General features: G+C 50.1%; 2 protein-coding genes across 2 annotated transcripts; one reads left to right on the top strand and one right to left on the bottom strand.

Moving 5' to 3' along the window:
- On the top strand, positions 13,199 to 34,667 carry PINK1 (PTEN induced putative kinase 1). The gene is made up of 8 exons (XM_021095478.1): positions 13,199 to 13,688; positions 25,119 to 25,406; positions 27,006 to 27,106; positions 29,330 to 29,512; positions 29,992 to 30,155; positions 31,361 to 31,488; positions 31,809 to 32,045; positions 33,169 to 34,667. The coding sequence occupies exons 1-8, from the start codon at positions 13,293 to 13,295 to the stop codon at positions 33,436 to 33,438; spliced, it is 1,767 nt and encodes a 588-aa protein (XP_020951137.1). The 5' UTR covers positions 13,199 to 13,292; the 3' UTR covers positions 33,439 to 34,667.
- On the bottom strand, positions 35,272 to 45,724 carry DDOST (dolichyl-diphosphooligosaccharide--protein glycosyltransferase non-catalytic subunit). The gene is given in 12 exon segments (NM_214188.1): positions 35,272 to 35,680; positions 35,759 to 35,865; positions 35,950 to 36,070; positions 36,691 to 36,838; positions 37,102 to 37,250; positions 37,503 to 37,596; positions 37,861 to 37,955; positions 38,079 to 38,182; positions 38,920 to 39,006; positions 45,210 to 45,320; positions 45,554 to 45,685; positions 45,688 to 45,724. Coding segments are annotated over 12 exon segments (1,317 nt in total). The 5' UTR covers positions 45,707 to 45,724; the 3' UTR covers positions 35,272 to 35,530.

A 65,665-nucleotide genomic window follows, 5' to 3' on the forward strand; every position in this document is an offset into this window, starting at 1 on the left:
TGCTGGGCCAGGTCTAATTGCCACCAGCGATTTCTAGGGCCTGGTTGAGGCTGTTAGATCCGGGCACTAGATGCCATCACCCCCTTGGTTGTGGCTGATTTCAAAGTATAAGGGGGGAGGCTCGAGTTTGTCTAGAGAACATATCAAATGTTTCTGAGGACCTACTGTGTGTCGAGTACTTTTACATGGATTATTTTATATTTAAAGTACCCAACAAGTTGGGGAAGTGGGTATCCCCCTCTTCTTACAGCGAGGGCCCAGGGCTTCAGAGAGGGAGAGTAACTTGCTTCAGGACTATAGCAAAGTTCAAACCAGAATCCAGATGCTATAACTTCTACTCTAGTCTAAAAACAGTACCTACTTTTTTTATTCTTCTTAAAATTAGTTTTCTTTTTCTAGGGCCACACCTGTGGCTCATGGAAGTTCCCAGGCTAGAGGTCGAATCAGAACTGCAGCTGCCAGCCTACGTCACAGCTCACGGCAACACCTCAGATCCTTAACCCCCTGAGTGAGGTCAGGGATCGAATCCACATCCTCATGGATACTAGTTGGGTTCCTAACGCACTGAGCTACAGTGGGGAACTCCTAGTGTCTGCTCTTTGCTGTACATCATGATGGGGCAGAGCTGGAATTTGAACCAGGTCTGTCTGACTCCGAGGGTTTTTTCCACTCTCCCCCAGCTGATGTCTGGCTGCCTTTATTTACTGTTATATGCCAAATACTACAGAGAGAAAGATGTAAAAGAAACAGACTCCAGGAGTTCCTAGCCCCACTCGGTGGGTTGGGGATCCAGCATTGCCATGAGCTGTGATGTAGGTCACAGGTGCAGCTCGGATCTGGTGTTGCTGGGGCTGTGGTGTAGGCCAGCAGCTGTAGCTCTGATTCATCCCCTAGCCTGGGAACTTCCGTATGCTGCAGATGTGGCCCTAAGAAGCAGAAAGGGAAGAAAGAAACAATCTCTGCCCTTGAGGAACTTGCAGTCTGACAGGGAGAGAGAGGTGTAAACAGAACCAAACTAATGCACAGAAATACACACTGTGATCTAGGCGGGTACCAAGTGCAAGTGTGGCCGACGTGGCAGGGGTTGGGGGTACGCGGGAATGGCGGGGGATGTTACCTTCTAGGGCGTGAGGAGGGTCACGTCTTTGGGGCAATTAGGAAAGTGAGGACTGACTAAGGGAAGGAGCCAGCCTGGCCCTATCCAGGGGGCTAACAGCTCTGGGTGTCCTTCCTGGAGGAGGTGGCCTTGGAACCAGCCTTGCTGGCCAGGGTGAGAATCGAGAGCAGCTTTCCTCTTTCCTAAGCAAGCAAGTTGCTGGGGACACAGGAAGTGGACAGGTAATTCACTCCTCCCCTGAGAGGCCTTTCTACTGAGATCAGTGCATCTGCAGGGGTTGCTGCCTGGTAGGACTGGCTTTTCCATTGCACACCCAGACCCACCTGCTGTATTTCCAACATCACTGCATGATGCAAAATCTCACCCTGCCTTTCGTTAGAAATGGCTGCTGGGCAGAGTTCCTGCTGTGGCACAGTGGTAACAAACCCAACTAGTATCCATGAGGACGCAGGTTCAATCCCTGGCCTTACTCAGTGGGTTAAGGATCTGGGTTGCCGTGAGCTGTGGTATAGGTCACAGATGCAGCTTGGATCCTGTGCTGCCGTGGCTGTGGCGTTGGCCAGCAGCTATAGCTCTGATTTGACCCCTAGCCTGGGAACTTCAACCCATGGCTCTAAAAAAATTTTTTTAAAAAAGCAAAAAAGGAGAAAGAAATGGCTGCAGGGGCCTTCAGCACACCCTTCTCAACAGAGGAGTGGAGAAAAAAAAGGAGGGAGGAAGCTGGAAGAAAAATATGCCAAGATGTTAACATCCGTTAAAATTCTGTTCAACAGGAATCTAGATTCATGTTGTTTTGCCTTTGTTGGGATATGTAATTTTTTTTTTTAATCTCCAAAACATTTTTTGAACTTAGCAGGAAAAAAAATGCTATGGCGTAATGGCTAAAGGTTTGAACTGTGGAGTTGAACAGCCTCCAGACTGTGTGGCTTTGGGCATGTGATTTCATTACTCGAGTTTCAATTTTCTCTTCTGTAAAAGAGGGATGACAGTTCCCAGCATATACACTGTCTAGTGGATTGAAGGAAATAATACACTGCTGAGAGCCCGGGGTCCTCAGAAAGCTTTTGATACATGGCAGCTGTTGAACTTTTATTAAGGGTAACAGATCTGGGTCCTTTGAGGATGGATTTTATTTTTGGAAACAGTCTTTTAGACGTAAACCTTTTTTTTTTTTTTTTTTTTTTTTTTGCTTTTTAGGGCCACACCCATGGCATATGTAGATTCCCAGGCTAGGAATCTAATTGGAGCTACATCTGCCGACCTACGCCACAGCCACAGCAATGCTGGATCCTTCACCCACTGAGCAAGGCCAGGGATCAAACCTGCAACCTCATGGTTCCTAGTCAGATTCGTTTCCGCTGCACCACGACAGGAACTCCTAGATGTAAACTTAAGTGTTAATTCACTTATTTATTGAATGCCTACTATGTGGGCAGGCTGGGGCCAGACCCTGGGGATGCAGCAGTAAAAAAGATAAAATCCCTGTCCCCACAGGGCTCTGTCTACTGGTGGGAAATGGCACCTGAATGAGTTCAGTACCTCATGACATGGGTCACCCAAGGGGAAGAAAGGGCTCTGGGGGTCTGTCATGGGAGGAGTGGAGCTTGCCTGAGAATGGGCAGAGCAGTGGAGAGGAAGGGACACTTCAGCCAGGGCATGAGAAGGGTCAGCCAGTTGGGGCATGGGGTTCGGGGCCGGCCAAAGAATGAGGAATGTCTGGAGGACTAAGCCCAGTGTTCTCATACTGCATGGACACAGACTGGGGAAGGCCATTATAAAGAAGGATTCCAGAAATTATCCAAACGATGTCCGTTCGGAAGAATGACATTCATTTGGCAGCAGAGGGGCTGGGGGTGTTTGTTTAAAATAAAAGCACTTTCAGGTGCAGCCCTGCTGCTCTGGGGGCTATGATTTCAGAGAGCATGTGCTCTATTGTTCAGGGCTGCCTGTGGTTTTTAGGACCTTAAAGCAGAGTCCCACATTCCCACAGACATAAATAGAAGCATGTATATTTCTGCCTCTCTTGCCAACCGCTGCTAATTGCTTATGTAAACTACAGGATTCTTTAGGATCTCTTTTTCTGCAGGGAGGAGGACCCAACTATGATTGACAGATGCTAGGGGTCCTCTAGGTGCCCATGTCAGAAACGAAGCCAGAAATGCTGTTGCAGAATAAATAATGGAATGGCCTAATAAGTCTTATGCTCTCACACACAATATTTTAATATAATTATCCGAGCATGGAGGAACATCTAGCCGTTCATAGTGTTTAAGGGTTATGGAAAGGAGAAGTTAAGGGAAGGGAAATTAAAAATTCTATGACTGGAGTTCCCTGGGGGCTTAGTGGATTAAGGATCTAGCATGGTCATTGCTGGGGCATGGGTTTGATCCCTGGCCCAGGAACTTCCATGTCCTGGGCACAGCAAAAAAAGAAAAAGAAAAAAAAAAAAAAAACCTCGGAGTTCCCGTCGTGGTGCAGTGATTAACAAATCCGACTAGGAACCATGAGGTTGCGGGTTCGATCCCTGGCCTTGTCAGTGGGTTAAGGATCCGGCATTGCCGTGAGCTGTGGCTGCAGAGGTGGCTCAGATCCCACGTTGCTGTGGCTCTGGTGTAGGCCGGTGGCTACAGCTCCAATTAGACCCCTAGCCTGGGAACCTCCATATGCCGCAGGAGCGGCCCTAGAAAAGGCAAAAAGACAAAAAAAAAAAAAACCTCAATGACTGAACAGAAAAATACAGCATAATGATCACATTAGTTACCTATTGCTATGGAACAAATTATGCCAAAATTTAGCATCTTGGGACAACAAAAATTATTATCGCACAGCTCCTGCAGGTCACGAATCTGGGCTGTGCTGAGTCATCTCAAGGTCTCCTACAAGGCGGCAGTTAGGGTGTCAGCTGGGGCTGCCGACTCATCTGAAGGCTCGACTTCAAAGCTCACACGTGTGGTTGTTGGCAGGATTCCTACCAGCTGTTGTTGTTGCTAGCTAGTTCCTTGTTACGTGGGCCTCTCTACAGGGCAGTTTACAACACAGCAGCTGGCTTCTCTCAGAAGAAGGAAGCAAGAGAGCCAGAGAGGGAGCAATAATCTAACCATGAACATGACATCCCATTATTTTTGCCAAATTCTATTCCTTAGAAGCAAGTCACTGAAGTCCAGCCCACAATCAAGGAGAGGGGATATCAGAGAGCGGTCCCTCTAAAAATGTAAAAATTGAAAATGCACCGGAACAAGGAAAAGGAAAGAAACCAGAAACATTGGTGAGGGTGGCAGGCGGGCCAGAGGAAGCAGGCCTGGTTGGCTCTATGAAGGAATTCACCTTATTCCAAAGGGTAACTATCAGCTATTTTCTTTCTTTTCTTTTTGGTAGGTAAGACATAGATTTTTTAAGATAGGATGCTTGGGAGTTCTCTTCGTGGTGCAGTGGAAACGGATCTGACTAGGAACCATGAGGTTGAGGGTTCGATCCCTGGCCTTGTTCAGGGATGGGTTGAGGATCTGGCGTTGCTGTGAACTGTGGTGTAAGTTGCAGATGCAGCTTGGATCTGGCATGGCTGTGGTTGTGGTGTAGGCCAGCAGCAACAGCTCCAATTGGACCCCTAGCCTGGGAACCGCCATATGCCGCGGGTGCGGCCCTAGAAAGACAAAAGTCAAAAAAAAAAAAAAAAAAAAAAGATAGGACACTTGTGAAAGATGCAAGCGGGCAGGTAAGGAGGCTCTGCCAGCTATTACTTTCCAGTGATGTGTGTGTGTGCATGTGTGTGAGTATGTGTTAGAGAAACGAGAGGGAGGTGGTCAGCGTTGTGCCTTAAATAGCTCAGTTTGCCACATCAGGAGCGATATTAGGGATCTGGCAGAAACCTTAGAAGAAAGAGCTAAAAGAGTAAAATATCACACCTCTGGGCTTCAAGGGAGCTGAAACAGGAGACCCTTGCATGATGAGCTCCTCTCTATATACTGTTAGTGGGTGTTTTCGGGTTTTTTTTGGTCTTTTTGCCATTTCTTGGGCTGCTCCCGTGGCATATGAAGGTTCCCAGGCTAAGGGTCGAATCGGAGCTGCAGCCAGCAGCCTACACCAGAGCCATAGCAACGCCAGATCCAAGCCGCATCTTCGACCCACACCACAGCTCAGGGCAACGCTGGATCCTTAACCCACTGAGCAAGGGCAGGGATCGAACCCGCAACCTCATGGTTCCTAGTCGGATTCGTTAACCACTGAGCCATGACGGGAACTCCCTGATAGTGTTTTATAAACCATGTATACGTATTCCTTGTATTTATAAGATTTAATTTTTAAAAATAGAAAGAATAAAAGAAGCTGTAGAAAGGAAGTTCATTGAGCAATAACAAATTCTAGAGAGCAAAGCAGTAGCTGATTCTGCTGGGGGTTGGGGGTGAGCTAATTGACATTCCTGTTGTTTCCCTCACTTACCCAGGGGAGGAAGAGTGAATCAGGTGGTTCGGAGTTTGAAAGGATAGCCCAGCCCCTTTCTCCCTTCACCTGCCTGGGAGTGAGCCTGCCCCCTGAGGGCTTGTGTTCCCAGATGGTTCTCAAACAAGGGCTGGCAATCTAGCAGCACCCCCCTCCCCCGCCCCCGGCTGGATGCTAGAGGATCTAAGTTTTAAAAATCACAATCCCGGAGTTCCCATCGTGGCTCAGAGGTTAGCAAACCCAACTAGCATCCATGAGGACCTGGATTCGATCCCTGGACTCTGCTAGGTGGGTTAAGGATCCTGCGTTACCGTGAGCTGTGGTGTAGGTTGCAGACGCGGCTCAGATCCCGAGTTGCTGTGGCTCTGGTATAGGCCAAGGGCTACAGCTCTGATTGGACCCCTAGCCTGGGAACCTCCATATGCCATGGGTGCAGCCCTAAAAAGACAAAAAGACCAAAAAAAAAAAAAAAAATATATATATATATATATCTCACAATCCCTTCCTTACAGAACTCGAGTTTAGAGGAAGAGATAGAGAAGGGGTATCTAGCCCAGTCTAGGAAAGGTCAAAGAAGGCTTCCAGGAGGAGGAGACCTCCGGTATGAACAGAGATTCTTTAAAAGAGGTAAATTAAGACAGATGGATCAGCATGATGCTTGGGGCAGCTGCGAGTCATTTGCTATCACTGGGCCACAAGGGACAGGAAAGGGGGACAGCAAGAAAGATGCTAGGGGACATTCCCATTGCAGCCCAACTAGTATCCATGAGGACGCTGGTTCAATTACTGGCTTTGCTCAGTGGGTTAAGGATCTGGCATTGCTGTGGCTGTGGCGTAAGCCAGCAGTTGCAGCTCCAATTCAACCCCTAGCCCAGGAACTTCCATATGCCAAGGGTGTGGCTCTAAAAAGCAAAAAAAAAAAAAAAAAAAAAAAAAAAGAAGGAAGGGAGGAAGAAAGGGAGAAAGTAAGAAAGGGCCAAAGGGCAAAGGACCTTCTCTGCCAGAGCAGTGGGCAAGGACGAAGAGCCTGTGAAGGATTTAAAGCAGCAGGTGACATGGCCATGTTTGTACTTTTAATAATCACTGCAGGGCAGCCAATTAATGGGACTGCAGAAACCACAGACTGTCTGAATGTCTCAACCACACACCTCCACAATCCATCAGCACATTTTCATCCATCTCACCCAGGCAAAGCAGAGACACTTTTTTCCAGTGAAATCTCACTCTCTGCCCACTGATGTCTGATTCTAACCCCCAAAAACTACAGCTCAGGGGTGCCAAGTAGCTGGGTTTTGATCTGGCAGCAGCTTTGCTCTGTCAACAGTTTTAGCAAAAAAAAAAAAAAAAAAAAAAAAAACCCTTCCACTCTGCTGGCAATTTAGAGAGAGCGTTTCTGAAATGGTCTGTGGATAAAGGATGTTGCTGCCCTGGGAAAATATGCCTGTTTCCTGCCAGGAGGAGACAAAGACCATTGAAATGGGGCCAAAGGACGTCGTCTGCAAGGGAAGGTCAAACAGCCCTCAACAGTTCTCTTTCTTTAAAGTCTTGTCTTTTTCCATTAGCATCAGCTCCCCCCCACCCCACGTCCTTTGGGGGAAGGGTAAATGATGCTTCTTAGGAATATTATGCCCTTTATCAGAACTATGCAGTCTTGCTGCCTGGAGGGAAAAGAGAACAAGGAACACCCAGGATGGAGTTCCCATCATGGCTCAGTGGTTAACGAATCTGACTAGCAACCATGAAGACATAGGTTCGATTCCTGGTCTTGATCAATGCGTTAAGGATCTGGTGTGGCTGTGAGCTGTGGTATAGGTCAGATCCTGTGTGGCTGTGGCTGTGGCGTAGGCCAGCAGCTACAGCATCCGATGATGCCGCTTGTATGGCCTTAAAAAAGAAAAAAAAAAAAAAAAAGAGCCAGGATGCCCCCAGAGCAGAATGTGTGTTAGAGAAGAATCCTCTGGTCTCTCTGGCACCCCTCTCCATTCTCCTCCAACCTCTGTGCCTGAGCATATCAAAGCCTGCTTGCTACATAAATAAACCTGCTTGGTTTAATATTCTCTGAATGAATGAGACTCGTAGAATATTAAATCTGCAGTAAAAAGATAGCTTGGCGGAAAGTCATATACTGTATTCCTGACTTCACCTGCGTGAGACACCACTAAAGAGACAGATGTTAGGAGAACGTCAGGATGATTCCCTGGAGACCTGAGCCATGGCGCCACCATGGGAAGACTTCTTCTCAGGAGAACAGAGGGGGACAATGGAATCGGGGCCCTGATCCCTACAAAAGGCAGGCCCTGTGCCCTGCACAGTCAGGCTGGATCTCTGCCCTGGGAAGGGAGAACACAGAAGTCTGTGATCTCTGCTGGGAGCTTCTCTGTGTAGACATTCACCTGCTTGCCCTTTCCATGACAGAGGTCTGCTGAAGAATCGAGCTTCATGCTGGGTCTGCTTCAGCACTTAGATTTTTCTACAGAAGGAGAAGTGAAAGAGTCCAGTGCTCTCGGCTGAACAAGAAATAGCACGGTCCACCAGACAGGGTTAATTAACATCAGTCTGGAGATTTCATTCTGCAGGTGGGGAAGCTAAGCATCACAGGTCCAGCGAGTTTATCTGCAGCATAGCGGAACAAATCCAAGGCTGATAACAAGCGCATTCTTTAACCCAAAAAACCGATGCGCCGTCCTTTGAGCGAGCACCGCTCACAAGCTGCATGGTCATCACAAGCCTCCTGGTAAAAGGTTACATTCCTAGGAGGGTAAAGCAAATCCTTTTAGTTAAAATATTAAATATCAGAGAACCTCTTGTTCCTTCTCAGTAAACATGAAAGAGCTGAAATGATAATGACACACAGCAGATGGGTAGATTTAAACTTTAAATAAGACCTTTGCCCCAGCTGACTAAGCTTCCGTGGGTGAGCCTGTGGTCCCTGGAGTGTGAAGTTTCCCCCACCTTCTCTTCCTTACCTTTCTCCAAAGGGCAGTTTCAATGGAGCATTTTTAAATTGTAATTTAAAATTCTCTGAAACTGATCCAAAAAAAAAAAAAAAGGATAATATCTGATATCCATGTGCCCCTATAAAGAAATTGGAGAGAAACTCATCTATTAATCTATGTCTCTTCCAAATAAATTGCATGTGACGAGGGCCATGCTTTTTCTCTCCCACAGGAGAGATCAGGATACACACACTGCTGAAACAGTTGGCCACCTGTCCCTAGCCAGGGGTCCACCTCATGGCCAAGCATGCCTGGGGCCAGAACCCTTCAGATGGTTGAAGATCCCTCCAGCAACAGCTACTATTAACATGTCCCTTAATTTCATATTTAAGCAGGAAGGAAGGGAGGTGGAGCCTTTTGCTTGTTCTCTTTTGATGTCCTGGCTTTTCCATCACACCGACATCAGAAGAATTAAAGTGAAGATGCTCCCTAATGTCGGTTGGTCCTAAACAGTGGAAAGTGCCATCGTCTGTTCATTCAGGAACAGGCTGGCTGAGACATGTGCAAAGCAAAGTTCAACTCAACGTCTGTGATACAACGAAGCTCGCATTAAAATGTTTTTTTGTTTTTGTTTTTTTCTTTTTGCCATTTCTTGGGCCACTCCCACGGCATGTGGAGGTTCTCAGGTTAGGAGTCTAGTTGGAGCTGTAGCCGCCAGAGCCACAGCAACGCAGGATCTGAGCCGCGTCTGCAACCTACACCACAGCTCGAGACAACGCCAGATCGTTAACCCACTGAGCAAGGGCAGGGACGAACCCGCAACCTCATGGTTCCTAGTCAGATTCGTTAACCACTGCGCCATGATGGGAACTCCCCTATTAAAATGCTTTTATTGTTTGAAACCACGAAATTCAAAGATGATTAAACTCTGTGAACTTTCACACACTATTCAAACAAAGTTCATTTTTCAAAAAAATTGAGACCATGAATGAGTTAGATAGAACTTTTTTGGGGTAAGTGTGTATCCAAAATCCTTTATTTTATTGTTTTTAGTTTGTTCCACTGTTTCTTTCTTTGTATCTATTTTTAAACAATATTATTGAACCCCTAGCTGTGGTGTAGGCTGATGGCTACAGCTCCGATTCGACCCCTATCCTGGGAACCTCCATATGCCACGGGAGCAGCCCAAGAAATGGCAAAAAGACAAAAAAAAAAAAAAAAGAATTTTACTGAAGTATGATTACAATATAATATATGGTAAGGTGTACAACAGTGACTCACAAATTTTAAAGGTTATACTCCATTTATAATTATTACAAACTATTGGCTATATTAACTCTGTTATACACTATATACTTTGTGCTTATTTATTTTATTTATTTATTTTGGTCTTTCTGCCATTTCTTGGGCTGCTCCCTCAGCAAATGTAGGTTCCCAGGCTAGGGGTCCAATCCGAGCTGTGGCCACCGGCCTACACCAGAGTCACAGCAATGCAGGATCTGAGCCGTGTCTGCGACCTACACCACAACTCACAGCAACGCCAGATCGTTAACCCACTGAGCAAGGGCAGGGACTGAACCCACAACCTCATGGTTCCTAGTCGGATTCGTTAACCACTGAGACATGACAGGAACTCCTGTGATTATTCATTTTATACAAAATAGTTTGTACCTCAATCCCCCTAAGTGTCCATCGATATATGAAAGGATAAAGAAGATGTGGTATATGTGTATATATACACACACATATATATAAATAGACACACACAATGCAGTACTACTCCGCTGTAAAAAAAAAATTAATGAAATTTTGCCATTTACAACAACATGGATGGACTTGAAGGCTATTATGCTAGGCGAAATGAATCAGAGAAAGACAAATACTCTATGACCTCTCTCTCTTTTTTTTTTTTTTTTTTTTTGCTTTTTAGGGCCATACCCGAGGCACATGGAGGTTCCCAGGCTAGGGGTCAAATCGGAGCTGTAGCCGCTGGCCTACACACCAAAGCAACAGCAATGCCAGATCCAAGCCGAGTCTGTGAATTGCACCACAGCTCACTGAAAGACCAGATCCTTAACCCACTGAGCGAGACAAGAGATCAAACCCGAAATATCATGGTTCCTAGTTGGATTCATTTCCGCTGAACCACGATGGGAACTCCTCTAAGATCTCATTTTTATGTGGAATCTAAAAAATAAAGCAAACTAGTGAATATAACAAAAAAGAAACAGAACTCACAGATACAGAAAACAAACTAGTGGTTACCAGTGGGGAGGGTTCCCTGGTGATAAAATAGACTGAATTTTTCTTTTCTTTTTTTTTTTAGCACCACACCCACGGCATATGGAAGTTCTCAGGCTAGGGGTTGAATCAGAGCTATAGCTGCCAGCCTATGCCACAGCCACAACACCAGATCTGAGCTGCATCTGTGATCTACACCACAGCTCAGAGCAACACCGGATCCTTAACCAAATGTGAGAGGCCAGGGATGGAAACTCACATCCTCAGGGATCCTAGTCCTGTTCGTTACCACTGAGCCACAATGGGAACTCCCTGAATTTTTCAGAAAGGCTTTCATTATGTTAAAAAAGCATTAAGTAAAATGTTTACCTAAATACTACACACAGAAAAATGCACAAATCAAAATGTACTTTTAGGAGAATTTTCATCACATAAACGGATCAGGAAACAACGTCCCAGGACTCTATAGTTGTAGACACTCTCATGGCTGTTTAGTATTCCATTGGGTGAATATACCACAATTTTCCAGTCTACTATAGAGATGGCCATTTGAGTTGTTTCCAGTTTTACACTATGTGGAATAGTCTTGCTATAAACATTCTCGGGTAAATTACATATGCTTTTCTAGGGGTCTATACCTAGGAGTAACATTACCAGCTTCTCATTCAATGTATATACTGGTTTCTTTCTTTTTCTTTTTTGGCTACACCCACAGCATGCAACTTTCCCCGGGCCAGGGATCAAACCCACGCCACAGCAGTGACAGCGCCGGATCCTCAAAATGTTGAGTCACTAGGAAGTATTCCTATACTGGTTTTGACATGTTTAAACTCACTGGAGTTTCCATCGTGGCTCAGTGGTTAACGAATCTGACTAGGAACCATGAGGTTGTGGGTTCGATCCCTGGCCTTGCTCAGTGGATTAAGGATCGGGTGCTGCCATGAGCTGGGTGTAGGTCGCACACTCGGTTCAGATTCCACGTTGCTTTGGCAGTGGCGTAGACCAGCAGCTACAGCTTAGATTAGACCCTGATCCTGGGAACCTCCATGTGGTTCGGGTGCAGCCCTAGAAAAGACAAAAAGACCAAAAAAAAAAAAAATTTCACCAATTCAAAGTGGATCTTTCTGCAGTTGCCTTGTTTTTATTCCTATTTACTCTCATTCTTTCTTACAACTTTACAGCCCAGAAACAGGGCTGTGCTAAAGGTCGCAAATGAGTCCTGAAATAAATAGGTTAGACTGTGTCTTTCTATTCAAGAAATGCTGAGGTGGGTCTCAGGCTAGACGAAGGTCCCCTTGCCCTGAAGGTCATCTGTGACACATGGCCATACCTTCAAAAACATTTTAACATCTCTTCCAGGGCCTCTTACCCACAACCAGCCTTAAGGGTAAGGAGATTGGAGGTACTCATGATTACAGGAACGTTTTTTTAAATGGCAGCACCACAAAATATACCTCCTTAGCCTGGGGAAGGCTTGGTTCCTTGTTAAAGAATAACCCACTGACCAAATAAATCATGTAGATCTTGTCTGGATCCCAATTTGAACAACTGTAAAATAAAACAACAGGGAAATCTGAATATTGATTGGATAGTAAATGATATTGTGAAGTTAATGGTAATATTTTTAGAGGTGACAATATCATTTATGTTTTGTAAAAAAATAGTTCTCTCTCAATAGATATTTAAGTATTTATAAATGAAATGATATGATATATGGGATTTGCTTTAAAGATGGGAGAATGGAAAGTAGGAAGATATGCACAGGTGACTAAATAATGACTATTTGTTGATAATTGTTGAAACTGGATAATTGGGTACATGGGGTTCACTATAGTTTTCCATTATTGTATTTGTAAATTCTCTTTTTAAAAAAGGCAAGAGAAAGAAAGAAAAATCACTCAGTACAAATTCCTTATCAGCCATTCCAACAGCAGCTTTGGGTAACAAGGCTCTACCACCAACATGCTGTGTGACTTTGTGAGTTGATCCACATCTCAGGGACTCTGTTCACTAATCTGAAAAAAGTGGCCTAAGGGTGAGATTTCTCTCCGGGGCCTGTGGGCTTGTTGAGACGAGTGGAAGGGCATCAGGGGCAAGGACTCAGCAATCAGGGCAATGCAAACTTTAACCTCAGCTCTGATACTGCATATGACCTTGGACTGTCACTGCCCTGTTTTTTTCTTTTTCCTCAGTTTTCTTATCTATAAAAACGACCTTCCTATCTCATTGGTAGGAAAATTAACAAACGTAGATTCTGGCACCGTCGGTAAGGGGTAATAATTATTCATTTCTCTTCTCAATTTCTCGATTTTGCCCAGAACCAAGGATGTTGACAGGATCTCCCTGACAATGCAATCTTTAGATCCTGGGTGCAAGAGCAAGAAACTACCCGCCGCGCAGATGCGCGAACAGCGCCCTCGTGCGCGCACAGCGGAGAAACAGCCAGAGAGGCGGCCCCGCCCATTGGCGCCCGCGCCTGCGCAAAGGCGCCGACCCGAAGTTTGTTGTTGTGACAGGCGTCCCGGCCTCCTGCGGCTCGGAGGAGACCCAGCCGCGGCACCATGGTGGTGCGACAGGCTCTGGGCCGGGGCCTGCAGCTAGGCCGAGCGCTGCTGCTGCGCTTCACAGCCAAGCCTGGCCCGACCTATGCCTGGGGGCGGCCCGAACGCCCGGGCCCAGCGGCGGGCTGGGGCCGCGGAGAGCGCCCTGGCCCTGCCGCGGGACCCGGAGCGGAGCCGCGCAGGCTCGCGCTCGGGCTCCCCGGCCGCTACCGCTTCTTCCGCCAGTCAGTGGCCGGGCTGGCGGCGCGGCTCCAGCGACAGTTCGTAGTGCGGGCCCGGGGCGGCGCGGGCCCTTGCGGCCGGGCTGTCTTTCTGGCCTTCGGGCTGGGGCTGGGCCTCATTGAGGAGAAGCAAGCGGAGGGTCGGCGGGCGGCCTCCGCCTGTCATGAGATCCAGGTGAGCGCCGGCCGCGGGCGGGGGTCGGAGCGGGAGCGGGAGTCGGGCTGCGGGCGGGGCTAAGTGTGTGGGCGGGTCTTGGGTGGGTGTGGGGTGGGGCTAAGTGTGGGCGTGGTGAAGGCGGAGCTGGGAGGCATTAACTGATTTGGGGCCCTGGGTCAGGGTTTACCTTTGTCCGAGCTGGAAATTCCTTGACATCACTGATTAAGGCTCATTTTCGATGTCACTGATCTCCTGACCTGGGGCTTAACAGCTCACTTTTTACTGTTTTCCCTTCCTTCAAACAGCATATTTTGGAAGTTATGTTAATAACCACTCATGTTGCACCTTGGCCAATAACTTTCTGTAAATTTTCAGAAATTTAAGGACAACTAAGACATAATACTTATATTCCTGTGGTTGGTTGTCATCCCTAATTTATGGATGAGGAAACACACTCAGAGAAGTGAAAGGTGGTGTAAATTGCTGAAAGTCACACAGCTCATAAAGGGCAGTGCCCCAAGTCTGATTTTACAAAGCCTGTGCCGTTAACCACTGCTCCAGCCAGGCTCCTTCCACAGTTTAGCCAAATCAGAAGTGACACAGTGACTGATATTAATGACAGATCTGAAGCTTCAGCAAAAACCAAGAACAGCAAGAGAAGATAGCAGACCTGCTTTATTTTTATTCAATGAATTTCATTGTATTTATAGTTGTGCAACCATAATTACAGCCTAATTTTATTTATTTATTTGTAAAGCAAAAGCGTTTATTAAGGCGTCAGAGGGTGGCTGAGCTCAAGATGGCACCAGCCCTGACTGTGAGGAGGTGCTAGGCTTATAAAGAATCTGTCACAGCCTAATTTTACATTGCCATCCCAAACCCCCAGCGTATCCCCCCCCCCCAACCTGTCTCCTCTGGTCCCCGTAAGTCTTTCAAAGTCTGAGTCAGTTTCTGTTCTGCAAATAAGTTCATAATATCCTTTTTTAGATTCCACCTATAAGTGATAGCTATGATGTTTGTGTCTCACTGTCTGACTACCTTCACTTAACATGATAATTTCCAGGTCCATGCATGTTGCTGCAAATGCCGTCATTCCATTCGTTTCTATGGCTGAGTAATATTCCATTGGGTATATGTACCACATCTTCTTTATCCACTCCATCAACAGAGGGATGGACATTTAGGTTGCTTCTGTGTCTTGGCTGTTGTATATAGTGCTGCAGTGTACATTGGGGTACATGTATCTTTTTAAATCATGGTTTTCTCTGATGTGGGATTGCTTGATCATATGGTAATTCTATTGTTAGTTTTTTGAGGACTCTCCATGCTATTTTCCATAGTGGTTGCACCACTTTACACACCCACCAACAGACTAAAAGGGTTCTCTTTTCCCTTTGCTCCGCACCCTCTCCAGCATTTATTGTTTGTAGCCTTTTTGTTGTTGTTGCTTTTTAGGGCCGTTCTCATGGCATATGGAAGTTCCCTGGCGAGGGGCTGGATCAGAGCTGTAGCCACTGGCCTACGCCAAAGCCACAGCAATGCCAGATCTGAGCCGTGTCTTCCACTTACACCATAGCTCACGGCAACGCTGGATCCTTAACCCACTGAGCAAGGCCAGGGATCGAACCTGTGTTCTCATGGATACTAGTCAGATTTGTTTCCGCTGAGCCACGATAGGAACTCCCCTCATAGTGTGGGTTTTTTTTTGTTTTTTGGTTTTTTGTCTTTTTGCCTTTTCTAGGGCCGCTCCCGCAGCATATGGGGGTTCCCAGGCTAGGGGTCTAATCGGAGCTGTAGCTGCCAGCCTACACCACAGCTACAGCTATGCCAGATCTGAGCTGTGTCTGCGACCTACACCACAGCTCACGGCAATGCTGGATCCTTAACCCACTGAGCAAGGTAAGGGATTGAACCCGAAACCTCATGGTTCCTAGTTGGATTTGTTAACCACTGAGCCACGACGGGAACTCCCTCATAGCAGGTTTTTTTGTTTGTTTGTTTTTGAAAGTTGAGAATTAAATTTTATTTGAGACAAAATTAGGACTTAAGCCCAAGAGACAGCATCTCAGGTAGCCCTGAGAAACCACTCCCCCCCATAGTAGTTTTGATTTGCCTTTCTCTAATAGTGATGTTGAACATCTTTTCATGTGATTTTTGGCCATCTCTAAGTCTTCTTTGGAAAATTGTCTGTTTAGATCTTCTGCCCGTTTTTTGATGGCTTTTTCTTTCTTTTTTTTTTTTTTTTTTTTGGTATTAAGCTGCAGGAGGTGTTTATATACTTTGGAGCTTAATCCCTTGTCAGTCACTTCATTTGCAGAAATTTTCTCCCATTCTGTGAGTTGTCTTCATTTGGTTTAGGGTTTCCTTTGTTGTGCAAAAACCTTTTAAGTTTAATTAGTCCCATTTGTTTATTTATTTTTTTTTACTGTCATTACTCCAGGAGGTGGATCTGAGAAGATATTGCTATAGTTTATGTCAGAAAGTCGTGGGCCTATGTTTTCCTCTAGGAGTTTTACAATATCCAGTCTTATATTTAGGTCTTTAACCCCCAGATCCTTAACCCCCCAAGCAGGGCCAGGATTGAACCTGTATCCTCATGGATACTAGTCGGGTTTGTTGTCACTGAGCCACAAAGGGAACTCCTAATTCTGGGCTTCCTATCCTGTTCCACTGATCTGTATTTCTGTTTTTTTGTGCCAGTACCGTACTATTTTGATGACTGTAGCTTTGTAGTAGTCTGGAGTCAGGGAGCCTGACTCCTCCAGCCCCATTTTTCTTTCTCAGGATTGCTTTGACTAAGCAGACCTAGGTTTTTAGTTAATCTGTATAATTATCAGGGATGACTAGATACATAGGGTTCTAAGGCTTTTTAAATGTTTGAAATAGCTCAGAGAATTCTGTTTCTACTCAACCAAAATCAGAGTTCTCCAGAGAAACAGAACCAATAGGATGTGTTTATAAAAAGAGATTTATCCTAAGAATAGGCACCGAAGTTCAGGAAGGAGGCTGCCAAGTCCTCAGTCTGCAGAGTGGGCCAGCAGGCTGGTGATCCAGGCAAGAACCATTGTTGATGTCAAGTCTGAAGGCCGTATGCTGGCAGAATTCCCTCTTCTTCCAGGGAGGTCATTCTTATGGAATGACCTTAATGGAAGGTAGGGTGACTTGCCCAAGGGTATGGCTGGTTGAAGAGCAAGCAGTGTCTTCCATGTGTTCTGGTTTTCAGCCCAGTTCAGTTACTCATCACCAGAGTGTCTCATGTTTGCGCTCTGGCCCGTTTGGGGTGACAGGTGACATCTGACCTAGTCCCCAGCCTCTGTCCTTGTCTTTTTTTACAGCCCAACTGGCAGAAGCCAAGGATGGCCAACTTGACAAATATGGAGGCTTTTTTATTTTTTGTATTTTTATTTATTTATTTATTTATTTATTTTGACCTTTTAGGGCCGCACCCACGGCATATGGAGGTTCCCAGGCTAGGAGTCCAATTGGAGCTGCAGCTGCCGGCCTACACCACAGCCACAGCAACACCAGATCCAAGCTGCATCGGTGACCTACACCACAGCTCACAGCAACACCGGATCCTTAACCCACTGAGCAAGGCCGGGGATCAAACCCCCAACCTCATGGTTCCTAGTGAGATTCGTTTCCACTGCACCACAGTGGGGACTCCTATGGAGGCTTTTTTTAAAACTGAGGCGCTTGATCCTCCATCTCCACATCCTTTTCTCACACCTCACCCTCCTGTGTCTTAACATTTTTAATTAGTTGCCAATTAATTTTATTTTTATATGACTTTTATTTCCTGTTATAGTTGATTTACAGTGTTCTGTTAATTTTTACTGCACAGCCAAATGACCCAGTCATACATATCTATACATATTCTTTTCCTCACATTATCCTCCATCATGTTCCATCACAAGTGACCAGATACAGTTCCCTGTGCTATATATAGCAGGATCTCGTGCCAATTAATTTTAAAAATTCAAGCATTTGACTTCTTATTGAAAAAAAAAAAACACCAGATCTGGCAACTCTAATGCTAAAATTCCATGTGGTATCATACTGGAGTATAATAGTGATCACTCTATTTCTCATTTGGAAAAAAACCCTTTATAATATAGGCAAAAGACATGAATATGTATTTCACCAAGAGGAGTTGCAGGTGCCAAACAAGAATATGAAAAGATGTTTAACACCACTAGCCATTAGGGAAATGCAAATAAAAAATGCAATGTGATATCTCTGCATACTTATTAGAAGAGATAAAATTTTTTATTTTTTTATTTTTTGCTTTGTAGGGCTGCACCTGCAGCATATGGAGGTTCCCAGGCTTGGGGTCTAATCGGAGCTACAGCTGCTGGCCTGCACCACAGCCACAGCAATGCGGGATCCTTAATGCACCAAGTGAAGCCAGGGATCAAACCCGCAACCTCATGGTTCCTAGTCAGACTTGTTTCCACTGTACCACAACGGGAACTCCTAGAACAGACAAAAATTTTAAAGTAGTAATAATACCAAATGTTTGAGAGGATGCAGAGAAACTGGACTGATAGTGAAAATATAAAATGGTACAGCCATTCTGGAAAATAGTTGGCAGGAGTTTCTGCTGTGGTACAGCAGTTTGGGGATCTGGCATTGCCACAGCTGTGGCGTGGGTCACAGCTGTGGCTCACATTCCTGGCCTGGGAACTTCCATGTACCATGAGTGTAGCCAAAAAAAAAAAAAAAGTTGGCAGTTTCTTACAAAACTAAACATTCATTTATCATATGACCCAGCCATTGCCATCTCAGGCATTTACCCAGGGAAATGAAAACTTACGTTCAACAAAAACCTGCATACGGAGTTTCCGTCGTGGCGCAGTGGTTATCGAATCCAACTAGGAACCATGAGGTTGCGGGTTCGATCCCTGGCCTTGCTCAGTGGGTTAAGGATCCGGTGTTGCCGTGAGCTGTGGTGTAGGTCGCAGACGCGGCGTGGACCCTCCGTTGCTGTGGCTGTGGCGTAGGCTGGTGGCTACAGCTCTGATTCAACCCCTAGCCTGGGAACCTCCATATGCCGCGGGAGCAGCCCAAGAAATGACAAAAAGACAAAAAAAAAACCTGCATACAAGTAGCTGCTGTGGACAACAGTATGACAGTTCTCCCCCACATTAAAAATAGAATTATCATATGATCCAGCAATTCCACTTCCAGGTATATATCCAAAAGGATTGAAAGCAGAGACTTGAACAGATGTTTGTACACGTGTCCACAGCAGGATTATTCACAACAGTCAAAAGGTGAACACCCAAGTGTCCATCAGTGGTGAAAAATAAGCCAAATGTGCTATGTACATACAGTGGAATAATATTCAGCCTTAAAAAGAAAGGAAATTGACTGCAGTGGCTCACGTCACTGCTGTGGCACGGGTTTGGTCCCTGACCCAGGAACTTCCACATGCCATGGGCACAGTCAAAAAAAAAAAAAAGAAAAGAAACTCTGACACATGCTACAGCATGGGGGAAACTTGAAGATGTTATTCTAAGGGAACTAAGCCAGTCACAAAAAGACAAATCTGTATGATTCCACTCGCATGAGGTGCTTAGTCAAATTCACAGAGACATTAAGTGAATGGAGGCTGTTGGGCTGGGGAAGGATGGGTATTAATACAGAATTTCAGTTTTGCAAGATGAAAAAAGTTCTAGAGCTGAACGCTGGTGATGGTTATACAACAGCCTGAAGGCACTTAATGTCACTGAACTGTACACTTAAAATGGTTACAAGGGGAGTTCCCGTCCTGGCTCAGTGGTAATAAACTTGACTAGTATCCATGAGGACGCAGGTTCGAACCCTGGCCTTGCTCAGTGGGTTAAGGATCTGGTGTAACTGGGAGCTGTGGTGTAGGTCGCAGATGTGGCTCGGATCCTGTGTTGCTGTGGCTGTGGTGTAGGCTGGCGGCTGTAGCTCCAATCCGACCCCTAGCCTGGAAACCTCCATATGCCTCGGATGTGGCCCTGAAAAGACCAAAAAAAAAAAAAAAAAAAAAAAAGGTTAAAAGGGCCAATTTTGTTGTGTATATTTTACCACAGTTCTTAAGAATAATTTTTAAACTCTGTACATGAATGTTCATGGCTGCATCATTCATAATAACAAAATATTGAAAACCTAAACATCCTTCAGCAGGTGCATTGTTGGGCTGGCATAGCCAGGCAGGGGGATACTAAGCAGTAACAAACGGAACCATTCATGACAGCTCCATGAACCTCAGGGGCATTATGCTTAGTGAAAGAAAGTCAGTTCTGAAAGGTTACATCCTGTGTGATTCTATTTATATAACATTCTTGACATGACAAAACCATGGAGATGGAGAACAGATCAGTGGTTGCCAGGGACCGGGACACGGGAAGGGTGGCGCAGATACAAAGAGGTAGCACAGAGGAGCTCTTTTGTGTTGACGGCACAGTTCTGTACCTTGACTGTGGTGGCAATTACACACATGTGTACGTGGGATAAAATTGCATAGAGCTACATGCACAGGCGCCTGCGTGCACACACAGACACACACTCGTGCATGAATGCAGGTTAAACAAGGTGGTGAAAACCAAGTAAAATCTTTAGTCAACAGTAGTGCATGTTGTCAAATTCCTGGATTTGATATTGTACTAGTGCTTTATAAGACGTCGCCATTGGGGAGTTCCTGTTATGACTCAGCGGGTTAAGAACCTGAGTAGTATCCATGAGGATGCAGGTTCTATCCCTGGCCTTGCTCAGTGGGTTAAGGATCTGGCGTTGCCTTGAGCTGCGGTGCAGGTCACAGACTCAACTCAGATCCAGCGTTGCTGTGGGTGTGGCATAAGCCAACAACTGCAGCTCCAATTCGACCTCTAGCCTGGGAACTTCCATATGCCTCAGGTGCAGCCCTGAAACGCCAAAAAAAAAAAGTCACCAGTGGAAGAAACTGGGTGAAGGGGACACGGGACACTTTGTTATTTTACAGACTACCATTTTTTTTAAAGCAATAGGTCATCATATGAGGTGTATGAGCTTATAGATTCCAAGTGCTTTAGGAATCCTCCAGAAGGAAAGATTGCTGTGGGCTGAGTTGCCAGGACTGGTTAAACGAGAAGCAGGAGCTGGAGTGGGGATTTGATGGGTGAGTAGGGATGAGCAGGCAGAGCAAAGACGATAGAAATAGGGGGCAGCGGGGGGCGTGTGAGCAAAGGTTCAGGGGAGACAAGTGAGAGACATGTATGGATAGTGCACCGAGCAGCCCCCGAAGCCATTGTCACAGGAAGTGCTGGGACAAGGTACTGGATAACCTGTCAGGTTCGGGAACAGAAGAGTGGCACGCTAAAGCGGTGGTGTCCTCAGGTTCAGAAGCAGGTGAAGGGGTGCTGTGAGAGTGGGGGAGTCTGGAGGTAAGCGACTCACCATGGAGAGGGAGGGATCAGCCGGTCCACAGGGTTCGAGGAGGACGGTGGAGTTTGGCGACTAGAAAAACGATGGTTGTCTGTCTGAAGGAGGCATGCACCCCAATTTGGGGGAAGTGCCTCTTTCCCAGGGCCTCCCCATAGCACCTGCATTTCCATCTACTTCCATCAGAATGCTTGTATTCTTGTTTCCTTTGAAAAGGAGATGGCCCAGCAGATCCCTAGGAGGTGGAGATAGGAAGACAGGGGTGTGGCCAGGCCACTCAAGATGGCTGTCCTCTTGTTCTCGGTACATCCCTGCTGGACCAGGCCTGGCTTCGCCTGCATCCCACTCACATGAACGTGCTTGCGCCCTGCCCCAGCTAGTGATTGTTCTCGACTTTAGGCCAGAGCAGCTCCACCTGCTAGTTTATTAAAGGGAAACACCTGCTCTCCTGATGGTCGTTTATCGGAGGGCCTGTGAGGGATGCACCGCAGCCGCTGGTCTCCCTGGTAACTCATGAGCCAACCTGACATCACTGGGACCTTTTGCCGTGAACGTCTAAGACCTCCATCTCTGTCACCATCTCTGGTCTCTTTCCTCAGTTTCCTCAAGGCTGGGCAATAAGGCTTGCAGGCCTTTGGGGTGCAGCCCAACAACTGGGGAGCCAGCCAGGGTCCAAGGAAACCCCCATGAGGGCCAAAACGTCAGGAAAGAAGGACGGAAAACAGAAAGTTGCGAGCCAGACCCCAGGGTGGCTGTCTGCCCGGTGGCAGCTGACGACCACGAGAGAGGTCTCTTCCAGTATATTGATGGTATCTGTTAACCTCAGAGCCTCTCTTTCCTGTTTGGAAGTATCAGACCCGCCCTCATGGTTCATCTGAGTGCACAGGGGTGGCTGGGGAACACAGACAAAATGCAGGACCTGGATTTATCTATAAAATACAAGCCTACCCCTGACCCACCACCCCTAAACTGTTACAGGCACAGGCTCTGGGTTATTAACTCAGGGACAAGCTTGTGAATTGGATGTGGCCAGTGACCCGGAAAGGCTTAGTTGGGGCCTGTGGCATCAGCAAAATAATAAAAGCATACCCTTGGGCTTCTGGACCCAGCTACGGAAAGGGGCAGAGCAGTGACAGTGGGATGGAACAGTGGCTGTATGCAGCCGACGACGTGTTACTGTCAATAGAAGATATTGCAAAAGGCCTACCCAAGTCATGGAGCAACGCAAAAAAACCCACTTTACCCACCATGAAGCTCAAGAACCAGCCAATAAAAATGACATGCACTAGTGTTTCCACCTGCATTGCCGAGACCAGCTCAGCAGGTGAGGGCTGAAGAACGGGTGCTATGAAACTTAAGGAAAAAAGTTAACATAAAACAAGACACAGAGACCTTTATCTTAATTAAAGGTGGGAACTGGGGGCCTCAAGGTCTCAGGGACCAAGAGCCCTGCCTCAGGAAACCACACTGCTTTTATTGTGCTCTTTAGGATGACGTCAAGTGAGGAGGGGGTTGAAGGTGCAGGATATAGGGCTTTTAAAATTATCTTAAAAGTCACATAGCCATAGCTGATTTGTTGTTGTTTATTACTCAATGGATTTATTACATTTGTACTTGTACAATGATCATCGCAATCCAATTTTATAGGATTTACATCCTACACCCCCAGCCATCCCCCCACCCAGCCGTAGAGGATTAAGCTTTTATTCTGACCTTTAGGCATTTAACAGTCATTAGCATTGAGGAAGCTTGGCGTCAGCTATCGATGCAGAGCATTCTGGAGAATCACCATTGTGCTTCTGCAGACAGCATGCCTATCTGCAGCAATCCAGAGTGCCTAGGTTTGCACCTCGGTTCTCCTTGCTAATGCATATCCTGCTAACGACCCCTCATAAACCCCTTGGGGCCAGGAGGCTCATCTTTCTCATTCTTGAGAGGACATATCATGCTGTGAAGATGGCATGCCTATCTGCACAGGTCCGGAGTGCCTAGACCAATGCATCAGGTCCTGATTCAGCTGACCACGTAAATAACGTATGCCCTTAGGTCTTTGTTCTTAAGTCATTTACCAGCACTGTGACTGTTTTCCAAGCAGGAATATGGGGTAAAGTAAAGCAGGACATGATGTCTCGTGACACTGCACTGTTGCCGGACTGAAAGGACGAAGACACTACCTAAGCAGCAATTGAGAAGGGAAGACTGCTGTCTCAGCATATGGACCAGGAGGCCAACTCAAGCCCCACGAACTATAACCGAATATCCCGCAAGCAGTGGTCCCAGTGCCCTAGGCCATGTTAACCCAGAGGCAACTGGTCAACACCATCCAAGTTCAGCTGTTGATCGTTGAAGGACTGTTGCCAACTGTCCGTCAGGGGAATAACTCACTATTGCCTTGGCCTCAGAACCCATCCCCAGGGGGAACACATTATACAGTGGCCCTGGGTCTGGCAGGTTAAGTCCCAAGTGGTTTTGGTTTGTCACCCCCTGGGGAATGGGATTAGAAAGGGATTTACAGATTTCACCTGTATTCTACTGTCCCGCCTAAACCACCCAGTTAATCCTGACCCTCTGCAGGAGAGAGCACCGTTACAGTAACCCGGTGGTCTGTTACACCGCCGCTCCAGTATTCGGCACCGGCTGTGGGAACTGAGGGTGGACAGGCAGTAGGGCGCCGTCATGCCGCTCTGGTCTCGGAATGCTGGACCGCTCGTCTTTTGCCTAATGGCCGTGATCTTCCCTGTCCTGTGCCTGTTAAACATCTTCCATTTTGTCGCTAATCTGAACCGAGGAAATCTCTCTGTGACTAGGCGACAACTGTGGCATCGCTGCAAAATGAGTTTGATTGCTGGGTCTGCAGCGAGATGCTGTTGTCTTCCTTGGGCCTGCTAAGCGCCTAGCTCCAAAGGCTCCCACCTCTTGGACTCTTGATACTGTTTAGTTGTTGGTATTTGGTTGCAGTGAACCTCTACATATGTGGCCCCAGGGATGTCACAGAAGAGGAGTGGCTCAAGATTGTGAGGGCCAGGCAGGGTCTGTAAGGGTGGGATGAGTGGTCAGGCCATTCAAGATGGCTGTCCTCTTGCTCTCTGGACCAGGCCCTGCCTCACCTACCTTTACTCACCTGAGCATGCTTGCCCCAGGCCCCGGTTAGTGATTGTTCTCGTCTTTAAGCCAGAATAGCTTCACCTGCTAGTTTACTAAAGGGAAACACCTGCCCTCCTGATGGTCATTAACCTGAGGGCCCGTGAGGGATGCGTCCCAGCCGCTGGTTTGCCTGGTAGCCAAGGAGCCAACCTGACGTCAGTTCCCTCTATAAAGGTTAGCCTCCCTCTCCCTCAAGTAGGGGAGGTTGCTGCCATGTCCTGCCTGGCGTCTGCCACACACAGCCAGGGGCTGCTCCAGGGCCTGCTGCGGATGTGTAAGATCCCTCTATCTAAGAAGCCACTGACTATCTCTGTCTCCAGGCTTCTTCTGCAGTCCTCTCCAGTCAGGGCAACAACAAGGCTGGCAGGCCTGCGGGAGGAGGCAGCCCAACAGCTGGACCTGAGGACTCGGCTCCGGGGAGTCTCCTGATGTCCCCCCTCTTGCCTGCAGTAGCAGCCTGAGGTCGCTGACGAGTGGAGGGTGGCTGCTGCCCGCATGTTCCTGCCCATCCACAGTAACCAAGGAGTTACCCGCCGAGTTCTGCAGGAAGAGCTGACTCCATGATCAGAAACCTCTCCAAGATTGGGCTGGGGTCTCGCCGGGCAGCCGGGCATGGTGTGCCAGCTGCAGCACTGCAGAGTTCTGACCCCTTAACTGATCCACAGTGTTCTGTGTTGGGCTGACTGTGTGATTGCAATAAAGTGACAGTTTGAGAAAAATGATTCTGAATAACAGGAGAAAGCAGGCTGGCCTGAGCCCAGGACGAGCGGTAGACCCCAGTTTGGTTTTGTCTGTATTCGCTCTCCATCTCATCAGTGAGGGCCTTGCCTCGCCGCACCTCCCCAGCCCCGTTTCCCTTTACTGAAGCCTTATTGGGCTCCCTGGCTCACAGTGCCTGCTTTTTTCTCACAGGCCATTTTCACCCAGAAAAACAAGCTGCCGCCTGACCCGTTGGACACTAGACGCTGGCAGGGCTTCCAGCTGGAGGAGTATCTGATCGGGCAGTCCATCGGCCAGGGCTGCAGCGCTGCTGTGTATGAGGCCACCATGCCTGTGTGGCCCCAGAACCTGGAGGCGGCGAAGAGCACCAGGCTTCTTCCCGGGAGAGGCCCAGAGATCATTCCCCAGGGGGAAGAGGAGGCACTGGCTCCACAGGCCCCCGCCTTTCCCTTGGCCATCAAGATGATGTGGAACATCTCGGTAAGGGTGGGGCCTCCATCTTTAAAGTCGGAATTTCTCTAAATGCCCATCTTGGGGGACCCGATGGCACTTTTCCCCAGAAGTAAGTAGGAAACACAGACTCTCCCACAGTACGGGTACCTCACTCTCTTGCACAAGAGTCTGAGGCAGCAGGTCTCAAATTGTAATGTGTCCACGACTTGCTGGGGGCTCAGGTTTGAGGCAGATTCTGACCAGCTGGTGGGGGGTGGAGCCTGAGATTCTGCCTCCCTAACAAGCTCCCAGGTGATGCCTATGCTGCTGGGTTGTGAACCACGCTGAGGACCAAGTGCTGAAGGGTTCATTTCAGGGCTCCTCTCCCTCCACCTGCCGCCCTGGGAGGAGGGGCCACATGCCTTCCTCTAAACTCGCCTCCCAGACCGAAGGCTGGCTCGTCACCTCCCTGCTCTCAACTCTTGCAGAACTCAAGACTTTGGGAAATTGAATTTTTCCCACTCAAGAGCAGAGATAACTGTCCACTTAGAATAATTTCTTTACCTTGCCATTATCACAAGTGGGGTGGGGGGGTGGGGTGTTAGGAAATTCATCAGGATCTGATGTGCTTTCTGCTGCCCAGAGCTGCTTTCCAGGGCTGGGAGGGACACAGCCATGCACCTCAGGCAGACCCCGAAGAATTTGGGTTCATGTTTTCATTTGGGGAATGAAGTTTATTAGACTGTACTTCCAAGCTGGCTTAATAGCTGACAAGTAGCCAAATCCTTTGCTTGGAAACATCCAGTCTTGCATCAAAACTTCCACTGATTGGGGCATGACAGCAAATACATTCACAAAAGCTAAAAGTCTTGGAGTTCCTATTGTGGCTCAGTGGTTAACGACCCAACTAGGACATCGGGTTCGATGAGGACACGGATTCAATCCCTGGCCTTGCTCAGTGGATTAGGGATCTGGCGTTACCACGAGCTGTGGTGTAGGTTGCAGATGTGGCTCAGATCTGGTGTGGCTGTTGCTGTGGCATAGGCCAGAGGCTCCAGCTCTGATATGACCCCTAGCTTGGGAACCTCCATATGCTGCAAATGCAACCCTAAAAAGACCAAAAAGAAAAAAAAGCTGAAAGCTTTGATGCTTAAAGGGTTAACAGGTTTCACCAGGTCCTAAGAACGCTTCGTAATGAGAATAAGGTGCTTTCCCTTGTCACTGGTTTCTGGGTTTTTTTGTTTGTTTGTTCTAATGGTAGGGAGTGCTGTTTGTGATTCAGAGTTTATCCAGGGTCGGCTCGTCGGGCTCGGCCTGTCTGCAAGGGCAGGTGTTAGTGCTCAGTGGTCAGTTTCAAGCCTGGTGGTGACCGAGCCATCTGGGACAGGAAGAAGGGTCCATGTCCAGCCTTCTTGACATCTCTTCCTGCCCTGGGCACCCGAGCTGTGCAGGGTTGAGGTGTGGGAAGTGTGCACCTCTGCCCTCTCTCCCAGGAGAAACTAGGCTTGGCTTGCCCCTTCAGAGAGCTTATCTTCGCTTGAAGGTCAAAGCCGATTCTAGGCAATAACTGTCCTGGTCCACACTACAAGGAGGGCCTGGACTTATTGGGGCCTGTGTAACCCAGGATCCACTATGGATGTGTTCCAGGCGGGCTCGTCCAGCGAAGCCATCCTCAGTACAATGAGCCAGGAGCTCGTCCCAGCCAGTCGGGTGGCCTTGGCCGGGGAGTATGGAGCAGTCCCTCACAGGTAAGCTCCACCTGCCCCCACATAGAGCAGAATCCTCACCTGTGCCCTCAGCGCAGTGTCCGACACGACACGCAGTAGATCAGACGTGCTCACTGAATGATGTAGTCAGTGATGGATTTTCAGTTGGTGGATAACTGGGAAAGAGTGTGGATGGTCTGATTTCTAACTGAAGATGCAGGTGGCTGACACTGGAGCAGGGAGAGGAAGCCACCTCAAAACACCCAGTTCAGAACAATGGGAAATTGATCTGAGTTCTGACCCCTAAGTAACGCCCAGGTGGAGCACCACCTTTCTGTGCAAGCTGAACCCTTCCCCTTGGAGGTAACACTCACTTCACTAATAGCTGCAGTGACCTGATGGTGCCAGGAGATTTTTTTGCTTTTTAGGACCGTACCTGGGGCACATGGAGGTTCCCAGGCTAGGGATCAAATCAAAGCTGTAGCTACTAGCCTACACCACAGCCACAGCTATGCCAGATCTGGCTGTGTCTGCTACCTACACCACAGCTCACGGCAATGCCAGATCCTTAACCCACTGAGCAAAGCCAGGGATCGAACCTGCCTCCTCCTGGATACTAGTCAGATTTGTTACTGCTGAGCCATGACAGGAACTCGTGCCAGGAGATTTAAAAGGGTGGGGGGAGTTCCCTTGTGGCACAGCAGGTTAAGGATCCAGTGTTGCCTGGATCAACTTCGGCACGGGTTTGATCCCTGGCCCTGGAACTTCCACATGCCATCGGTATAGCTTTAAATAAATAAATAAATAAACAAACGGGAGTTCCCGTTGTGGTGCAGCGGAAACGAATCCGACTAGGAACCATGAGGTTGTGGGTTCAATCCCTGACCTCGCTCAATGGGTTGGGGATCCTCCATTGCTGTGGCATAGGCTGGCTCCAGTTCAGGAGCCCTCTGTGTAGCAGAGAAGCCTAAGGAGTCGGGAACATGGAGTTCCCGTCGTGGCACGGTGGTTGACGAATCCGACTAGGAACCACGAGGTTGCGGGTTCGATCCCTGGCCTTGCTCAGTGGGTTAACGATCCTGCGTTGCCATGACTGTGGTGTAGGTTGCAGACGCAGCTCAGATCTGGCATTGCTGTGGCTGTGGTGTGGGCCGGCAGCTACAGCTCCGATTCGACCCCTAGCCTGGGAACCTCCATATGCTGCAGGAAGCGGCCCTAGAAAAGGCAAAAAGACCAAAAAAAAAAAAAAAAAAAAGTCAGGAACAAAGTCCAGCATGCCTTGATTCTGATTCTCCATGGGCCCCAGTGGCCTGGGGCTGGGAAAGATGCCTCGATCCCTTTGATCGCATAGAACAGGGCCCATCTGCGGGGACTCCAGAGGAGCGGTGGAGGCCATGCGTGGACTGGCTGCAAAGCTCAGGACTGAGGCAACTCAGGGCGGGTGTTGAGCTCTCTGGGTCGTTGTGCTGTCTCTGGGCTTCTGCTCCATCCTCCTCTCTCTGCCACCCAGTGTCCTTATTACTCACGGCTACACCCCTGGCTTCCTCGGGCCTCATGGCATCCTTTCATCTTCAGTTCCACTGGGGGACTACCCAGCTTCCGCCCCATTTCTTCATTCACACTCCCCAAGGAGGCACTCTAACCGGCACCCCTCCCCTTTTCCTGCCAACCACCGTGACTGCAGGCTCGTTGCCCTTGGGTCAGGCACCCACCCTTAATCCAAGCAGCTCTGGGCAAGGGGGCAGGGCTGAGACACAGCAGGCGGTCATGGGGTCCCAGATTGGAGGGGCAGAGGGGTGGGCAGGGCAGCAGGTCCCATGTCTACTGTGAACGGCATCTGTATCGGTTCAACGCAAAACTTTGTTGAGCCCATACTTTGTGCCAGGTGCTGTTAGAACTTGGAATCAGGGAGTTTCCAGGTCCTTTACAAGTATGAACAACCCGATGAGGTGTGTTGCTACCTTATTCCCCTTTTGGCATTTGAGATTGAGCCCAGACAAGTTAAGCAACTTGGCCAAGGGTTTGGAGAGGCAGACGTGGGATGCGGTCTGACTCCAGGGTCTCCCACACTGTGCTTGGCGTGGATGGGCGGTGGGCGGACTAATGGAGTCACCAGATGTGCAGAGTCATTTTCTTTCCGGCACATGTTTGATATAAATAACTAGGTGGTTAACTGAATGGCAGTCTTCATCGTGGTCTTAGATTGACTATATTTCCAAGTGTCTTATCTGCCGCCGGCCTCATGTTTGTCCCACTGGGTAACAGAAAATCCAGGAGCGGTCCCAAGCAGCTGGCCCCTCACCCCAACATCATCCGGGTCTTCCGTGCCTTCACCTCGTCTGTGCCGCTGTTGCCAGGGGCTCTGGTTGACTACCCCGATGTGCTGCCCCCACGTCTTCACCCCGAAGGCCTGGGCCATGGGCGGACACTCTTCCTCGTCATGAAGAAGTAAGTGGCAGGGCCTGGCATGACAGGAGCTGCTCTCCACCTTGGCGCACGTGGAGCCCGGGGTCGCAGGGAAGAGGATGCTTGCCCTCTGGGGGATTGGGCTGTGCTGAGGATGCGTGTCTGCCCTAGAGGGCACTTCCCTTTAGAAGGACTTTTCACGGTAACAGAAAGGCATCTTCAGTCAGAACGTACTTTTGCCTAGTGCTTTGGGTGCCTGCCTCACCTGGTGTTTTAACACAGGCTGTTCTTCCTCCCTCTGTGCCCCTGGCATTGCCATGTGGGTGTTTTAAGGAGACAGGCTCACATGTGAGGCCCCAGCTCTTCCTGAGTCCAAGATGGAGGGCGGGAACAGAAAGGGTGTTTGGGGAAAAAAGAAGTCAAGAGTTTCAGGACCAAGAGGAGGGTCTCATCCCAATAGGAAATAAGGTGCTCAATCCCTGATGCGCGGTAGCCAGAGGCCCTGTCGCCCTTTCCTCCAGCTACCCCTGTACGCTGCGCCAGTACCTTCGCGGGAACACCCCAAGCCCACGCCTCGCCACTGTGATGACGCTGCAGCTCCTGGAAGGGGTGGATCACCTGGTCCAGCAGGGCGTCGCTCACAGAGACCTGAAGTCTGACAACATCCTTGTGGAGCTGGATGCAGGTGGGCGCCCCCCTGCACCTCCAGGATGTCTGGGGCGCACCGGGCTTTAGGCCTGGGGACATCTGGGAGCCTTGGGGCTTTTGTGGTTTTTTACGTTCTGAGTTGTTGTGTCTTCACTTAGCTCTGGACACAAGAGACAAGCACGCCCTCCTTCAGGGTGGAGCCCTGTGTTCTCTGGGGGACTCACCGGGGGGGGGGGGGGGTTAATAGTTCCCAAGGTCTTTTCACTGGCCCTCTTCAGAACAAACACCTCAGTGGTAGACGTTTTCTTGAATAAAGTGAAAGAGAGGTAGACTTTAGCTTAACGTAAGAAAGGATCCTCAAACAGTGAGGGCTCTTTGAACACGAGCCCAGCTGCCTGTGGCAGTGAGCTCCCCATCTCCGGACGCACTCAGGTGAAGCTGGATGGGTCACTTGCTTGGGGAGCCTGTGAAAGAGTCAAGACAGCTGGTCAGTTTTGAACTTGAAGCTTTCAAATAATTAGATATTCAGTTGAATTCTAGAGGAGCTGGTTTTTAAAAGGAAGTCCATATGAGTCCCTTTCCAAATAACTAATTTATAATGCACCTATTAGGTTTGAATTTGAGGTTTCAAGGTCAAAGCAAAGACTCCTTGGAGGTCATTTGAGCCAGTACCACATGATGAGAACATCAAGAGCTGCTCCTTTGGTCTTGAGGGAACTCCAATTACTAGATTACTTAGATGGAGACAAATTTTATCCAAGTGGTTTTTTTTTTTTTGCTTTTGTCCTTTTTAGGGCCGCACCTGTGGCATATGGAGGTTCCCAGGCTAGTGGTCTAATTGGAACTGTTGCCACTAGCCACAGCAACGCCAGATCCAAGCCACGCCTGCGACCTACACCACAGCTCATGGCAACACTAGATCCTTAACCCACTGAGCCAGACCAGGGATCAAACCCACTACCTCATGGTTCCTAGTCAGATTCGTTTCCGCTGCGCCACAATGGGAACTCCTTATCCAGTTCTTTGCTTGGGTATTTTTGATTTCCTGGAGGCACACCCGTACTGGTGTGGCTGGCCCATGTCCAGGCCTTGCTGGCCTGCGCTCCTGCGTCAGCACGGAGTCCCTGCGAGCCCTGTGGCCCACGCCCTCAGGGTGGCTTTAGTGGAGACACAGGTGGGCCTGGGGGCAGTGGGAGGGGGGAGGCTGGGCCGCTGACCTCTGCAGACACTTTCCCTCCGCAGACGGCTGCCCCTGGTTGGTGATCGCAGACTTCGGCTGCTGCCTGGCCGATGAGCGCGTGGGCCTGCAGCTGCCTTTCACCAGCTGGTACGTGGACCGCGGCGGAAACGGCTGCCTGATGGCTCCTGAGGTGAGTCCTGCCGAGTGTCAGGTGCCATCAGCAGGGCCCCTCCCACCAGGATTCCTCCGTGTACTCAGCACTTGCTCTTTTCTGACCCATAATTTGGCGACGTCCCTTCCCTGCCTTTTTTTGTCTGACGTTCCCAGTGCGTTGCGTTAGCCCCGAGTAGGCAGCCTACTCGGATTCTCTGAGACCTGAGCTGTGATTTCTCAAATTCTCGGTTCCTTGGGACACGGTGGAGCTGAGCCTGCGATTCAAGTGCCGTGCTGGGGTGTGAAGAGGCTGGAAATACCAGCGCAGTGACTGCTTCCCCGTTGCTTTCCGAGCAGGTGTCCACGGCCTGCCCTGGCCCCAGGGCGGTGATTGACTACAGCAAGGCTGACGCCTGGGCGGTGGGAGCGCTCGCCTACGAAATCTTCGGGCTCTCCAACCCCTTTTATGGCCAAGGCAGGGCCCACCTTGAAAGCCGCAGTTACCAAGAAGCTCAGCTTCCAGCGCTGCCCGAATCAGTGCCTCTAGACGTGAGACAGCTGGTGAGGTCGCTGCTCCAGCGAGATGCCAGCAAGGTGAGGCTTTCCTCAGGCTTTGCGGGGGTTGTATGGACGGAAACCTTAGTGCACGTTCCAGAATAAAAGGCCAGGTTAGGGCAAGACCAAGAGTGAAAAACAGCTCCTCTTTCCAAAGGTAAAGGCCAAGTACAGAACACAGAGTAGAGTTGACTGTAAATGGGAGTGGGGGAGCTGGCCACCAAATCAGTCAGAACTCCAGCAACTCAGCTCTTCCTGGCTTTAGCTGCTTCGAGTTACTCAGAGGGAAAGAGATGCTTTTTTTTTTTTTCTTTTTTCTTTTTTTGGGGCCTCACCCATGGCATCTGGAAGTTCCCAGGCTAGGGGTCATACTGGAGCTGCAGCTGCCAGCCTACACCACAGCCACAGCAACGCGGGATCCAAGCCACGTCTGTGACCTACACCACAGCTCATGGCATTGCCGGATCCGGATCCTGGACCCACTGAGCGAGGCCAGAGATCAAACCCGCATCCTCATGGACACGAGTCGCATCTGTTTCCCTGAGCCACAATGGGAACTCCCAAGAGATGCGTTTTTAAGAAATGGTTAACGAAGATGTAGCTTACAGAAGCAGCTGAGATCTAATCAGACAGATGTGACAATATCTAAGCGATGTGGACACTCTGATTTTTGAAAGTACTGCGAAGGCTGACATTTGAAGCCCTAACCGGAGGGGCAGATCCGGTTCAGATCTGATTCAGGTGGCACATTCAGTGGGAAGAGCACAGACCAGGACTCCACTGCCGTCCTGGTCCTGCCGCTTGCCTCTCTGTGAGCGGCAGGCTGTCCCCATCACAGTGGGCGCTCGCTGCACCTGTGCTGTCAGGAGACAACTCCCCTCACCCGCCACAGCTGCTGGGCCCTCCTGGTTGGAGAGGCGACTCTCCCGACCAGGACAGAAGGTGCAGAGTACATCCCCCCCACCAGCTTGTACCTATGGAAACGCCTGGAGCCGGGGGTAGGGATGGCCGGTGTGTGTCAGCAGTGGGTATTGTAGGAGAGTGGAGAAAAATTTGCTCGGGGCCAGACGAGGGAAGAGCCTGAAATGATGTGCTAACAAAGTGGGCTGGGGTGAAGGCCTGGCCCAGGAGTTCTAAGCTCCAGCTCCCCTTCCTCTGACAGAGGCCATCCGCCCGCGTGGCTGCTAACGTGCTTCATTTAAGCCTCTGGGGTGAAGATACTCTGGCCCTGAAGAACCTGAAACTAGACAAGATGGTCGGCTGGCTCCTCCAGCAATCAGCTGCCACTCTGTTGGCCAACAGGCTCACAGAGAAGAACTGCGTGGAGACAAAAATGAAGATGTTATTTCTGGCCAACCTGGAGTATGAGGCGCTGAGCCAGGCAGCCCTCCTCCTCTACGCCTGGAGGGCAGCCCCATGCCAGCTGATGTAGCTGGTGAATCACTAAAGGCACCGATCTGTGTCGTGATGGTCTGTGAATGCTGCAGGAGGGGCTCCTGGGTGAGGGGGTGGGGAGTCAGGAGGAAAGACGGTGCGAGGGGGCCGGTCGGCCGAAGAGAAGGCTTCGGGTTTGGCAAGTGGAAGGATCAGCTTGAGTTCACGGTCTGTAGCTACTAACTGTAGTTGTGTGATTCTGATGCATCATATAACCTGTGTGGACAGAGGCTCTCTAAGGAGAACCAAGAACCTGGCCTAGATAGGAGTTGGCACACTTTCTCTATAGAAGGCCAGTACTCAGGCTGTCGCAGGTACTCAACTGTCACCGTAGCACAAAAGCAACCTTACGTTGTCAACAAATCAGGATGACAGCCTTCCAACAAAGCTTTATGGACACTGCAATTTGGATTTCCAGTGTCATGAAATCTTTTCATTTTCAACCACTTCAAAATATAAAAACCATTTTTAGATAGGCTGCTGCCTGTTTTCAGTAGGCCTGCAAGACTGGCCCCCTAGTTTGCCAACCCCTCCTCTAGATGGAGTCAGAGGGTCTAACTCTTAAAAAGAAATGCTGATAATCACTAGGCCCCTTGGGTGTCAGCGCTGAAGAACGTGATTAGGTCTCTGCATACAGATCCAAAGGAGTGAGTCCTGGGCACCAGGAGAAAAGACAGCCAGTGTTGACTGCTGACCAAAAGCCCCAGCTTCAGCTTGTGTCCTGTCTTCACAGACCTGCAGTTGTTAGCCCAGCTGGTCTGTGAGGTGAGCCCGAGGGTCAGACCTGTGTCCCACATCAGAGGACCCGACCAGGGCAGTGGCTGGGTGGCCAAGTGTGACTGTGACGTTTGTCTCTAGCTCCAGGACTACGGCTTATGTGACAGAGGCAACCGGGACATCAGTCTGCATGGTACCTGAGCTGAGGCAAACGTTTTCTCGGGTCGGGACATTCAGGTATCAGAATGGAAAACGCTTAATGAGGCCTGGGGTGGGGGCGGAGCCTCTGCCTTCTGGAACAGCTCTGGCTGTTTCTGAGGAAGCATTTCCAAGAAGCTCCTCCAGCTACTGAATGGAGTCTAGCAGAGCTAAAGGGACTGAGGAGATGGGAACCAACAGTGAGTGTTCTGAACGTGCTGATTTCCTCCTTTCGACTAGCGTTTCTTACAGGAGTCGTGGAGAATTAAATGCATACTTACCACTACAGCATATGTATGTGCCTTGAACTGAGTATTTGGCTTAAGTGTGATTCTTAACAATGACAAGAAAAGATCAACAAGGGGGAAGGGATTTCACATACAACTTTACACATGCTTTTAAGAAACACAACTATTGCCTAAAGCAGGTCGAACATACATTCTTTTCAACCAAAAAGTGCTGTTACCCTAGATGTCCCCACTGGCCCTTGTTAACCTTATTTTAGCCCTTGAGAAGTTTGGAAGCGCTGTCATTTCCTAGTCGAAAATACAGTCCAGTCTTAAGCAAAATTTTATTTACTTTTTTTCTTGCTTCTCAGGACTGCACCATAGCACATGGAAGTTCCCAGGCTAGGGGTCACATCGGAGCTACAGCTGCCTGCCTACATCACAGCCACTCAGGATCTGAGCCGTGTCTGCGACCTCCACCACAGTTCACGGCAACGCCAGATCCTCAACCCACTGAGCGAATCAAACCCGCAACCTCATGGTTGGCCTAGTCGGATTCGTTTCCACTGCGCCACAACAGGAACTCCTAAGCAAAATTTTTAAAAAGCCGCTTACTATGAAAAAAATCCACTCACTTCCCAATGGCATCCCCACCATCGACAGAGTACCACAGGGGCCAGATGAAATCTGAGGGTGATGTTTTTCTTTTATTTTAGAAATCAGTTGACTTTACATATGAAAAAATACCACTCAGCATTCAAGGTGGAAAAACTTAGAAATTATTCCTAACCACCCCCCTGGTACTCATCTTGCATCTCCCACTGAGGTAAGCTGTGCCATTGTCCGTGGCTTTAAAAACAAACAAAGCCCACCATAAAGGGGGGGGAGGCAAGCCTATAAAAACCCTCCCTGTGTGTTGTAAGGAGTCCTGGGGCCCGGCCCGGCCCCTCAGTCAGACTTCTCCTTCTCCTTCATGTGCAAGAAGACGACGCTGAAGATGAAGAGCCCGACCATCATGGAGAAGGCGCTGGCGTAGTAGGGGTAGGCCGAGGGGATGAAGCGCTCGTACTGCGTGTGCTGCAGGGGCCGCACGGACACCTGCGACAGGACAGCGGTGGCAGGCCCTGGCCGCGCAGGGGCCCCGGCGGGGCGCGGGCAGGCTGCAGGCCGGCTTACCTGAGTGGAGGAGTACAGGTGCGTGTAGCCCAGCCGGTTGTAGTCCACTTTGAACTGGAACACGCCGTACACGTCCGGCAACTTGAACTGGACGCTGTACTTGCCGCCTGGGGAAGGGCCGAGACACGTCAGCAGGAGGGGCCTGGCTCCCCGGGGCTGTGTCCTGTGTCTCTCGCAAGAACTGCGTTTACCTTTCCTCTTCAAGAAGGTCCTCACGAAAGGATCGATGCGGACAAACTCCAGCTGAATGTCGTCGCCATCAAAGGGGACCCATCTGCCCTCTGAGAGCTGCTCAATCACGATGCTGTACTCCTGAGACGAGAGGCTGCTCAGCCGGGGGTGGCCAGGGGTGGGCAGGGTGCTGCCACCCTCGGCCGCCCTGGATCCCCACTCATGAGGCTGGCAGGAGCCCCCGGGAGTTCTGGAAACCTGGGCAAGCCCCAGGCACCACCCCTGGACAGTGGCGGAGGACGTCATCCAACAGGTTAACCCCAACTCGCATCTACACTCCTTTTACCAGCCTGTGGAAGTTTAGCACAAACCACATACCACCCCCTGCATGTGCTCTGGGGCATCTCTGCTTCTGCACTCGCCGTTCTCACCTCTCCCCACGTTCTCTTCCTGACAGGGGCATCCTAAGGACCTGCCGCCGCCATGGGTTTTCTCTTGGGAGCTGTGCTCCCAGCAGGCTGCTCGGCAGGGCCCCTCCCACCCTGCATCCCCACCCACACCCACACCCACACCCACACCTCCAGAAGGCTGCCTCTCAGGACGCGTGTTTACGTGCCAGGCTCTGCTCCTCCACTGACTCTTAGGGTGAAGAGGACCTATTCAGCCTTGTTTAGGCCCCACACACGAGTGGCGCTAAGTGCTTTTGAGCAGAATCAACTTGGACGAGACCCCAGGGCCCTCCCGCTCCCAGAAGCTCTTACGACTAGGTCAGTGACGGTGTAGGCGTTGGGTGGGGCTTTCTCGCCCACCCGATGGTGGGACACAGGCCCCACTCGGAGGACACCCTCCTCCTTGAACACCCAGCGGGAGAGGGCCACGGCGAGCTCATAGTTGCCTGTCTGGGGATACCTGCGGGAGGGAAATGGGGGAGGCTGCAGCAGCAGAGCCCACTTCTTTCCAAGGGCTCCTGGGGCTCCAAACCAATCTATCCACCAGGATCAACTAAACGCGCGCCTTTCTGCCTGGAGGCCGCACATAAAGTTCAAATAATTGCAAAGCACCGGAAGATACTCAGCCTTGGACACTTCTGGCTCAAAGGCTCCTTCCTCCCCAGGAGAGAGCTGGGTCTGCACAGACTCACCGCCCAGACCACCCTCAAGCCCCCCCACTACCTCTGGGAGCCAGGCGTGGCCTTCTGCACCGCGGAGTTGAAGAAGGCATCGCTGAAGAAGTCGAGGGAGCCGCTGAAGATGACACGGGCGTTGTTCCGGGCCTGCAGCCCCGCGATGAGCAGCGTGTTCTTCCCCACCGCGTGCGGGTACTGGGAGCAACGCGAGGCCGTCACCCAGGAGAGCCGGGGGCCAGGAGGACAGCAGCCAGGACCTGAACCACCCAGGTGCCCCCCCTGAAGGCAGGACGCGAGACCCCACTGCTGTGCCCTTGTCCGCGCCCTCCGTTTCTCATTTCATGGCCTCAGCCAACTGTGCTCCCCTGCTTGCTTGTCATTTTCAAATAAAAAGGGCTTTGCGCCCAGGCCCAAGCTGAGGGCCTCATGGCTGCAGAGGCCCCTCACCTGCGTGATGGGTTTATCTGGGAAGAAGGAGTAAGAGGTAGAAGAGCCGGTCAGGATGTCCAGCACCAAAGGATTGTCAGGATCAGCCACCATCCTGCAGAAGGAAAAAAGGACACCCAACTCTGACCCCAAGAACGAGCCCGGTGCACTGGGGGTGAATCCTGCTTTCCAAGAGCCAGACACGGAGCTTTCCTCTTGGGGTCACAATGGAGTCTTGACTCAATGTCACATATTAACCTCATCCATGTCCTCTCGGGGAAGGAAAGCCCCCAAACAATCACAGGCTTGCACTGGTTTCCTGAAAAAGGAAGCGAGAGCCCTTCTTCCCCCAGCTTTCTGCCAGCCTCCCCCTGCTCACCCAACACCTCGGAAGAGGATGGGATTCAGAGATGACTTCCCGACGATGGTCGGGGCCTTCAGCAGGTTCTCAGTGTCGGCCACAATGAGCGTGTGCTGCATGAGCAGAGGGAAGAGGGGGCTCAGGAAAAGGCGCCTCAAGCCAGGAAGCCCCTCCCGGCTCCTCAGCTGAGCTTCGCCCTTAGGGTCTGAAACCGGGACGGTGACAGTCCTGATTACCTGGCCGAGGTCTGAGACATCATAGTTGTGATGGTCAATGACGGCCGTTTTCTCCTCGTCAAACTCAATCCCACACTCACTGCCCAGCTCGCGGAGAGGGTCACCTGCACAGACCCGTGAGATGCCTGTCTGAGCCCTTAAGGCAGGCCCTGGGCCAAGCAGTGTCGCTCATCCTGCGGCCCCAGGACTCCCTCTCTGCCAGTCATCCCCAGGGGCTGCGCAGCTCTGCCAGGCTGGGCTCAGCCCCTGCTGGACCCCTGGCAACAGCATGGTGTTCTGCCCACAGGGGTCAGAATCTGAACTGATAAAACCCTACCACAAATACACAGTGGGTTCTGCACAGAAACCTCCTTTGAAGCCAAATAACTACCTCAGGCAGTCCTGACCTGAATGAGCCTGATCTTACAAGACTTCTCTCTTCCTCATCATCACCCCACCAAGAACCCCACCGAAAGTGGTTCAAAAACCTGTCAACACGGGAAGAAATGAAATGACACTGGCCGAATGGTGTTAACTGGTGCAGCCAGACTTAAATCCATACTACTCTCCTCACACTGCTTCTATCTTTGAAAAGTTCAAAATAGGAAACGAATCATCTGTCAACACCCCCGCCTCCCCGACTTCTTTTAGTAAGAGAAGAGTCACCAAAAAAACACAACAGCCCTTAAAAAGGCCCACTTCTCATCCCATCAGCTCTGGCCACAGGGAAGCCCCACCGGCACCGGAGTCCCTCACTCACTGCTGGCTAAGGCCTCCCCAGGGAATGCCAATGCAAATGCCATCCATAAAGCTCCCTGGAGAACTGGCGGGAAACCACCAGAACTTCCCAGGTGAGACCTACCGATGTCTGAGCTGGCAGCTACCAGGACACTGCCTCCGCCGTCGATAAAGGTACTGATGGTCTCCACGTTGATATTTCCTCCAAAATCTGAAAGAATCACCAGACATGTGACCCGGAAGGTTCCCCTCACTGCTCCTCTGACGTGTGCAGAGAAGGTGACCAGCAGACCAGCCACGATCGATCACAGCACCCTCTGAGGCCCCAAACGAGGGGCCTTTACTCTACCTACCCTGACCCAGGGCAGTGCTCCATCCTCCCAGTGTGAAGACCCCAAAGGCTCAAATTCATAAACATTCAGAAGTACAAACCCCTACCAAGTACAGCTGTCTAGTTAGTCGTGCATATTTCAAGTCACACACAAACTATTCATATAGAAATGCTGGGAATTCCTGTTGTGGCTCAGTGGAAACAAATCGGACTAGTACCCATGAGGATGCGGGTTTGATCCCTGGCATCGATCAGTGGGTCGGGATCTGGTGTTGCCATGAGCTGTGGTGTGGGTCACAGACAAGGCTCAGATCCCGAGTTGCTGTGGTGTAGGCCAGCAGCTATAGCTCCAATTGACCCCTAGTCTGGGAACTTCCATGTGCTGGGAGTATGGCCCTAAAAAGCAAAAGAAAAAGATGCCATAGAATAACTGGATCACACTGCTGTAGAGCAGAAACTGGCACAACATTGTAAATCAATACTTTTTTTTTTGTCTTTTTCTAGGGCCACACCCACAGCATATGGAGGTTCCCAGGCTAGGGATCTAATCAGAGCTGTAGCCGCCGGCCCACACCACAGCCACAGCTACGCAGGATCTGAGCTGCGTCCTCAACCTACACCACAGCTCATGGCAACACCGGATCCTTAACCCACTGAGCGAGGCCAGGGAGCAAACCTGCAACCTCATGGTTCCTAGTCAGATTCGCTAACCACTTAACCATGACAGGAACTCCGAAAATCAACAATACTTTAATAAAAAAAGAAAGAAATGCTGTATTTTCCCACTCATACTTCATGAAACAATTTCATTCAAACTTTATCACCTGCACCTTTCACATCAGTATCTTTCTCTTCATTTGAGCCACTTCTGGGGTCACCTAACAGTTTGCCAGGGCCCCTCAATTTCACTTCCATCTCAGCTGTCTGAGAAGGAGCACTTTTGTGTGTGTGCATTTTTTTAGTTTTCTTACTAAATCACAACGTGATTTACCACGTTGTGAGGAAGCGCACTTGTGACCCTGAGGATGGTGCTGTCACTTGACACTAGTAATGACAGAAGAGATTTTCCCTGTTAACCCCACAGCTTCATGTGCACGACAGCCGTAACAGATCCGCTTCATGGACTGTCTGAAAGTGATCACCGAAGGGGCGCCTTCATTTCCCAAATCTGTCATTGCGAGACCTCACCCTTTTCTGGTCAATCAGCTGGCTCGAGTGATAGCCACAAGCACCCAGATTTGGCACTGAGTGGGGCTGTGCCAGGTTCAAGAGTCCTCCCCAAATGTGCCCTGGCATTCAGCAAAATGGAGAGAATGCTCGGTAGTTCACTTATTTATGAAATGAAAATCACTTCCTGTGTGCAGAGAAGAAAAAGTGCGTAGGGGGGCTGTAATATATGTACGCTGGTCGGGGCGGACCTTGGACAAGTGCGTTTGAGAAGGTGCCAGAGTGAGCCAGGCAGGTGGGGGCAATGAGAACGGCAGGCGGCGGGCACATCACCGGCCAGGAGCCCAAGGTGGCTCAGCTGGAGCGAGTGAAGGGGTGAGGCCAGGAGGTGGGTTCACACAGGCTCCGTAGGCCCCATGACCACAGTGGCCAATGGGGAGCAGCCTGGGAGGGTTTTGAGCAGGATACATATATTTTTTTTAGGGCCACACCTGTGGCATTTAGAAGTTCCCAGGCTAGGGGTCGAATCAGAGCTGTAGCCGCCGGGCCTTCACCACAGCCACAGCAATGCCAGATCTGAGCTGCATCTGCGACCCACACCTCAGCTCACTGAGTGGGGCCAAGGATGAAACCCGCATCCTCACGGATACTAGTCTACTAGTCAGGTTTGTTTCTGCTGAGCCACAGTGGGAACTCCCAGGAGATATATCGTTAAAGGACTGTACTGGCAGCTAGTGAGGCAGCTAGGTGGGGAATCGGGTACAGGGGAAGAGGGCTGGGGCAGAGCGATGGGCTACGAGGCCACTTCGTCACCCGGGAAGTGAAGAGTGGGGACTGGACCATGGACCATGGGAACCACAGCAGCGGCAGCAGCGGGGATGTGGGGTGTAGGGAGGTGAGGGGCAGGGGAGGTGAAGAGGGGAGGGCCTACACGCACCCTCTGAAGCCCATGCCAGCCAGATATGGGTGTGAAAGAGAGAGAGGCTGAGGACCGCCCCAAGATTTCTGGCCCCAGTGACTAGAAAGACGGAAATGCCATTTGCTGGGACTGTCTATTACAGCCACTGGGCAGTTAGCAATGAGTCCACAGTGTGACTTTGTAAAGATATGAATATAAGAAGAGCCCTCTTTTTTTTTTTGGCTTTTTGCCTTTTCTAGGGCCGCTCCTGTGGCATATGGAGGTTCCCAGGCTAGGGGTCAAATCGGAGCTGTAGCCGCCGTCCTACGCCAGAGCCACAGCAACGCAGGATCCAAGCCACATCTGCGACCTACACCACAGCTCACGGCAACACCGGATCCTTAACCCACTGAGCAAGGCCAGGGATCGAACCCGCAACCTCATGGTTCCTAGTCGGATTCGTTACCACTGCACCACGACGGGAACTCCAATAGCCCTCTTTTCTGAAAAGAAAAAAAATAAAAGCACCTTCCCATCTCTTTGGGTGTAAACAGAACATCCTGTGTGGGGACAGCCTCTCACAGCACACTAAGCCATCCAGCCCACTCCGGAGTACAGAGAGACCAGGCAGGTTCTTAGATGATGCAAAGACAGCTTCTCAGCACAGACAGCAGTTCGCACCCCGGGTGATTTGCCACCCAGGGTGGTGTCTCAAGACATTTCTGGTCACAGAGCAGAGGTGACTACTGGTATCTTGTGGGTAGAGGCTCAGGAAGCTACTCTGCCCAGGACAGCCTTGCAGTACAGAACTAACCAGCCCAAAATGTCAAAAGTGTTGCTGGTGAAACTCTTGGATGGCAACACAGGCTATGAAGCTGAGCTACCCGGCTTAAATCCAGGCAGTCCCTTCCCCTTTCTGAGCCCATTTCCCCATCTATTAATAAGCACCCAGCTTTTCCCAGGTGCAGAGGGTGGGCTAAGGGTCCTCCTCCTATAGCCACTACTGCATGTGATGTGGGAGCTTCCAGATCCCAGAAAAGGCAAGGAACCCACCCATCCATGGAAGCCTGGCGGGCGTCCTCACACCCGAGGGCTACGGTGGTCCAGGTACCACAGAAGGGCCCTCAGGGTGGGGGCCAAACCCCTACCATGAAGCCCCCACTCAGCACATACTGGCCTTCTCCCTGGGGTGCCCAAGAGGGTTTGCTGCTAAAGTGTTCCCTACATCACTAAGGGCAAAGGTGACAGCAGTGATGTGGGGCTTCAAATAATGATGAATCTCAGAGACATGTCATTCCCTCTGCAATTATTCTTCCAGCTTTCTCCAGCAAAGAGAACGGTCACAGTGTGACACTGGTCTTAACGCCTCACCTCCTCTTTTAAGAGGACATCTCCCTTTGTGGCTCGGCAATTAATGACCCTAACTAGGATCATGAGGATGCAGGTTCAATCCCTGGGCTTGCTCAGTGGGTTGGGGATCTAGCATTGCTGTGAGCTGTGGTGTAGGTCGCAGATGCGGCTTGGATCCTTGGATCCTCATGGCTGTGGCTGTGGCATAGGCCAGCAGCTGCAGCTCCAAGCCAATTCGACCCCTAGCCTGGGAATTTCTATATGCCGAGGGTGTGGCCCTAAAAAGCAAACAAAAAAAGACATCTCAGGCCCGAAGCCTTCTGCAGGCAGCACTGCATTCATTCTATTTACCGTTATCTGCTACTGAAAGCAAGCGATGGTGCTGGCATTCCATTTTCGGTGGTGATAATGGGTCCATTACTGGTTTCCTTTTAAACTTATTGTCATTTTCTTTTAAGTGGGTCAATTTGAAGAAAAATATTAGCACAAAAGATACAGAATAAGGTAAAAATCATGAAGGAGGTACAAAAATGAGAAAACGTGTGAATTGTTTCAGGCTCTACCATTTCTCCCACCAACAACAGTCCACCTCGGCCTCCGCCGCTAGTGACAGTCCTGGGCTGCCTCCAGAGCACAGCTTGGACAGTCAGTCCCTCTACTCCATCCTGGACATCCCGACACATGGTTTGGGAACTCATTTCAAGTCTTTATTTTTATTTCCTCAAAGTCAGACTGAAAGATTCCTGGAGCGCAGGCTCTCAGTCTGTTCAGTACTGATTTCAGAATGCCAACACGGCAGCAACCTGGAAAATGCCAATCAACCTGCTAAAGGCTCCATTTGCCTGCCTAGTGACTTGAAGATTTTAACCGATACAATATAAGGTCACATCCACCCAATGGCACTGGCCTCCAAAAAGTCCGTTCCAAAGACAGGGGACTTGGGGTTCCCTGATGGGAACTAAGGGAAAAATACATCAGGGATTTGGCGGGGCCCAATGTCCCACAAATTACAGAGAATAAAATAGATACACAATAAAGAGAAAGACTTCCTAAGCTTCAGCAATTGAAGGAAGCGATAACAGTCCTTACCCCACGCATGGACAATGTGTGTACTCTGAGAAAAAAATAAAATCAAAACCACTACAGAAGAGGGAGTTCCTGTTGTGGCTCAGCGGTTAGCAAACCCGACTAGCATCCAAGAGGACAAGGGTTCGATCCCTGGCCTCGCTCAGTGGGTTAAAGATCCGAAGTTGCCGTGAGCTCTGATGTAGGCTGCAGACTTGGCACAAATCGTGCGTTGCTGTGGCATAGGCCAGCGGCTACAGCTCCGGTTGGACCCCTAGCCTGGGAACCTCCATATGCCACAGATGCAGTGCTAAAGAGACAAAAAAAAGACAAAAAAGACAAAAAAAAAAAAAAAAAAACCCACTAAAGAGAACAACTAGAATGCTCACCAAAACAGCACAAGGAGTTCCCATCGTGGCTCAGTGGTTAACGAATCCAACTAGGAACCATGAGGTTGCGGGTTCCATCCCTGGCCTTGCTCAGTGGGTTAAGGATCTGGCATTGTTGTGAGCTGTGGTGTAGGTTTCAGACGTGGCTCGGATCCTGCGTTGCTGTGGCTCTGGTGTAGGCCGGTGGCTACAGTTCCGATTAGACCCCTAGCCTGGGAACCTCCATATGCCACGGGAGTGGCCCTAGAAAATAGGCAAAAAGACAAGACAAGGAAAAAAAAAAAAAAAAAAGCACAGCAAAAGAGGAACAGACCAAGGAACTGGGGATATTTAGTCTGAAGAAGAAACAAGAGAATAAGCCATGATTAGGCAAAGGCTATGGTTATAAACAAAATAAGCATTAGACCTATTCTCTAAGGCCCTGGGGAGTATAAGAAACCCTTTCCCTCCCCTCTCACCCACCCAAATAAACACAGCGAGGCGGGATAGGGGGGTTCTCTTGTGGTGCAGCATGTTAAGGATCCCATACTTCCACTGCACTATGGTGCAGGTTCAATCTGCGATCCCTGGCCTGGGCACTTCCACATACCACAGGAGCAGCCAAAAACAAAAACAAAAACAAAAACAGCGGGAAGTGGGAGAAAAACTTCAGCTTAATATAAGAACTTCTTAACAGAGTATCCAGTGGTGGAGCAGGCTGCCTCATAAGAGAGTGAGCTCTCTCACAGCAATGTCAATGGAAAAATCTGGTGAAGATGTTCATTCCACTCAACAACTAGCCCAGCCCTGGACAAAACCCCACAGCCTCAAATAGGAGGTTGCACTAGATAATCACTAAAGGTTCTTTTCAGCCTAAGATCCCATCTGAATTCTTAGAATCAAGTTACCACCAACTTATCTCTTTACAGCAAATCCCATTTAGAACATGCCCTTTCCTCTTTCCACACAGGCAGAGTCCTTTAACAGCGAAAACTCCCTTCTCAGAGTAGCAGAGCAGGGAGTTCTACGATCTGCAACAACACGTGATTCCACAATCCTCAGCTGTATCTTTCGAGAAAGAGATGTCCTCTCCTAAGCCCAGGTTAGAAGTTAACACTTTCTCCTCTCTGGTAGCAGCAGCGCCCAGGTCTGGTTACCCATCCCATCCCAGAAGATGCCCAAGGTCCAGTCCTGGGCCTCGAACCCCAGTTCTGAGAACGACTCGCAGCCCTTACCTTCTACCGAAGGTGAAAAGACGATGAGATTGTCATAGAGGAACTCTCCGTACTTAATGAGGGACAGGCTGGGGTCATCTGCGGTCTTGAATGTGAGTACGAAGCCCCGATCTGCAAAAGAAAACAGAGAGCTGAGGCAGACGGGTCGCAAAGGTAAACCACTGCCGCAAAAAACATGAGCGTGCTCCCCCACACCCTCCCTCCCGCCCCACTAGCGGCAGGTCAGACTCGGGCGGCCAGCTCGTGGAAAACCAGGGGGAAGGAGGGTGGCCAGCGTCCTCGGGCTTGGGTACCTTTCCATCCCCAGACTTTCCACCTGCCACCGCCTCGGGCCCCAATCTCACCCTTTAGGCTCCGGAAGAAAAGTGAATGCGTCTCCCGCAGGTTGAGGTTGTCCAGAAGCACTAAGGTACGGGGACCGCTGGCGCCGACCAGGCCAAGCAAGGGAAGCAGCAGCCACAAGAGCGACCAAGCACGGCCGCGGCGCCGAGCTCCATCTTCCTACTTCTGCCAAAGAACCCAAGCACCTGGACACCGGAAATGCCCCTTCCACGGTCGCCCAATCGCAGCTCTTGGTAGTGAAGTACCACCGGAAGTGATCCTTGTACGCCGGGGCTGGGCCTATGGAGCTGCTGCTCGGACAGCGAGTGGAGGGGTGCAAGGCCGGAAGTGCCCAGTAGGAGGTGGGTTCTCCGAGTGCTATTGGCGGAAGGGGCGCGCGGGTCCGCCCCCCCGAAAAGAAAAGGCTCAATCCTAGAGAGACAGCTCTGCTGCCGTGGCCAATCAACAGAGTCGAGAGCCCTTTGGCTCCGCCCACCCTGGCCTCCTTCGGGAGCCCAGAGCCCGCTTCCCGCCGAGTTTGGGCCGGATCCCGCCTCTTCATCCTATTGGCCCAGGTCTGGGCCCAAGCGTTCTGGAGCGGTGGCTGGCCCACCGCGGGCCACCTCCTCGGTCTTCACTGGCCCAGGACTAGGAGCCATGCCCCACCTCCACTATCTCCAGGAAGGTAGTGGCTGGAAAAAGTTCAGCCACTGGGGGATGGGGGAACTTTGTCCCGCTGCTCACCGGGCCTTGGCACTAGCCTGTCCTACCCAGCCCGGTGGCGTACGCTGGAGGCAGTCTGGCAGATTGCTCTAGCTCAGTTCATCTCCAAGCCCCATGTCTCACTAGGCCTGTTATCTGGACATTTCACTTTGTCTCCAGGCCACGGTCCTAGGCCGGCAATAGAAATGGCGAGGCCCACCTCTGGGACAGCCTAGGCTCTTGGGAGGACTAGGGCGAGTTTTGAAGCGCTTAATGCAGAGTCAGGCTGAGCCTCTACTCAGCACTGCTGGCTCCCATTCCTTCTAAACTGACACAGGGGCCTCCAGCTCACTGCCTCAGTACCACCATGGGTCTAAATAAAAGCTACCACAAGTATCTCCAAGACTTCAACTATTCTCAGTGTTCCAACCACGATCCTGGGGCAGATGACGAAGGTAACTGTGGAGAAAGAAGGCAGCCATCCTTTTCTGACCTTTTACACTGGTCCACCAAGCCAAGAACATCAAAACCTCCCTCTGTGCATCTCCTTAATGGATTCTACCTCTATCCCCACTGGCTGCCCCTAACTCCTGCCCTGCAGCCCAGCCCTCCTGCCTTTCTGCACACGATGCCACATCAATCTACCTCTAGCTCAGAGCTGGCTGAACAGTTTCCACCTAAACTCATCTTGGCAGCCTTACCCTCTCTGTCCCTGCTCAGGGACTTCCATGGAACAGGTCTCCTCCTTTCATATACCCTGAGCTTCCCCACCTCCTGCCCTTTGTTCATGCAGCCTCTTCTCCCAGGAACCCTCTCCCCACATTCCCGCCTTAAGCCCGGGATCATCTTAGATTTTACGGTAGTCCCATGCTGCTCCCTTCACAAGGGCACACTGTTCCCCATAAAGAACTGATCTTGGGACCTCTCACTCCAAAGTATGCACTGGCCTGCCTCCCCTTAGACTGATCTCCGAAGTTACCTAGCACCCTCCATCCCAGTTTCTCCAGGGCCTGAGCTCCTTGGCCCAGCATGTGGCTTGTGGCAGGTACCACAGTAATTAATACAAAATTCTGCGGGAAGGACAGAGGACGACTAACACAGAGCACCTGCTACGTACCGGGAACATTATACACTATCTCATTTAACTGTCACAGTAACCCTATGAGGTCAGTATTATCCCCATTTCACAGACAAGGCTCAGGGTGAAATGAGCCTTAGTACAGCTCCAAAGGCCAGGCCTTTCCCCTCAGACTGTGGGCCCCTCCCACAGGGCAGGCCTTGGGTACAAGGGGCAAGGAGCTAGGTATGTGGCTTGGATTCATTTCTGGCCATGTTAGGACACACAGTTCCAGCACAGTCCCTGGGGGCTATCAAGACCTGAGTCTCTGGGGGTCAGCAAAGTATGGCTTCTATTCTCCAAAACAGGGTCTCTGCTTTCCTGGGTCACAGATCCTTTAAGAATCTAACAACAGCTCAGATGCTCTCCCCAGAAAAAAATACACCTGTACTCACAATTACAGGGAGTTGCAGAGACCCTGGGGCCTGCAGGTAATTAAGAACCCCTGCTCCAGAGAGCTTCTCCATGAAGGGCAGGCAGTGGCTGCGAGGGGCCCCAGGGATGCTGTCAGGATCAGAGAAGGGGAGTCCACGGGTAAAAGGCAGTTTATTGGGGCAGCTCAATGTGAAGTGGCCTTCTCTGGGCAGACCAGCTGGGAGCGGGCAGTACAGAACAGTTGCTCCAGGACTCATCCTGTGCCCATTCCACCAGGCTTCCCGCCACGTGGGGCCTAGTGGACTGAGGCACCGATTTCAAAAGCCAAGATGTCGAGCTCGTTCCAGATGGAAGTGGCTGCCCGCTCTGTTGGGCTGCTGGTGAAGGCCTTAAGGCAGGTGCTGAGGTTTCTGCGCCCATCGAGGCCCAGAACAACACTGGTGGGCAGCTGGAAACACTGACAAGGCGTGGAGAGCCAGAGCCCGGGGCAGAGAAGGTGCTTTTGGTAGCGGTGAAGGGAATGTGTCTTCCCAGGGCAAAGGCCCCCTCAGGTGCCCGGGTCACGGCCAGGGGCAGGTGGGAGGAGGCCTGGTGGGGGCTGCCCTGGGAGGGCCTGGCAGTCACATGGAAGCCCACAGGCAGGGCAGCCGCAGGCAGTGTGTTCACAGGAGCTCGTTGCCGAAGCTGCTTTTGCTTTTCTTACGCTTGGCCTTGGTGAAGGGGATATCGAGGGACTCAAGGCGGAAGGGCCGAGGCTGGGGCATTTCTGGGGCCTGGGCGGGCAGGATGGCATAGCTGTTGCTGAGACCTGGCGGCGAGCTGTGATGCGCTGTGGAGAAGATGGACAGAAGCGCTGTAAGCCAGGAGTGCAGGGGATGGAGAGGAAAGACTGGGGCAGGGGGTGTGCAGAGTTGGCCCACCCCCTACCCTGCCAGAGGCTGGGACCCCAAGCTCTGAAAAATCTGCTCTGGTTGAATCCTCAGACCCAGCACTGCATCTGCACCCAAAGGGTCTGGGCTGGGAGTACAGGGTTTTCACGCCTCAGGCCGAGGCAGCCAGGGATATCCAGACAGAGGAGCCTGGGTTCAAAGCCCAGCTCCACCACTTCCTGGAAGTATAAGCTTGGGGAGCTGCTTCTCTTCACTGAGCCTCAGTTTCCTCATCAGCAACATGGGTGCAATGCCAAATTTGTTTCTTTCCCGTACAGTTTTCCCACCTTTTTGTTTGTTGTGTTTTTTAGGGCTGCACCTGTGGCATGTGGAAGTTCCCAGGCTAGAGGTCAAATAGGAGTTACAGCCACTGGCCTACGCCACAGCCACAACCATGTGTGAGGCAAGCCACGTCTGCAACCTACACCACAGCTCATGGCAACACGGATCTTTAACCCAAGGAGTGAGGAGAGGGATCAAATTCGCATCCTCATGGATCCCAGTCGGGTTTGTTAAGCGCTGAGCCATGAAGGGAACTCCCTTCCCACCTTATTTCTAAACTACCTATTGTGTATCTTAAATAACCCAACTATAAAACTAAATTTGCTTTTTATTGTTATCTTACTGGAAGCTCTGTGGTCTTTTAGTTTCACTTTTCTGCACCCGCAGCATATGGAAGTTCCCAGGCCAGGGACTGAATCCGAGCCACAGCTGTGACCTAGGCTGCAGCCATGGCAACACCAGATCCTTTAACCCACTGTTCCCCACTGAGGATCAAACCTGCGCCTCCTCATGGACCCAAGCCACTGCAGTCAGATTCTTAACCCACTGCACCACAGTAGGAACTCCTTATTTTAGTTTAAAAAGCAGAAGACCAAAGTGATTCTCAAGTCTTGCTTGTAAAAGTGTTTTGCTTCTGTGGCCCTGTTTGCCCCACCCCCACCCCAGCTCAATGGGAAAGTGACAAGCCTGGCATCCGAGGAAGCGGGTGAGTAAATGGGCCAGTCCTGGGCAACCCCATGCCAGGCCAAGCCCTGTGCCGTCAGGGGAGACACAGGAGCTGCTCAGCGCCTCTCCCCCAGGGATGGGGTAGAGGAAAGGGGAGGCTGATGTCCCAGGCCCTGGGCTGGGCCGTTTCCCCACCTTGTCTCACCTGGTCCTGAGAAGGTGAGTCCCCCCACTAGTTGTAGCTGAGGAAACTGAGGCTCAGAGTGGAAAAGGGGTTTCTGACCTCGGCCTGTGTGATTCCAAATCTATCCCAGTTGGCAGAGGGCTGGGAAGGGGCTGGGGGAGGTGCTGGAGGACAGGACATGGGTGGGGAGCTCACTGAGGCTCTTCATGGGATCCGTGCTGAGGATCTGGCTGGCCCGCTTGGACCTGAAGTAGTTACTGGCAATATTTTCACTGTCACTCCGACTGAGCATCAGCCTGTAGCGGTCTTCTTCCTGCTGAGATTCCAAATCCTCACAGGTCAAGACCCCTTGTTTGTGCAATTCTCATCTGGGCCCTCACCCAGGGTCACTGCCCACTGCCCTGAGCCTCACTGCGCACGCTAGCGTGCCTGCTTCAGACCCCAGACTCCTGCCGTGGGATCCAGGCCACGCAGGGCAGGAGAGTGAGAGTCTCCAGCCAAGCCTACACACACCACTCCCAAACCCCACCCTCACCTTCCTTAGGATGGGAAGGGCCTTGTTCCTCCTGCAAAGCTCTGAACAAGGTATCCTGCCAGGTCCCTCAAGGACTGGGGTGATGCTACACACCCCAAACCTATCACGATGTGTTCAAGGAACAGGTAATACAGTACTCAGCTCACGAGCACATTAATGATCATTAGAACATTTTTACACCAACAACTGTTATTTTTCACTGCTATAGTGGACTTGTTCCTTCAGCCTGAATCTTTTTCTTCACGGAATTACCCTTCTCCCACTTGACATGGTCCTGGTGGGGTGATCATTCATGGTACCGTGATAGTACCACTCCCACCAGCCCATCCCCTTGCTGGACATGAGACCCAGACTGGGCCAATCACAGAATTATATCTTCTGGACATAGTCATTGGTCCAAGAGTTGGCCCATGACCTAGGCAGAGCCAATCAGAATCTAGCCACAGGAGTTCCCGTCATGGCTCAGTGGTTAACGAATCTGACTAGGAACCATGAAGTTGCGGGTTCGATCCCTGGCCTTGCTCAGTGGGTTAAGGATCTGGTGTTGCCATGAGCTGTGGTGAAGGGTGCAGACACGGCTTGGATCTGGTGTTGCTGTGACTCTGGCGTAGGCTGGCAGCGGTAGCTCTGATTGGACTCCTAGCCTGGGAACCTCCATATGCCACAGGAGCGGCCCTAGAAAAGGCAAAAAGACAAAAAAAAAGAAAAAAAAAAAAAGAATCTTGCCACAAGCATAGGTTAAAAGATGCTCTAAGAGACCAGGCCTCTCTTGCCACTGAATCACCAATTGCTAGCAGCTAGCAGCAATCTTTCCTGCCCCATGGAAGAAGCCTGCATGAGTCCAAAGCTAGGATTCCAAGTGGAGCAGAGCTAAGACATAAAGAAACACACAGAATCAGGGCTGTTTGAACCCCTAGATCCAGCCATGCCTGAAACTGGTACATTTAACATGAACCAATATATTCTCTACTTTGCTTATAATTGCTTTGGTTAGGTATCCGTCTCTTGAAATTAAAAGCATTCTAGGAGTTCCCATTGTGGCTCAGTGGTAACAAACCCGAGTAGTGTCCATGAGGATGGGGGTTTGATCCCTGGCCTCACTCAATGGGTTAAGCATCCTAGGTTGTTGTGGCTGTGACATGGGCCAGCTGCAGCTCTGATTCGAACCCCCTATCCTGGGAATGTCCATATGCAGCAGGTGTGGCCCTAAAAAGCAAAAAAAATAAAAAATAAAGGCATTCTAATATAACCCATTTGTAGCCCTAGGTTAAGAATTTTTTTTTCTTTGAAACAATTTTCCTTTTTTTTTTTTTTTTTTTTTTTTTTTTTGGTACAAAGTTAAGCAATCAAAAGCAGCCAATAAGGAGTTCCCATTATGGTGCAGCAGAAATGAATCCAACTAGTATCCATGAGGCTGCAGGTTCGACCCCTGGTCTTGCTCAGCAGGTTGGGGATCCAGTGTTGACGTGAGCTATGGTTAGTTTACAGATGTGGCTCAGATCCCATGTTGCTGTGGCTGTGGCATATGCCGGCAGCTGTAGCTCCGATGTGACCCCTAGCCTGGGATCTTCCACATGCCATAGATGCAGCCCAAAAAGGACCAAAAAAAAAAAAAAGCAGCCAACCAGAGCTTTACACCAGCCTGAGTTGCTCAAGCAGAGAATGCTTGACTGTAATTAATCAACCTATGAGTGACCTCGTCATGACTGCAAAAGTATGTTCTGTGTAGGTTTTTGGAAATACCTACAATGGTTTGAGGCAGGGATCAGCAAATGACAGCCCTTGAGCCAAATCTGGCCCACAGACTGTTCTTGTGAAGTTTTGCTGGAACACAGACGTGCACATTCATTTACACGGTGTGTGTGGCTGGTTTTGTGCTTTGACGGCAGAGTTGAGGAACTGTGTCAGAGACCATGTGGCCCCGAAACCTAAAATACTTACTGTGTGGTCCTTTAGAGAAAATTTGCTGACCTCTGGTTTAAGGATATATTTCCTATTTCTCTCATAATACAAGATAAGGAAGATGTGAAAATAAAGTGACTTTAGAGTCTCAGTGACTGTTTATGGACTTGAGGACTCTTTTGGTCCAAGGGTGGCAGCTGGGGCCCAGGGGACAAGAACGAACCGCTTGGCCTCTGGGACTAAAGCTGAAGCTTCTGTCCTTCACCAGCAGGGTGTGCTGTCTTAAGCCCCTGCTTTCCCTCTTGTCTTTTTTTTTGTCTTTTGTCTTTTTTTGCCATTTCTTGGGCTGCTCCCATGGCATATGGAGGTTCCCAGGCTAGGGGTCGAATAGGAGCTGTAGCCACCGGCCTACACCAGAGCCACAGCAACGCAGGATCCGAGCCATGTCTGCGACCCACACCACAGCTCACAACAATGCCAGATCCTTAACCCACTGAGCAAGGCCAGGGATCGAACTCTCAACCTCATGGTTCCTAGTTGGATTCGTTAACCACTGAGCCACGACGGGAACCCCTCCCTCTTGTCTTTGTGACCACAATTACCTTTGAATGAGGGCCAGACGGGGTGGAGAGTCTAGGTGCAAAGAGAGCTAACACAAAAAGAGTCCAGGCTGAGCCCCTGCTTTACTCCTTAAGGGGATGGAAGTAGAGCCCAGTTCCTATGGCATCACTGACCCACTGCGCCTTAGGGGTAAGCCGCCCAGCGCCAGCTTCCCTCTCCCCACTCTCTCTCCCAGAGCCCTTACCGTGCCTGGTTCGCCATTGTCCACTGCAGAGGTTTTGCGGGCTGGTCTGTTCTGTGGCCCTGTTGAAACTGCTATGAGAAAACACAAGCTGAGGTCATGCTGCCTGGAACAAGGGCCAGAGAGACAGGGGGTGGCTGTAGTGTTCTCCCTAGAGCCAGTGCTCAGGCTTGGAGCCGGGGGAGGACACCCTGCAGCTCAAGCAAGGGGATGGCTTTGGGAAACAGATAACAAGAGGGCTCAGACCAAAAAAGCCATTCCCCTGCCTCCAGGCAAGACAGCAAGTGGGGCAGGGAGAAAGGCTGCTGCTGCCTGCAGTCTGCTGGAAAGAGGGCGGCTAGAGTCTCAGCAGGGATGGTGCCAGAGATGTAGGCCCTGAATGGACCCTCTCTGACCGGGGGGAGGCCAGAGGAGGCACCGTGGGAGGCAGGAGCCTGCTGCTCCCTGAATGGGCAGAGCCAGCGTTGTGACTAGAGAAGGGCCACTGCAAGCCTGACCCCATTCTGAGACTCGGTGGAGGTTCGGAAGTGGGGAGGGGGCTCAAGATCATCTTATTCAACTCTTTCTTTGTGAAGATCTGGGAACCAAGGGCCAGAGAGGGACAGTGGCCATCATAAGGTCACACAGGCAGAAAGTGAACCAGGCCTGAAACTCTGAATGGCTGGTTTCTGTCCCTGGCCTACAGCTCGCAGCTATGATTCTGACACTGGGTAAAGTCACTTATGCTCTCTGAGATGCCTCATGTGCAAAACAGGTGTAATAATCTTTGTCCTTCACAGGGTCCTTGTAGGATGAAATAACGACAGTGGTGATCATGATAAGAAAATGTGCCAGGCACTTAAAGCGTGTCAGGTATGACTCCAAGGGTTTTGCATGTATTAACACATTTTAAGCCACCCAGCAATCTTTAACGAAGGTACTGTTATTCATCCCCATTTCACAGATGAGGACACTGAGTCCCAAAGAGCTCACACAGGGAATGATGGAGCCAGACTTCCAACCCACATCTGTCCAACTCCTAGGTCCCCAACGTGTAGGGTATCCTGGGTCACGTGTCTTCTGCACCCACAGCCAGCAGCGAGAGGCCCAGGGCCCCTTGTCAGCCTGCAGAAAAGCAAACTGTGGGGAAGGGATGGGACAGCCTCAGGGGCAACAAAGCTCCTGACCTACTGGGAGGCTGGTTTTGATGATCATGGGCTCGGGGATCTTCCAGAGGCCATTATCCTCATCCCAGCAGGACTCGCGCTTTATCTTCTCCAGGTTGCTATAGTTACAGTCCCTGCGAATCAGGGGCTGCACCTGCTCCAAGAGCTGCTGGAAGAGCATAAAGTCACGTTCCTGCCGACGGATGGTGGCCAAGTAATCGATCTTCTCGAGCTCAAACTCTGACTGCAGATCTTTGATCTCCACCTCTGCCGCCCGAAGCTGAAAACAAAGGATGATGAGCAGTGAGCCGGAAAGACACCAAGACCTCTTACCACCCACATGACTTCCATATCCACTCACCGACCCTCTGGCCAGATGCTCGCCCTCTGTTCACGGATCCACTCACCCATCCACCTGATTTCCACCATCTGTGCTGTCATCCTTCCATTGATTCAGTCACCTTCCTTCCCTCCTCTCTATTCAACTTACTTTTTCTTTTTATGGCCGCAACTGCAGCATACAAAATTCCTGGGCCAGGGGTCAAATCAGAGCCGCAGCTGCAGCCCACGCCACAGCCACAGCACCACTAGATCCAAGCCACATCTGCAACCTATATCACAGCTTGCAGCAATACCGGATCCTTAACCCACTGAGCCAGGCCAGGGATCGAATCTGCATCCTCACAGAGACAACATCAGGTCCTTAACCCACTGAGCCACAAGGGAAACTCCTCCACTCAATATTTAAATGAGCACCTACTGGGTCCAGAGCCCTGCAGAAAGCAGGAAGGAAAAGAAATTGATCATCAGCCCCCACTGCCAGCCTTCAGTCAATATCCCACATTCATACATTTTGTTCAGGAGCCTTTTATTTAGAAGTCTCCACATATACACTGTAGTCAGGACAGTCCTACAAGATCTCAGAGAACTGTACAAATTCTTTGTTTGTTTGTTTGTTTGTTTGTTTTTTAGCTTTTTAGGGCTGAACCTGAGGCATATGGAAATTCCCAGGCTAGGGGTGGAATGGGAGCTGCAGCTGCCAGCCTATGCCACAGCCACAGGAACACCGGATCTGAGCCGCATCTGTGACCTGCACCAGATCCTTTAACCCACTGAGTGAGGCCAGGAATTGAACCCACATCCTCATGGATACTAGTCGGGTTTGTAACCTGCTGAGCCACAACTGGAACGCCTACAAATTCTTTTTCTAGAGTTCCCGTTGTGGCCCAGTGGTTAACGAACCTGACTAGCATCCATGAGGACTTGGGTTCAATCCCTGGCCCTGCTCAGTGGGTTAAGGATCTGGCATTGCCATGAGCTGTGGTGTAGGTTGCAGATGTGGCTCAGATCCCTCGTTGGTGTGGCTGTGGTGTAGGCCAGCGGCTATAGCTCTGATTAGACCCCTAGCCTGGGAACCTCCATATGCTGCAGGTGCGGCCCTAAAAGACCAAAAAAATTCTTTTTCTAAAGCAGGAGGCACAATTTTTCAGCCTCAACCATCCTTGCTCTCCCACTGCCACGGTTCTGTTAGGATGTGACAAACACTGCACCCTCCTTGAGCTGACCATGACTCAGACCCACCTTGAACTTATGTGGATTCCAGATGTTTTTGATCTCCTGTCCCGGTCTGCCTGACAGGCCCTCCACTCCCTCCTAAGCACAAGGACTCCCAACTCCAGCAGTAACCATGCCCTCCCTGAGCCCCAAGACCCTTGGTACACAGTCTATTTCCTCAAAGAGCAGGTCCAGTTTGATTAGCAAAGAAGGTTCAAGTTCATGGGAATGATAATCACATGTAACCAACTGAGAACAGAGGAAGCCTGACGGGGCAAGGAGACATCGGGGGTGGAGGTACACAGGGGTTTCAAGGAATCTAATTATGCTCTGTTTTTTTAAATCTAGACAGTAGGTAATTGGCATTCATGGTAACAGTCTATTTGTATGGCTGTAATCATTCACAATGGGTTTTTTTTGTTTGTTTGCTTTTTAGGTCTGTACCTGCAGTCTACGGAGGTTCCCAGGCTAGGGGTTGAACTGGAGCTATAGCCGCCAGCCTACACCACAGCCACAGCATCGCAGGATCCCAGGTGTGTCTGCGACCTACACCACAGCTCATGGCAACACCGGATCCTTAACCCACAGAGCGAGGCCAGGGATCATACCTGCATCCTCATGGTTACTAGTCAGGTTCGTTAACCACTAAGCCATGATGGGAACTCCCTCCCATAATGATTTTTAAAAGCACTTTTTTAAGCCAATAACTTTCATTTCACAAACAAAATCCAATTAGAAAATATAATGGATAAGGATACCCCATAGGGGAAAGCAAATAAAATGAAATACCCAAGTGTAAAATTAACAAAACCCATACGAGGAAATTTTTTAAAATACTCCTGAGTGACACAAAATTTGGTTTGAACTAATGGAAAGATACACCATGTATGTTTCTGGACAGGATAATTCAACTTCCCAAAGATATCAACACTCTTAAGCTAACTTAAGTAGAACATAATCCTCTCAAAACATTTCCATCCATTTTTGTTCTTTTTCTTTTGAGCTAGTCCAACTGTTTATAAAGTTCATTTGGAAGAAAAAAAAAGAAAGAAAGAATATTCAGGGAACACCTGGGGGAAAAAAATCACTAAGGATTAGCCCCCTGAACTTGCACAACAGATTATAAAGCCTCTGAATTTTAAACAAAGTAGCTGGCAGTGGTACATGAATAGACAAAGCAAGAAAAATGAAGAGAAAATTCAGAAATACATGTAAGTGCATATAGAAATTTAGTACACAATAAGAGCAGTGGAGAATAAACAGACTTTTCCAAAAATGGTGCAAAAGAGAATATTGAATCAGCTCTTCACACATGCACTATGATTAATACCAAGTGGATCAAAGATTTAAATGTAAGAACAGAAGGACCCATACACATTCTAGAAGAAAACACAAGTGAACATTTCCAACTATGACTCAAAATCTGCATGCAATAATAAAAAAGTTGCCTAAGTGGACAAAAATAATTTCATGGAAAAATACCATAAAGCACCGTAAAGGAGACAAATGATAAACTGGAAAAAAAAATTTTTTCCAACCTATCTTGCCACACCTGTGGGATGCAGAAGTTTTTAGGCCAGGGATCAATCCCACGCCACAGCAATGACCGGAGCCGCTGCAGTGACAATGATGGATCCTTAGCCTACTGAGCCACACAGGAACTCCAAGAGTTAAAATTTTTAGTATAAATTATAATACTTCTCATATAAAGAGCTCCTATGAGTAGAAAAGAAAAAGACCCGCCATTCTAATCAAAAACTGGGCAAAAGATGTGAACACAGTTCCCAGAATAAAACCTGCAAATGTCTCTAAAACATGAAAAAATGCTCAACCTTGCTCACAGTTTGAAAAACGCAAATTAAAACTACACTGAGTTATAAAATAAATCAGTTCTTGGAATATAATATACAGCACGGCAGCATGGGGACTATAGCTAATAGTATTGTGTTGTATATTTGAAAGCTGCTAAGAGAGCAGCCCTTAAAAGTTCTCATCACAAGAAAAAAATTGAAACTATCTGAAGTGGTGGATGTTAACTAGAATTACTGTGGCAATCATTTTGCAATATGTACAAAATATCCAATCATTATGTTTTACACTGGAACCAATATAATGTTACGTGTCAATTATACCTCAATTTTTTTTTTGTAATTTTTTGCTTTTTAGGGCTGCACCCGTGGCATATGGAGGTTCCCAGGCTAGGATCGAATCGGAGCTACAGCTGTCAGCCTTCGTCACAGCCACAGCAACACAGGATCTGCGCTGAGTCTGCAACCTACACCACACTTCACAGCAACGCTGGATCCTTAACCCACTGAGTGAGGCCAGGGATCGAACCCGCATCCTCTTGGATCCTAGTCAGGTTTGTTAACCACTAAGCCACAAAGGAAACTCCTCTCAATTTTTTAATATAAAAATTTTTTTGAAGTAGTATCTACACCGAGGTACTACTTATTACGTATCCGAATGTCAGAAATTCAAAATTCTTTCAATATACTCTGTTGGTAAGGCTGTGGGAAAACACACACATGCATGCTAGTGGAAATAGAAGGGATACAGTCCCTGGAGAAGGAACTTGGCAAAATCTAGCAAAATCACATATGTATTTACTCTTTGTCCCAGCATTCTCAGTTGGAGGAATTGATTCCCAAGAAATCTACCCAAAAGATAAAAGTAGTGTGCACAGCCTATTTACTAGAGCACTCTTGATTGTAGCAAAATATTGGAAAAAAACCCAAATGTCCATCATAAGAGAACTGATTGAGTAAACAATGATACAGCCTCAAGGTGGAGTTCCATGTAGCAGTAAAAAGGAATGAGGAATATTTCTAGATGCTGCTTAGAGAGATCTTCAGAGATACATCGTTATGGGGGGCGGGGAGCTAGCTGGAGGAAAGTGTGCGTTGCAGCTCCTTTTATCCATGAAGGGGGTGGATCTGTATTGCAGGAGGGATAAAGAAACACACATGTTTGTTTATATTAAGAAAATATATACACCAGGTGTTCCTTTTGTGGCTCAGCTTTCCAAACCCATAGTATCCATGAGGACACGGGTTCGATCCCTGGCCTCGCTCAGTGGGTTAAGGATCTGGCATTGCTATGGCTGCAGCACAGGCCGGCAACTACAGCTCCGATTCGACCCCTAGCCTGGGAACCTCCATATGCCGTGGGTGCAGCTCTAAAAAGATAACACACACACACACACACACACACACACACACACACACAGAGTTCTGGGTGCCTGAAGATAATAGCAGCCACCTAAATCTGAACCTCTCCAGAGAAATCCTTAGAAACACACACAGGACAATGAGGATTAAAAATAAAACCGCCCTCAACTCAGCCTTCTGACAGGGAGACAAGGAAGGCCAGAAGCTTCAGATTACCTGCACTTTCACTAGGCAGCTCCTGAGCCCAGGGGGACTAAGCACCCAGCCAAGCACAGAGGGTGAGGGCAAGGTGACAGGAGGCTGGCAAAATCACTCCCGAAGGAGAAAACCCCATCCTGACAGTGGGAGAACATGAAGACAGGCCTGACACCAGGACACTTAGCGCTACAAGACACTGAAGTGTGTGCAGGACTCAGAGGATTGGTCTCTGCAAGGCACTGCTTCCAGGGGTTATTGAGAGGGCACTTCGAAGCGGGAGATGCCCCTTGAGGTGGAAATTAAAAAGCCTGGCAGACACAAAAGAAAAGCACAAAAGACGCACCAACCCCTCTCACCAAACAAACAAAAACTAACAAAAAACCCCAAAACACTGAGCTCTGGAAGGCACGATGTTTGCGCCTATGATTTTCATCCCCTGGTGTTATGCCTGTGAATGTGTCACACGGCAAAAAGGACTCTGCAAATGGAATTAAGGCTGTGAGTCAACTTCAAAATAGGAAGATTATCCTAGATTATCTAGCGGGCCCAGTGTAAGCAAGTGCGCCTTGGGGGAGGAGCAGGGGCAGAGAGAGGGCAGAAGAGCTGCCTCACAGAAGCAAGGCAGGAGGAGTGGCAGCAAGACTAGAAGCAGGGGAGCGACTCTGCAGGGCAGGCTGGCTTTAAAAGCACCAAGCGCCAGGAAATGCGGGCTGCCTCCAGAAACTGAGAACAACAGCCAGCAAGGAGAGGGGACCCTCACCCCTGCAGCCCCACAGGACTAAAAGTCTGCCAACCTCCAAATGGCTTCTCCCCTAGGACTTCCAGCAGGGAATGCAACCCTGTGGAATTTTCAGTACCACATTTTTTTTAAGGGCCACACCGGCAGCACATGGAAGTTCCTGTGCTAGGGACTGAATCAAAGCCGCAGCTGCAACCCATCTCGCAGCTGCAGCAATGACCCAAGCTGCTGCAGTCAGGTTCTTAACCCACTGCACCACAGGAGGAACTCAGCCCTGCAGCATTCTAAGCAGAGGAACCAGCCACTCTGTACCTGGAATTTGATCGACCACACTGAAATAACACATTTGTGTTGTTTCAGGCAAGTAAATATGAGGTAATTTGCTACAGCTGTGATGGGAAACTAATGAAATGCTCTGGTTCAAGCTGCACGTCACTGTATGGACAGAAGAGTTTACTATTGAGTTAAAAAACCTAGTAACCACCCCAAATCTTTACTTCTGCATGGCTGTTGGCATAACTGACGCCATCTTGGGCACGTTCGGCTCCCCTTCTCCTCCCACTGACCCCACTTAGGGCTTTTCTGTATAGTAGATCTCTGTTTTCAAGGGCTTTGTAGTTATTGGATAATGTTTAATGACTGTGAGGTCCAGGAGGCCTCTATGCTATGTTAGTCTCCAGGGATGAAGACCTTCACTGACCTGTCCCCAGAGCCCATGAGACAAGTTACCCATTCCTAAATCTTGACTTAAGAATGCTCCTCTCGGAGTTCCCGTCATGGCACAGCAGAAACCAATCCGACTAGGAACCATGAGGTTGCAGGTTCGATCCCTGGCCTCACTCAGGGGGTTAAGGATCTGGCGCTGCCATGAGCTGTGGTGGAGGTCGCACATGCAACTATGATCTAGCATTGCTGTGGGTGTAGGCTGGCACCTGTAGCTTTGATTTGACCCCTAGCCTGGGAACTTCCATATGCTGAGGGTGTGGCCCTAAAAAAGCAAAAAAAAAAAAAAAAAAAAAAAAGAATGCTCTTCTCATTTTCAAGCACCTCCCCCCACCCCCCACACCCAAAGTTAACTACAGACTTGTCCCAGTGGACCACTGGCACTGCGGAGCACAGCTGCGAATGCTTCTAGATAGCTGTCCACCCAAACCCACCCTGTGAGGAAGTTACCCTATCATACACTGATCCATTGACTATATGGAGCTGCCTGGCTCATTTTTCAGTCTCAAGATACCTTAGTTCAACGAGCACTTTGTGTGCTCCATCCTCAACAACCTCTGCATTCAACTGTTACTCAGATGCGGAAAAACAAGACACTGTAAAACCAACAGGAGAGCAGGTGTATCTAATCGAAACTATGATAACAGAAAATAAGGAGTTCCCATTGTGGCTCAGCAGGTTAGGAACGCAACATAGTGTCCATGAGGATTTGGGTTCTTGATCCCTGGCCTCACTCAGTGGGTTAAGGGTCCAGTGTTACCACAAGCTGTGGCATAGGCTGCAGATGTGGCTTGGATCTGCTGTTGCTGTGGCTGTGGAGTTAGGCATGCAGCTGCAGCTCTGATTTGACCCCTAGCCTGGGATCTTCCACATGCCACAGGTGCAGCCATAAAAAGAAAAAAAAAACAGAAAATGAAAAAGTATTTCAGTAGAAGGAAAGTCCCCCAAAAGCACAAGTACAAAGAACCAAACAGATTAAAAATTAACCCAACACCCCAAGGTGAATAAAATTTCCTTAAGTATTAACACATATGAAAATTTCAAATCAGAAATCCAAAATCCTAAAATGGACAAAAACGATGAAGAAGTGAAGTGGGACATTCATCTAAATCAGGAAATATTTTTTTTTAACTTAGGTATGTAGACCACATTACAAGAAAGAACAAATTCAATTAAAGATATAAAAGGTATCAAGAAAAGGCATGGAAATAGCCAAGAAAAGTTAAAAACAAAAGACTTAAAAGAGAACAAGTATCAGCTTTATGCTTTGGCATGATCCCCTGGATGCCAGTATTGAGAGGGGAGGAGGCGGGGAGAGCAGGTGGCCAAGGACATTATGAGACCCAGATCACCTGGAGGATGCTCTAAAGGACATACAGTGACTGTGACCATCACAGACGGCAGGACCTCATTCTCCTCTAGTCCTCATGCCCCACGATCAGCCACATGGCTGCCTTTCTGCCCCCGGAGCCACCCACCTCACCTGGGCACTGGCCAGTCTCTCAGCCCAGACAGCTCTTCCTTCAGGTTATCACACATCTGCTCTTTCTTAACTTTCAGGTCCCACCCCAGAGGTCACCCCCTCCACAAGAATGGCCCTGTTCTTCCATCTAAGGGGGACCCAGGAACTTCTGGGGTTCTATAATGCTCAGTGCCTCCATCTGGTGCGTATTTGCACAGGGCACTCCCTTTGTAGAAATGAATTCAGTTGTGCATTTGTAATGTGAGCATGTGCACTTCAATAAAAGTGAAAACATAAAAATAAAGACGCCCACTCCCGTGTTTGCCTCGGCGGGCTATCCCTTCCTGAGAGTCTCCTGCTTGTTTCGTTGCTGCTATTTCTTACACACACACACTCTCCCCCTGCAAGATGAGCTCCACGACTGCAGAGACGCACCTGTCACCGTGACAGCTTCCAGAACAGGGCGTGGCACACATCGGGCACGGAATTCACCCAGGCATCAAGACCCAGGGCGAATGCCAGCCCAGCGCCGCCTGCATGTGGGGCGGGGCCTGCGGGGGCGGGGCCTGGGCCCAGAGCCTTACCTTCCTCTGCATCTTCTCCAGCATCTTGCTCTTGGCCCTCACTTCCTCCTGGATGGAGTCGTAGACGTTGAGCAGCACCCAGTCCCCGCTGTCCTCGTCCGAGTTCTGCAGGGCCGCCACCAGCTGCTGCTTGCGCTCGTCCGCGTACCGCTTCCGCCGCCTGTGCTTCTCCTTCAGATCCTTGTTCTTGGCCTGCTCCCCGCCCACCACCTGCTGCTCCAACAGCTGCAAGCTGCAGGCACGGAGGAGAAAGCAACCGTGGCAGAGCCCGCCCATCACTGAGCCCTGGCCGTCCAGCCGATCTCATCGACTCCTTCCGACAACTCCACTTCACAGGGAGGCCCGGAGAAGGGAAGCGGCTGGCTGGGGTCTGACCCAGCATTCCCGCCAGATCTCCCTGGCTCTAAGCCTGTGTAATCCGCCGCCTCCTGTGGTTCTGCCCCACAGGAAGGGCGAGAGGCTCCCTCTGGACCCAGAGCTGGTCCACCCGCCACCTGCCACCCAACTTGCAGTGCTGAAGGTCCCACAAGCAGAGCAGGCCCAGGGGCCCGCAACCTGCCGGATTAGAATAATCCTGGATTGTGGGGAATGTTCCATACAATCAGTGCACAATGTTTAATCAGGGACATGGACAGTGTGGGTTTTTTTAAAATATTTATGTCTAAAATGCTCAAAAATGTTTCAAGTCTTGGAGTTCCCATCATGGCGCAGTGGTTAACGAATCCGACTAGGAACCATGAGGTCGAGGGTTCGATCCCTGTCCTTGTTCAGTGGGTTAATGATCCGGCGTTGCTGTGAGCTGTGGTGTAGGTCGCAGATTCGGTTCAGATCCCGCGTTGCTGTGGCTCTGGCTTAGGCCGGTGGCTGCAGCTCCGATTCGACCCCTAGCCTGGGAACCTCCATATGCCACGGGAGTGGCCCAAGAAATAGCAAAAAGACAAAAAAAAAAAAAGTTTTGAGTCTTGCCTTTTAAAAGTACATGTTTCAAATAACTACAAACAAAGGCTTGTGTGGAACTTTCCAGCTACTAAAGCACCACAGAAGTGTTTTGGACTCTGCCTCTCCTCAAAAGGATGTAAGGGGCACAACTAAAGGCGTTACAAGGACTCATAAGGAGATAGGAGGTCATGCTCAGGGAGCGAACGGAGTCATGCAAACCCAGCAGCCAGGCCAGATGCGCTACAGCCTCAGCTCTGAGGATGACAGCAGCCCGGGCACAAGGGATCCACGTCCAAGTCACTGCTCTCCTTAAAATCCTTCTAGGGTCCCCACAAGGATGAAGCCCAAGCCCTGGGGGCACACAGGGCCTCCATGTCTCCTCTCCCTCCGCAGCCACCCCCCCACCCCGCCCCAGCTCGCTCCAGCCTTAACCCAGGGCTGCTACTTCTCAAATATCCAGATGGTTTCTGCCCTCTGCACCTTTGTGCCGCCTGGGCTGTGCTCTGAACCTCAAATGCCACCCCTTAGGCAACTGTCATGCAAACCTGATTCAGATGTCCCCTCTTCTAAGAAGCCCTCCCTGACCACACCCCAGACCACACCTCGAAAATCTCCACATGCGCCGAGTGTTTTCTGCATGCCAGACACCGAGCTGCCACCTCATGTGACCCTCCCAAGAAGTTTCTCAAGCTGGAACTCTCACGGTCACCCACCGTGCAGATGAGAAGCCAAGGCACAGAGAGGTTAACCTCAGTCCAGGTGGCAGAGCTGGGAAGCGGTGGAGGCGGCGGCTGGGAATCCGGGCAGCAACTGCACAGCCTGCTCATGCCTAGCACTCCAGAACCTGCCCTCCCGGGCCTCATGTACCTGCCTCACTCGCCTGGACCCAGAGCCCCTTGAAGGCCCGGGCAGCACCTCATGCCTGCTTGTGTCCTGCTGCCCAGTGTATAGCATTTGTTCAGTTAATGCTTGAACTATGGCTTGTGGGGCCAGGAGGGGGCTGAACCCCGGGGCTGTCTTTGACACGGTGGTGGACCTGACATTACATCTACAGAGGTGAGGCTAAGGCTCAGAGATGTTCAGTGACTTACACAAATCCTCACAGCAAGCGAGGAAAGCTGCTCCTGGAGAGGATGGGGCTCCTCCGCCACATCAGGAGGAGAGCTGGGTGGGGCTCAAGAAGAATCTATGGCCACCTCCACCCCCGTGCCCAGAGCATAGCTCCCTCTGGCCCCATAAGGGTCCCACCAGCCCTGGGCTCAGGCACTTACCGGGCAAGCACCTGCTGCTGGTCCACGATGGGCAGTAGGTCATCAGTCAGCACTGCCACCTCCACGCCCACACTGTCCCTTCTCGCACTTGTCATGGTCAACAGGGGCTGAGGTTGAGGCTCCAAGGCCACCTGGGCTTCAGCCTCCGCCTCCACACCGGGCTCTGGAGCCAACACCACCTCCTCAGTCACTTCCGGGCCCAGGCCAACCTCCTGGGCACAAAGAGGAACCAAAGTGGAGGCGGGAGGCCAACTCCCAGACCCAAGTTCATGGCAACCTTGATCCCAGATGGGGGCTCCTGGCCCCTGGCAGTCTGGGACCAATCACTTCTGGCTTAGGGACACCTAGTTATACAAAAATGTGCCACCATTTCCACCAACACCACCTAAAACAGTCCCCCAGCTCCCTCTCCCATCTCTCACTGTCCAGACTCCACATGGCAGCCATGTGGAAAAGTCTCTTTTCTTTTTCTTTTCTTTTTTTTTTTTTTTTGGACCACACCAGCAGCATATGGAAATTCCCTGGCCAGGGATCAAAATCCAAGCTAGAGCTGTGACCTCTGCCACAGCTGCAGCAACTCAGGATCCTTAACCCACCGTATCGGGCCAGGGATTGAACTGGTGTCTCCAGAGAGAAGCCAGATCATTAACCCCCTGCTCCATGGCGGGAACTCCAATTTTCTTAAAATATAAATTGATCTTTCACAGATTCCCATCATGCTTGCAGTAAAAATCCAGGTTCTTCCACAGCCTGCCGCATCCGCCTGCCTGTTCCCCTCCTCCCCCACCCGCCCCCTGCCAGTGGCCCACCCATCCTGCCACTTCTCAGACCTTGTTTTCTGTCACTCAGAACGTCA

Source organism: Sus scrofa, chromosome 6 (assembly GCF_000003025.6).
Source record: "Sus scrofa isolate TJ Tabasco breed Duroc chromosome 6, Sscrofa11.1, whole genome shotgun sequence".
In the NCBI taxonomy this organism is placed as follows: domain Eukaryota; kingdom Metazoa; phylum Chordata; class Mammalia; order Artiodactyla; family Suidae; genus Sus; species Sus scrofa.

Excerpts from the sequence above, each read along its gene's own strand:
- PINK1 (XM_021095478.1), top strand. The coding sequence starts at position 13,293 with ATGGTGGTGCGACAGGCTCTGGGCCGGGGCCTGCAGCTAGGCCGAGCG. Across the intron at positions 13,689-25,118 it reads CCGCCTGTCATGAGATCCAG|GCCATTTTCACCCAGAAAAA; the intron begins GTGAGCGCCGGC and ends TTTTTCTCACAG. Across the intron at positions 29,513-29,991 it reads CTCTTCCTCGTCATGAAGAA|CTACCCCTGTACGCTGCGCC; the intron begins GTAAGTGGCAGG and ends CCTTTCCTCCAG.